Below are 72,089 nucleotides of genomic sequence, written 5' to 3'. Positions count from 1 at the left end.
CCTAATCCTAACGGTAACCCTGACCGTAACCTAAGCCTCACACTAAACCTAAATGTAACCTAATCCTAAACCTAAACCTAATCCTAACCCTAACCTAAACCCTAACCCTAACCCTGACCTAACCCTGATTCTGATCGTGACCCTAAAGCTAACCTAGGTCTAGGCCTACGCCTAACTGTAACCCTGACCATAACCTAAGCCTCACCCTAACCCCAACTGTCACCTAACCCTAAACCTAATCCTAATCCTAACCCTAACCCTAACCCTAACCCTAACCCTAACCCTAACCCTAACCCTGACCTTACCATGACTACGACCTTGACCTTAACCCTAACATCAGCCTGAGTTTAAGTCTAACCCTAACCCTAACCCTGACCTAACCCTGATTCTGACTGTGACCCTAACGTTAACCTAGACCTAGGCCTAAGCCTAACTGTAACCCTGACCGTAACCTTAGTCTCAGCCTAACCCTAACTGTAACCCAACCCTAAACCTAAGTCTAATCCTAAACCTAACCTTAACCCTGACCTAACCCTGACTCTGATCGTGACCCTAACGCTAACCTAGGCCTAGGCCTATGCCTAAGCCTAACCGTAACCCTGACCGTAAACTAAGCCTAACTCTAACCCTAACCCTAATCCTAACACTAACCCTAACCCTAACCATAACCCCAATCCTGACCTAACCCTGACTCTGACCGTGACCCTAGCCCTAACCTAAGCCTAAGCCTAAGCCTACGCCTAAGCCTAACCGTAACCCTGACCGTAACCTAAGTCTAACCCTAACCGCAACTGTAACCTAAGCCTAACCCTAACCCTGATCCTAACCGTAACCCTAACCCTAATCCTAATCGTAACACTAACCATAACGCTAACGCTAAGCCTAAGTCTCGCCCTAACCCTAATCCTAACCCTAACCCTGACCTAACCCTAACTCTGACCGTGACCCTAACGCTAACCTAGGCCTAGGTCTACCCCCAACCCTAACCCTAACCCTAACCCTAACCCTAACCCTAAACCTAATCCTAACCCTAAGACTAATCCTAACCGTAACCCTAACCTTAAGCCTAACCCTAACCCTAACCCTAACCCTAACCCTAACCGTAATCCTAACCCTAAGACTAATCCTAACCGTAACCCTAACCTTAAGCCTAACCTTAACCCTAACCCTGACCTAACCCTGACTTGTACCGTGACCCTAACGCTAACCTAGGCCTAGGCCTATGCCTAAGCCTAACCGTAACCCTGACCGTAACCTAAGCCTAACCCTAACCCTAACTGTAACCTAACCCTAACCCTAATCCTAACCCTAAGACTAATCCTAACCGTAACCCTAACCGTAACCCTAACCCTAACCCTAAACCTAACCCTAACTCTAACCCTAACCCTAATCCTAACCCTGACCTAACCCTGACTTGTACCGTGACCCTAACGCTAACCTAGGCCTAGGCCTATGCCTAAGCCTAACCGTAACCCTGACCGTAACCTAAGCCTAACCCTAACCCTAACTGTAACCTAACCCTAACCCTAATCCTAACCCTAAGACTAATCCTAACCGTAACCCTAACCCTAACCCTAACCCTAACCCTAAACCTAACCCTAACTCTAACCCTAACCCTAATCCTAACCCTGACCTAACCCTGACTCTTAGCGTGATCCGAAGCCTAAGCCTAAACCTATGACGAAACCTAACTGTAACCCTGACTGTGACCTAAGCCTAAACCTTACCCTAACCCTAACCATAACCCTAACCCTAACCCTAACCCTGACCTAACCCTGACTCTGACTGTGATACTCTCCCTAACCTAAACCTAAGCCTAAATCTATGCCTAAGCCTTACCGTAACCCTGACCGTAACCTAAGCCTAATCCTAACCCTAACCCTAACCCTAACCCTGACTCTGACCTTGACCCTAACGCTAACCTAGGCTTATGCCTAAGCCTAACCTTAACCCTGACCGTAACCTAAACCTACACAAACCCTTACCGTAACCTAAGCCTACCGTAAGCCTAACCCTAACCCTAACCCTAACCCTAAGTCTAACCCTGACCTAACCCTGACTCTGACCGTGATCCTAACATTAAACTGGGCCTACTCCTATGCCTAAGCCTAACCCTAACCCTAACCGTAAACTAAGCCTAAACCTAACCCTAATTGTAACCTAAGCCTAACCCTAACCGTAATCCTAACCCTAACCCTAGCCCTAACCCTAACCCTAACCTAACCCTGACTCTGACGGTGACCCTAACGCTAATCATAGACCGTCGCCTAATCCTAACCGTAACCCTGACCGTAACCTAAGCCTCACACTAAGCCTAACTGTAACCTAATCCTAACCCTAACCCTAACCCTTACCCTAACCCCAACCGTAACCCCAACCCTAACCCTAACCCTAACCCTGACTCGGACCGTGACCCTAACACTAACCTAGGCTTATGCCTAAGCCTAACCGTAACCCTGACCGTAAACTAAGCCTAACCCTAAACCTAACTCTAACGTAACCGTTATCCTAAACCTAACCCTAACCCTAACCGTAACCCTAACCCTAACTCTAAACCTAACCCTAACCCTAACCATAACTCTAACCCTGACCTAACCCTGACTCTGACCGTGATCCTAACATTAAACTGGGCCTACTCCTATGCCTAAGCCTAACCCTAACCCTAACCGTAAACTAAGCCTAAACCTAACCCTAATTGTAACCTAAGCCTAACCCTAACCGTAATCCTAACCCTAACCCTAGCCCTAACCCTAACCCTAACCTAACCCTGACTCTGACGGTGACCCTAACGCTAATCATAGACCGTCGCCTAATCCTAACCGTAACCCTGACCGTAACCTAAGCCTCACACTAAGCCTAACTGTAACCTAATCCTAACCCTAACCCTAACCCTTACCCTAACCCCAACCGTAACCCCAACCCTAACCCTAACCCTAACCCTGACTCGGACCGTGACCCTAACACTAACCTAGGCTTATGCCTAAGCCTAACCGTAACCCTGACCGTAAACTAAGCCTAACCCTAAACCTAACTCTAACGTAACCGTTATCCTAAACCTAACCCTAACCGTAACCCTAACCCTAACTCTAAACCTAACCCTAACCCTAACCATAACTCTAACCCTGACCTAACCCTGACTCTGACCGTGACCCTAATGCTAACCTAGGTCTAGGCCTACGCCGAAGCCTAACCGTAACTTTGACCATAACCTAATCCTAACGCTAACCCTAACCCTAACATTAACCCTAACCCTCATCCTAACCCGAAACCGTACCCTAAGCCTAACTTTAACCGTAACCTTAAGCTTAAGTCTAACCCTAACCCTAATCCTAATCCTAACCCTAAATCGAACCCTAAGCCTAATCCTAACTTAAAGCCTGATCCTAACCCTAACCCTGACTTAACCATGACACTGACGGTGACTCTAACGCTAACCTAGGCCTAGGCCTGCGCCTATGCCTAACCCGAACCCAAGCCTAACAGTAGCCCTAAGTGTAACCTAATCCTGAAACTAATCATAACCCTAACCCTAACCTTAATCCTGACTATAACCCTAACGCTAACCCTAACGCTGACCTAACCATGACTCTGACCTTAACCCAAACCCTAACCTAAGCCTGAGTTTAAGCCTATGCCTAATCCTAACGGTAACCCTGACCGTAACCTAAGCCTCACACTAAACCTAAATGTAACCTAATCCTAAACCTAAACCTAATCCTAACCCTAACCTAAACCCTAACCCTAACCCTGACCTAACCCTGATTCTGATCGTGACCCTAAAGCTAACCTAGGTCTAGGCCTACGCCTAACTGTAACCCTGACCATAACCTAAGCCTCACCCTAACCCCAACTGTCACCTAACCCTAAACCTAATCCTAATCCTAACCCTAACCCTAACCCTAACCCTAACCCTAACCCTAACCCTAACCCTAACCCTAACCCTGACCTTACCATGACTACGACCTTGACCTTAACCCTAACATCAGCCTGAGTTTAAGTCTAACCCTAACCCTAACCCTGACCTAACCCTGATTCTGACTGTGACCCTAACGTTAACCTAGACCTAGGCCTAAGCCTAACTGTAACCCTGACCGTAACCTTAGTCTCAGCCTAACCCTAACTGTAACCCAACCCTAAACCTAAGTCTAATCCTAAACCTAACCTTAACCCTGACCTAACCCTGACTCTGATCGTGACCCTAACGCTAACCTAGGCCTAGGCCTATGCCTAAGCCTAACCGTAACCCTGACCGTAAACTAAGCCTAACTCTAACCCTAACCCTAATCCTAACACTAACCCTAACCCTAACCATAACCCCAATCCTGACCTAACCCTGACTCTGACCGTGACCCTAGCCCTAACCTAAGCCTAAGCCTAAGCCTACGCCTAAGCCTAACCGTAACCCTGACCGTAACCTAAGTCTAACCCTAACCGTAACTGTAACCTAAGCCTAACCCTAACCCTGATCCTAACCGTAACCCTAACCCTAATCCTAATCGTAACACTAACCATAACGCTAACGCTAAGCCTAAGTCTCGCCCTAACCCTAATCCTAACCCTAACCCTGACCTAACCCTAACTCTGACCGTGACCCTAACGCTAACCTAGGCCTAGGTCTACCCCCAACCCTAACCCTAACCCTAACCCTAACCCTAACCCTAACCCTAACCCTAAACCTAATCCTAACCCTAAGACTAATCCTAACCGTAACCCTAACCTTAAGCCTAACCCTAACCCTAACCCTAACCCTAACCCTAACCCTAACCGTAATCCTAACCCTAAGACTAATCCTAACCGTAACCCTAACCTTAAGCCTAACCTTAACCCTAACCCTGACCTAACCCTGACTTGTACCGTGACCCTAACGCTAACCTAGGCCTAGGCCTATGCCTAAGCCTAACCGTAACCCTGACCGTAACCTAAGCCTAACCCTAACCCTAACTGTAACCTAACCCTAACCCTAATCCTAACCCTAAGACTAATCCTAACCGTAACCCTAACCCTAACCCTAACCCTAACCCTAAACCTAACCCTAACTCTAACCCTAACCCTAATCCTAACCCTGACCTAACCCTGACTTGTACCGTGACCCTAACGCTAACCTAGGCCTAGGCCTATGCCTAAGCCTAACCGTAACCCTGACCGTAACCTAAGCCTAACCCTAACCCTAACTGTAACCTAACCCTAACCCTAATCCTAACCCTAAGACTAATCCTAACCGTAACCCTAACCCTAACCCTAACCCTAACCCTAAACCTAACCCTAACTCTAACCCTAACCCTAATCCTAACCCTGACCTAACCCTGACTCTTAGCGTGATCCGAAGCCTAAGCCTAAACCTATGACGAAACCTAACTGTAACCCTGACTGTGACCTAAGCCTAAACCTTACCCTAACCCTAACCATAACCCTAACCCTAACCCTAACCCTGACCTAACCCTGACTCTGACTGTGATACTCTCCCTAACCTAAACCTAAGCCTAAATCTATGCCTAAGCCTTACCGTAACCCTGACCGTAACCTAAGCCTAATCCTAACCCTAACCCTAACCCTAACCCTGACTCTGACCTTGACCCTAACGCTAACCTAGGCTTATGCCTAAGCCTAACCTTAACCCTGACCGTAACCTAAACCTACACAAACCCTTACCGTAACCTAAGCCTACCGTAAGCCTAACCCTAACCCTAACCCTAACCCTAAGTCTAACCCTGACCTAACCCTGACTCTGACCGTGATCCTAACATTAAACTGGGCCTACTCCTATGCCTAAGCCTAACCCTAACCCTAACCGTAAACTAAGCCTAAACCTAACCCTAATTGTAACCTAAGCCTAACCCTAACCGTAATCCTAACCCTAACCCTAGCCCTAACCCTAACCCTAACCCTAACCTAACCCTGACTCTGACGGTGACCCTAACGCTAATCATAGACCGTCGCCTAATCCTAACCGTAACCCTGACCGTAACCTAAGCCTCACACTAAGCCTAACTGTAACCTAATCCTAACCCTAACCCTAACCCTTACCCTAACCCCAACCGTAACCCCAACCCTAACCCTAACCCTAACCCTGACTCGGACCGTGACCCTAACACTAACCTAGGCTTATGCCTAAGCCTAACCGTAACCCTGACCGTAAACTAAGCCTAACCCTAAACCTAACTCTAACGTAACCGTTATCCTAAACCTAACCCTAACCCTAACCGTAACCCTAACCCTAACTCTAAACCTAACCCTAACCCTAACCATAACTCTAACCCTGACCTAACCCTGACTCTGACCGTGATCCTAACATTAAACTGGGCCTACTCCTATGCCTAAGCCTAACCCTAACCCTAACCGTAAACTAAGCCTAAACCTAACCCTAATTGTAACCTAAGCCTAACCCTAACCGTAATCCTAACCCTAACCCTAGCCCTAACCCTAACCCTAACCTAACCCTGACTCTGACGGTGACCCTAACGCTAATCATAGACCGTCGCCTAATCCTAACCGTAACCCTGACCGTAACCTAAGCCTCACACTAAGCCTAACTGTAACCTAATCCTAACCCTAACCCTAACCCTTACCCTAACCCCAACCGTAACCCCAACCCTAACCCTAACCCTAACCCTGACTCGGACCGTGACCCTAACACTAACCTAGGCTTATGCCTAAGCCTAACCGTAACCCTGACCGTAAACTAAGCCTAACCCTAAACCTAACTCTAACGTAACCGTTATCCTAAACCTAACCCTAACCGTAACCCTAACCCTAACTCTAAACCTAACCCTAACCCTAACCATAACTCTAACCCTGACCTAACCCTGACTCTGACCGTGACCCTAATGCTAACCTAGGTCTAGGCCTACGCCGAAGCCTAACCGTAACTTTGACCATAACCTAATCCTAACGCTAACCCTAACCCTAACATTAACCCTAACCCTCATCCTAACCCGAAACCGTACCCTAAGCCTAACTTTAACCGTAACCTTAAGCTTAAGTCTAACCCTAACCCTAATCCTAATCCTAACCCTAAATCGAACCCTAAGCCTAATCCTAACTTAAAGCCTGATCCTAACCCTAACCCTGACTTAACCATGACACTGACGGTGACTCTAACGCTAACCTAGGCCTAGGCCTGCGCCTATGCCTAACCCGAACCCAAGCCTAACAGTAGCCCTAAGTGTAACCTAATCCTGAAACTAATCATAACCCTAACCCTAACCTTAATCCTGACTATAACCCTAACGCTAACCCTAACGCTGACCTAACCATGACTCTGACCTTAACCCAAACCCTAACCGTGACCTAAACTTAACCCTAACCTTAAGCCTAATCCTAACCCTAACCCTGATTCTTATCATTACCCTAACGCTAACCTATGCCTAAGCCTAACCCTAACCCTAACTGTAACCTAACCCTATACCCTAAGCCTAATCCTAAACCTAACCCTAACACGAACCCAAACCTTAACCTAGACGTAACCCTGATTCTGACCGTGACCGTAACGCAAACCTAGGCCTAGACCTACGGGTAAGCCCAACCGTAACCCTGACCGTAACCTAAGCCTAACCCTAACCCTAACTGTAACATAACCCTAACTTCAACCTCACCCTAACCCTGACCCTACCCCTAACCCTGACCTAACCCTGACTCTTAGCATGATCCTAAGCCTAAGTCTAAGCCTAACTGTAACCCTAACCCTAACACTAACCCTGACCCTAACCCTAATCCTAACCCTAACCCCAAACCTAACCCTAAGCCTAATCCTAACCCTAACCCTAAGGGAAAACCTAATCCTAACCCTAACGCAGACTTAACCCTGACTCTGACCCTGACCCTAACCCTAAACTAGGCCTAGGCCTGCGCCTACGCCTAACCGTAACCCAAGCCTAACCCTAACCCTAACCCTAACCCTAACCCTAACCCTAACCCTAACCCTAACCCTAAGTCCTAACCCTAACCCTAACCCTAACCGTAACCCTAACCCTAACCCTAACCCTAACCCTAACCGTAACCCTAACCCTAACCCTAAGCCTAACCATAACCCTAACCCTAACCCTAACCCTAACCCTAACCCTAAACTAGGCGTAGGCCTGCGCCTACGCCTAACCGTAACCCAAGCCTAACCCTAACCCTAACCCTAACCCTAACCCTAACCCTAACCCTAACCCTAACCCTAACCCTAACCGTAACCCAAACCAGAACCCTACCCCTGACCTAACCCTGATTCTGACCGTGACACTAGCCCTAACCTAAGCCTAAACCTAAGCCTATGCCGAAGTCTAACCAAAACCCTGACCGTAACCTAAGCCTCACCCTAACCCTAACTGTAACCTAACCCTAATTCTAAACCTAATCCTAACCCTGACCCTAACCCTAACCCTAACCCTAACCCTAACCCTAACCCTGACCTATCCCTGACACTGACCGTGACCCTAACGCTAACCCTAACCCTAACCCTAAGCCTAAGCCTAAGCCTAAGCCTAAGCCTATGCCTAAGGCTAACCGTGACCCTGACTGTAACCCTAACCCTAACCCTAATTCTAATAGTAACCCTGACCGTAACCTAAGTCTCACCCTAACCCTAACTGTAACCTAACCCTAACCCTAACCCTAACCCTTAACCGAACCGTAACCCTGACCTAACCATGACTCTGACCGTGACCCTAACACTCACCTAGACTTAGGCCTGCCCCTACGCCTAACCGTAAACCTCACCATACCCTAAGCCTCACCCTAATCCTAACTGTAACCTAACCCTAACGCTAACCCTAATCCCAACCCTAACCCTAACCCTAACCCTAAGCCTAACCTAACCCTAACCCTAAACCTAACTCTAACCCTAAATCCTAACCCTAACCCTAACCCTTACCCTAACCCCAACCGTAACCCCAACCCTAACCCTAACCCTAACCCTGACTCGGACCGTGACCCTAACACTAACCTAGGCCTATGCCTAAGCCTAACCGTAACCCTGACCGTAACCTAAGCCTAACCCTAAACCTAACTCTAACGTAACCCTTATCCTAAACCTAACCCTAACCCTAACCGTAACCCTAACCCTAACTCTAAACCTAACCCTAACCCTAACCCTAACTCTAACCCTGACCTAACCCTGACTCTGACCGTGACCCTAATGCTAACCTAGGACTAGACCTCCGCCTAACCGTAACTCTGACCGTAACCTAAGCCTCACCCTAACCCCAACTGTAACCTAACCATAACCCTAACCCTAACCTTAACCCTAACCCTGACCTAACCCAGACTCTGACCGTGACCCTAACTCTAACCTAGACCTAGGCCTATGCCTATGCCTAGCCGAAACCCTGACCGTAACCTAACCCTAACCCTAGCTGTAACCTAACCCTAAATCTAATCCTAACCCTACCCGTAACGCTAACTCTGACTCTGACCGTGACCCAAACCCTAAGTCTTATCCTAACCCTAACCCTAACCCTAACCTTAATCCTGACTATAACCCTAACGCTAACCCTAACGCTGACCTAACCATGACTCTGACCTTAACCCAAACCCTAACCTAAGCCTGAGTTTAAGCCTATGCCTAATCCTAACGGTAACCCTGACCGTAACCTAAGCCTCACACTAAACCTAAATGTAACCTAATCCTAAACCTAAACCTAATCCTAACCCTAACCTAAACCCTAACCCTAACCCTGACCTAACCCTGATTCTGATCGTGACCCTAAAGCTAACCTAGGTCTAGTCCTACGCCTAACCGTAACCCTGACCATAACCTAAGCCTCACCCTAACCCCAACTGTCACCTAACCCTAAACCTAATCCTAATCCTAACCCTAACCCTAACCCTAAACTTAACCCTAACCTTAAGCCTAATCCTAACCCTAACCCTAACCCTAACCCTGACCTAACCCTGATTCTGATTGTTACCCTAACGCTAACCTATGCCTAAGCCTAACCCTAACCCTAACTGTAACCTAACCCTATACCCTAAACCTAATCCTAAACCTAACCCTAACACGAACCCGAACCTTAACCTAGACGTAACCCTGATTCTGACCGTGACCGTAACGCAAACCTAGGCCTAGACCTACGGGTAAGCCCAACCGTAACCCTGACCGTAACCTAAGCCTAACCCTAACCCTAACTGTAACATAACCCTAACTTCAACCTCACCCTAACCCTGACCCTACCCCTAACCCTGACCTAACCCTGACTCTTAGCGTGATCTTAAGCCTAAGCCTAAACCTATGACCAAGCCTAACTGTAACCCTGACTGTAACCTAAGCCTAAACCTAACCCTAACTGTAACCCTAACCCTAACCCTAACACTAACCCTGACCCTAACCCTAATCCTAACCCTAACCCCAAACCTAACCCTAAGCATAATCCTAACCCTAACCCTAAGGTAAAACCTAATCCTAACCCTAACCCAGACTTAACCCTGACTCTGACCCTGATCCTAACCCTAAACTAGGCCTAGGCCTGCGCCTACGCCTAACCGTAAACCAAGCCTAACCCTAACCCTAACCCTAACCCTAACCAAAACCCTAACCCTAACCATAACCCTAAACCTAACCCTGACTCTGACTCTGACCGTGACCCTAACGCTAAGCTAGGCCTAGGTCTGCGCCTACGCCTAACCCTAACCCTAACCCTAACCTTAACCCTAACCCTAAGCCTAACCGTAACCCTAACCCTAAGCCTAACCGTAATCCTAACCCTAAACCTAACCCTAAACCTGACTTTGACCATGACCGTAACGCTAACCTTGGCCTATGCCTAAGCCTAATCCTAACCCTAACCCTAACCTTAAGCCTAACCTTAACCCTAACCCTGACCTAACCCTGACTTGTACCGTGACCCTAACGCTAAGCTAGGCCTAGGTCTGCGCCTACGCCTAACCCTAACCCTAACCCTAACCCTAACCCTAATCCTAACCCTAACCCTAACCCTAACCCTAACCGTAATCCTAACCCTAAACCTAACCCTAACCCTGACTTTGACTATGACCGTAACGCTAACCTTGGCCTATGCCTAAGCGTAATCCTAACCCTAACCCTAACCTTAAGCCTAACCTTAATCCTAACCCTAACCCTAACCCTAACCCTAACCCTAACCGTAATCCTAACCCTAAACCTAACCCTAACCCTGACTTTGACCATGACCGTAACGCTAACCTTGGCCTATGCCTAAGCCTAATCCTAACCCTAACCCTAACCTTAAGCCTAACCTTAACCCTAACCCTGACCTAACCCTGACTTGTACCGTGACCCTAACGCTAACCTAGGCCTAGGGTTACGCCCAAGCCTAACCGTAACCCTGACCGTAACCTAAGCCTAAGCCTAACCCTAACTGTAACCTAACCCTAACCCTAATCATAACACTAAGACTAATCCTAACCGTAACCCTAACCCTAACCCTAAACCTAACCCTAACTCTAACCCTAACCCTAATCCTAACCCTGACCTAACCCTGACTCTTAGCGTGATCCGAAGCCTAAGTCTAAGCCTAAACCTATGACGAAACCTAACTGTAACCCTGACTGTGACCTAAGCTTAACTCTAACCCTAACTCTAACCTAAGCTTAACCCTAACACTAACCCTAACCTTAACCGTAACCCTAACCCTAACACTAACCCTAACCCTAACCCTAATCCTAATCCTAATCCCAAACCGAACCCTAAGCCTAATCCTAACTTAAAGCCTAATCCTAACCCTAACCCTGACTTAACCATGACACTGACGGTGACTCTAACGCTAACCTAGGCCTAGGCCTGCGCCTATGCCTAACCCTAACCCAAGCCTAACCCTAGCCCTAAGTGTAACCTAATCCTAAAACTAATCCTAACCCTAACCCTGACCTTAATCCTGAACATAACCCTAACGCTAACCCTAACGCTAACCTAACCATGACTCTGACCTTAACCCAAACCCTAACCTAAGCCTGAGTTTAAGCCTATGCCTAATCCTAACGGTAACCCTGACCGTAACCTAAGCCTCACACTAAACCTAAATGTAACCTAATCCTAAACCTAAACCTAATCCTAAGCCTAACCTAAACCCTAACCCTAACCCTGACCTAACCCTGATTCTGATCGTGACCCTAAAGCTAACCTAGGTCTAGGCCTACGCCTAACTGTAACCCTGACCATAACCTAAGCCTCACCCTAACCCCAACTGTCACCTAACCCTAAACCTAATCCTAATCCTAACCCTAACCCTAACCCTAAACTTAACCCTAACCTTAAGCCTAACCCTAACCCTAACCCTGACCTAACCCTGATTCTGATCGTTACCCTAACGCTAACCTATGCCTAAGCCTAACCCTAACCCTAACTGTAACCTAACCCTATACCCTAAACCTAATCCTAAACCTAACCCTAACACGAACCCAAACCTTAACCTAGACGTAACCCTGATTCTGACCGTGACCGTAACGCAAACCTAGGCCTAGACCTACGGGTAAGCCCAACCGTAACCCTGACCGTAACCTAAGCCTAACCCTAACCCTAACTGTAACATAACCCTAACTTCAACCTCACCCTAACCCTGACCCTACCCCTAACCCTGACCTAACCCTGACTCTTAGCATGATCCTAAGCCTAAGTCTAAGCCTAACTGTAACCCTAACCCTAACACTAACCCTGACCCTAACCCTAATCCTAACCCTAACCCCAAACCTAACCCTAAGCCTAATCCTAACCCTAACCCTAAGGGAAAACCTAATCCTAACCCTAACGCAGACTTAACCCTGACTCTGACCCTGACCCTAACCCTAAACTAGGCCTAGGCCTGCGCCTACGCCTAACCGTAACCCAAGCCTAACCCTAACCCTAACCCTAACCCTAACCCTAACCCTAACCCTAACCGTAACCCTAACCCTAACCCTAACCCTAACCGTAACCCTAACCCTAACCCTAACCCTAACCCTAACCGTAACCCTAACCCTAACCCTAAGCCTAACCATAACCCTAACCCTAACCATAACCCTAACCCTAACCCTAACCATAACCCTAACCTAGACCTAACCCTGACTCTGACCGTGACCCCAACGCAAACATGGGCCTAGGCCTACGCGTAAGCCTAACCGTAACTCTGACCGTAACCTAAGCCCAAACCTAACACTAACTGTAACCTAACCCTAACCCTTACCCTAAGTCTAATCCTAACCCTAACGCTAACCCTAAGCCTAACCCTAACCCTAACCCTAACCCTAACCCTAGCCCTGACCTAACCCTGACTCTGACCGTGACCCTAACACTAACCTAGGCCTATGCCTGCGCCTACGCCTAACCGTAACCCAAGCATAACCCTAGCCCTAACTGTAACCTAATCCTAAGACTAATCGTAACCCTAACCCTAAACTTAATGCTAACGCCAATCCTAATCCTAACCCTGACCCTAACCCTAACCCTGACCGTAACCCTAACCCTAACCCTAACCCTAACCCTAACCCTAACCCTAACCCTAACCCTAACCCTGACCTTACCATGACTACGACCTTGACCCTAACCCTAACATCAGCCTGAGTTTAAGTCTAACCCTAACCCTAACCCTGACCTAACTCTAACTCTGATGGTGATCCTAACGTTAAACTGGGCCTAGACCTACGCCTAAACCTAACCGCAACCCTAACCGTAAACTAAGCCTAAACCTAACCCTAATTGTAACCTATACCTAACCCTAACCCTAGCCGTAATCCAAACCCTAACCCTAACTCTCACCCTGACCTAACCACAACTCTGACCGTGACCCTAACCCTAACATCAGCCTGAGTTTAAGCCTACGCCTACGCCTAAGCCTAACCATAACCCTCACTGTAACCTAAACTTCACCTTAACCATAAATGTAACCTAACCCTAACCCTAACCCTAAGCCTAACCCTAGCCCTAACCCTAACCCGAACCCTGACCTAACCCTGATTCTGACCGTGACCCTAACGTTAACCTAGGCCTAGGCCTATGCCTAAGCCTAACCGTAACCCTGACCGTAAACTAGGCCTAACTCTAACCCTAACCCTAATCCTAACACTAACCCTAACCCTAACAATAACCCTAATACTGACCTAACCCTGACTCTGACCGTGACCCTAGCCCTAACCTAAGCCTAAGCCTAAGCCTATGCCTAAGCCTAACCGTAACCCTGACCGTAACCTAAGTCTAACCCTAACCGTAACTGTAACCTAAGCCTAACCCTAACCCTGATCCTAACCGTAACCCTAACCCTAACCCTAGTCCTAATCGTAACCCTAACCATAACACTAACTCTAAGCCTAAGCCTCGCCCTAACCCTAACCCTGACCCTAACCCTGACCTAACCCTGACTCTGACCGTGACCCTAACGCTAACCTAGGCCTAGGTCTGCGCCTACGCCTAACCCTAACCCTAACCCTAACCCTAACCCTAACCCTAACCCTAACCGTAATCCTAACCCTAAACCTAACCCTAACCCTGACTTTGACCATGACTGTAACGCTAACCTTGGCCTATGCCTAAGCCTAATCCTAACCCTAACCCTAACCCTAACCCTAACCCTAACCCTAACCCTAACTGTAATCCTAACCCTAAACCTAACCCTAACCCTGACTTTGACCACGACCGTAACGCTAACCTTGGCCTATGCCTAAGCCTAATCCTAACCCTAACCTTAAGCCTAACCTTAACCCTAACCCTGACCTAACCCTGACTTGTACCGTGACCCTAACGCTAACCTAGGCCTAGGGTTACGCCCAAGCCTAACCGTAACCCTGACCGTAACCTAAGCCTAACCCTAACCCTAACTGTAACCTAACCCTAACCCTAATCCTAACCCTAAGACTAATCCTAACCGTAACCTTAACCCTAACCCTTAACCTAACCCTAAATCTAACCCTAACCCTAATCCTAACCCTGACCTAACCCTGACTCTTAGCGTGATCCAAAGCCTAAGTCTAAGCCTAAACCTATGACGAAACCTAACTGTAACCCTGACTGTGACCTAAGCCTAACCCTAACCCTAACCCTAGCCCTAACCCTAACACTAACCCTAACCCTAACCCTAATCCTAATCCTAACCCCAAACCGAACCCTAAGCCTAATCCTAACTTAAAGCCTAATCCTAACCCTAACCCTGACTTAACCATGACACTGACGGTGACTTTAACGCTAACCTAGGTCTAGGCCTGCGCCTATGCCTAACCATAACCCAAGCCTAACCCTAACCCTAAGTGTAACCTAATCCTAAAACTAATCCTAACCGTAACCCTAACCTTAATCCTGACCATAACCCTAACGCTAACTCTAACGCTGACCTAACCATGACTCTGACCATAACCCAAACCCTAACCTAAGCCTGAGTTTAAGCCTATGCCTAATCCTAACCGTAACCCTGACCGTAACCTAAGCCTCACACTAACCCTAACTGTTACCTAATCCTAAACCTAATCCTAACCCTTACCCTAACTCTAACCCTAACCCCAACCCTAACCCTGACCGTGACCCTAACGCTAACCTAGGTCTAGGCCTAAGCCTAACCGTAACCCTGAACCGTAACCTAAGAATCACTCTAAACCTAACTCTAACCTAACCCTTATCCTAAACCTAATCCTAACCCTAAGACTAAGCCTAACCCTAACCCTAACCATAACCCAAACCCTAACCGTAACCCTAACTCTAAATCTAACCTTAACCCTAACCCTAACCCTAACTCTAACTCTAACCCTGACTCTGACCGTGACCCTATCGCTAACCGAGGTCTAGGCCTACGCCAAAGCCTAACCGTAACTTTGACCATAACTTAAGCCTAAGCCTAACCCTAACCCTAACATTAAACCTAACCCTCATCCTAACCCAAACCATACCCTAACTCTAACCTTAACCATAACCCTAAGCTTATGTCTAACCCTAACCCTAACCCTATGTCTAACCCTAACCCTAACCCTATGTCTAACCGTAACCCTAACCCTAAACCTAACCCTGACCTAACCGTGACTCTGACCGTGACCCTAATGCTAACCTAGGACTAGACCTACGCCTAACCGTAACTCTGACCATAACCTAAGCCTCACCCTAAACCCAACTGTAACCTAACCGTAAACCTAATCCTAACCGTAACCCTAACCCTAACCTTAACCCTAACCCTGACCTAACCTAGACTCTGACCGTGACCCTAACTCTAACCTAGACCTAGGTCTATGCCTATGCCTAGTCGAAACCCTGACCGTAACCTAACCCTAACCCTAACTGTAACCTAACCCTAAATCTAATCCTAACCCTACCCGTAACGCTAACTCTGACTATGATCGTGACCCAAACCCTAAACCTAATCCTAACCCTAACCCTAACCCTAACCCTGACCCTAACCCTAACCCAATCCCTAACAAAAACACTAACCCTAAACCTAACCCTGACCCTAACCCTAACCCTAACCCTGCCCCTAACCCTAACCCAATCCCTAATCAAAACATTAACCCTAAACCTAACCCCAACCCTGACCTAACCCTGACTCTGACGATGACCCTAACGCTAATCATAGACCGTCGCCTAATCCTAACCATAACCCTGACCGTAACCTAAGCCTCACACTAACCCTAAATGTAACCTAATCCTAAACCTAATCCTAAACCGAATCCTAACCCTTACCCTAACTGTAACCCTAACCCCAACACTAATCCTAACCTTAACCCAGACTCTGACCGTGACCCTAATGCTAACCTAGGCCTATGCCTACGCTTAACCGTAACCCTGACCGTAACCTAAGAATCACTCTAAACCTAACTCTAACCTAACCCTTATTTTAAACCTAAATCTAACCCTAACCCTTACTCTAACCCTAACCCTAATGCTAACCCTAACCGTAACCCTAACCCTAACCCTAACCCTAACCCTAACCCTAACTCTCAACGTAACCCTAACCCTAACCCTAACCCTAACCCTAACCCTAACCCTAACTCTAAACCTAACCCTAACCCTAACCCTAACTCCAACCCTGACCTAACCCTGACTCTGACCATGACCCTAACGCTAACCTAGGCCTAGGCCTACTCCGAAGCCTAACCGTAACTTTGACCATAACCTAAGCCTAACCCTAACCCTAAACCTAACCCTAAAAATAACCCCAACCCTCATCCTAACCCAAATCGTACCCTAACCCTAACCTTAACTGTAACCCTAAGCTTAAGTCTAACCCTAACCCTAAACCTAACCCTGACCTTATCCTGACTCTGACCGTGACCATAATGCTAACCTAGGACTAGACGTACGCCTAACCGTAACTCTGACCGTAACCTAAGCCTCACCCTAACCCCAACTGTAACCTAACCGTAAACCTAATCCTAACCGTAACCCTAACCCTAACCTTAACCCTAACCTTGACCTAACCCAGACTCTGACCGTGACCCTAACTCTAACCTAGACCTAGGCCTATGCCTATGCCTAGTCGAAACCCTGACCGTAACCTAACCCTAACCCTAACTGTAATGTAACCCTAAATCTAATCCTAACCCTACCCATAACGCTAACTCTGACTATGACCGTGACCCAAACCCTAAGCCTAATCCTAACCCTAACCCTAACCCTAACCCTAACCCTAACCCTAACCCTGACTCTGACCGTGACACTCTCCCTAATCTAAGCCTAAACCTAAACCTATGCCTAAGCCTAAGCCTAAACCTATGCCTAAGTCTTACCATAACCCTGACCGTAACCGAAGACTAACCCTATACCTTATCCTAAACCTAATCCTAACCCTAACCCTAACCCTAACCCTAAGCCTAACACTAACCCTAACACTAACTTTAACCCTAACCCTAACCCGAACCCTAACCCTTACCCTAACCCTAACCCTAACCCTGACTCTGACCTTGACCCTAACGCTAACCTAGTTCTAAGCCTAAGCCTAACCTTAACCCTCACCGTAACCTAAGCCTACACTAACCCTAACTGTAACCTAAGCCTACCCTAAGCCTAAGTCTAACCCTAACCCTAACCCTAACACTAAATCTAACCCTGACCTAACCGTGACTCTGATCGTGACCCTAATGCTAACCTAGGCCTAGGCCTACGTCTAACCGTAACTGTAACCGTAACCTAAGTCTAACCCTAACCCTAATGCTAACCCTAACCCTAACCCTAATCCTAACCGTAACCCTGACCATAACGCTAAACCTAAGGCTAAGCGTAGACCTAACCCTAACCCTAACCCTTACTCTGACCGTGACCCTAACACTAATCTAGGGCTAGACCTGTGCCTAACTCTAACCCTAACCCTAACCCTGACCTAACCCTGACTCTGACTGTGACTGTGACTGTGACCCTAACGCTAACCTAGGTCTAGGCCTGTGCTTACCATAATCCAAGCCTAACCCTAACCCTAATCCTAACCCTAACCCTAACCATAACCCTAACCCTGACCCTCACCTAACCATGACTCTTACCGTGATCCTAACCCTACCCTAATTTTGATTTTAAGCCTATGCCTAAGCCTAAACGTAACCCTGACCGTAACCTTAGCCTCAACCTAACCCTAACTGTAACCCAATGCTAAAGCTAAGTCTAATCCTAAACCTAACCCTAACCCTGAGCTAACCCTGAGTCTGACCGTGACATTCTCCCTAACCTAAGCCTAACCCTAAACCTATTCCTAAGCCTAACCGTCACCCTGACCGTAACCTAAGACTGACCCTATCCCTAACTGTAACCTAATCCTAACCCTAACCCTAACCCTAACACTAACCCTAACCTTAACCAGAACCCTAACCTCGACCTAACCCTGACTATGACCGTGACCCTAGCCCTAACCTAAGCCTAAGCCTAAGCTGATGCCTAAGCCTAACCATAATCCTGACCGTAACCTGAGCCTAACCCTAACACTAAGTGTAAACTAAACCTAAACCTAAGCCTAATCCTAACCCTAACCTTAACCCTATACCTAACCGTGACCTATCCCTGAGTCTGTCTCTGACCCTAACGCTAACCTAGGTCTACGCCTAACCCTAAGCCTAACCGTAACCCTAACTGTAGCCTAAGTCTAACCCTAACCCTAATGCTAACCCTAACCCTAACCCTAATCCTAACCGTAACCCTAACCATAACGCTAAACCTAAGGCCAAGCCTAGACCTAACCCTAACCCTAACCCTAACCCTTACTCTGACCGTGCCCTAACACTAATCTAGGGCTAGACCTGCGCCTAACCCTAACCCTAACCATAACCCTAACCCTAACCCTGACCTAACCCTGAATCTGACTGTGACTGTGACCCTAACGCTAACCTAGACCTAGACCTGTGCTTACGTCTAACCATAATCCAAGCCTAACCCTAACCCTAACCCTAATCCTAACCCTAACCCTAACCCTAACCCTGACCCTCACCTAACCATGACTCTTACTGTGATCCTAACCCTACCCTAAGTCTAATTTTAAGCCTATGCCTAAGCCTAAACGTAACCCTGACCATAACCTAAGCCTCACCATAATCCTAAATATAACCTAACCCTAACACTAATCCTAACCCTAACCCTAACCCTAGCCCTAACCCTAACCCGAACCCTGACCTAACCCTGATACTGACCATGACCCTAACGTTAACCTAGGCCTATGCCAAAGCCTAACCGCAACCCTGACCGTAACCTTAGTCTCAGCCTAACCCTAACTGTAACCCAACCCTAAACCTAAGTCTAATCCTAAACCTAACCTTAATCCTGACCTAACCCTGACTCTGACCGTGACCTTAATACTAATGTAGGCCTCGGGGTAAACCTAAGCCTAACCGTAACCCTAACCGTAAAGTAAGCTTAAACCTAACCCTAACTGAAACCTAAGCCTAACCGTAACCCTAATCCTAATACTAACCCTAACCCTAACCTAAACCCTAAACCTGAGCTAACCATGACTCTGATCGTGATCCTAACGTTAACCTGGGCCTAGGTTTCCACCTAAGCCTAACCGTAACCCTAAACGTAACCTAAGCCTAATTCTAACCCTAATCCTAATCCTAACCCTAACCCTAACCCTAAATCTAACCCTAAGCCTAACCGTAACCGTGACTGTAACCTAATCCTAACCCTAACCCTAATCCTAATCCTCAACCTAATTCTAACCCTATATCTAACCCTAATCATAACCGTAACCCTAAACCTAACGCTAACCCTAACCCTGAACTAACCCTGACTCTGACCGTGACCCTATCGCTAACCTAGGCCTAGGGCTGCACCTAAGCCTAACCGTAACCCTGACTGTAACCTAAGCCTAACCCTAAACCGAACCCTAACTGCAACCTCAGTCTAAGCCTAACCCTAATCCTAACCCTAAACCCTAACCCTAACCCTAATCTAACCCTGTCTCTGACCGTGACCCTAACGCTAACCTAGGCCTAGGCTTAGGCCTAAGCCTCACTGCAACTCTGACCATAACCTAAGCCTAAGTCTAACCCTAACTGTAACCTAACTCTAACCCTAACCCGAAGCCTAACGCTAACCCTAACCCTAACCCTAAACCCTAACCCTAATCCTAATCTAACCCTGTCTCTGACCGTGACCCTAACGCTAACCTAGGCCTAGGCTTAGGCCTAAGCCTCACTGTAACTCTGACCGTAACCTAAGCCTAACTCTAACCCTAACTGTAACCTAACTCGAAGCCTAACGCTAACCCTAACCCTAACCCTAACCCTAACCCTAACCCTAACCCTAACTTTAACCCTGACCTAACCCTGACTCTGACCGTGACCCTAGCCCTAACCTAAGCCTAAGCCTAAGTCTATGCCTAAGCCTAACCGTAATCCTGACCGTAACCTGAGCCTAACCCTATCCCTAACTGCAAAATAACCCTAAACCTAAGCCTAAGCCTAACCGTAACACTGACCTAACCCGGACTCTGACCGTGACCGTAACGCTAATCTAGGCCTAGCCATATGCCTAAGCCTAACCGTAACCCTACCCATAACCTAAGCGTAACCCTAACCCTAACTGTAACCTAAACCTAACCCTAACCCTAACCTTAACCGTAACCCTGACCTAACCCTGACTCTGACCGTGACCCTAACGCTAACCTTGGTCTAGACGTAAGCCTAACCTTAACCCTGACCGTAACCCTAACCCTAACCCTAACCCTACCCCTAACCCTAACCCTAAGCCTAACCCTGACCCTAACCCTAACCCTAACCCTGACCCTAACCCTAACCCTAACCCCAACCCTAAACCTAACCCTAACCCTAACCCTGACGTTACCCTGATTCTGACCATGACCCTAACCCTAACCCTAACCCTAATCCTGACCGTAACCTAAGTCTAACCCTAACCCTAAATGTAACGTAAGGCTAACCCTAACCCTAACCCTAATCCTAACCCTAACCCTAACCCTAACCCTAACCCTAACCCTCACTTTGACCATGACCATAACGCTAACCTTGGCCTATGCCTAAGCCTAACCCTAACCCTAACTGTAACCTAAGCCTAAGCCTAAGCCTAACCCTGACCTAACCCTGACTCTGACTGTGACCGTAACACTAACCTAGGCCCAGGCCTACGCCTACTCCTAACCGTAACCCTTTCCGTGACCTAAGCCTAACCCTAAGCCTAACCCTAACCATAACGCTAACCCTAACCCTAACCCTAACCCTAACCCTAACGCTAACCCTAACCCTAATCCTATCCCTGACCGTAACCTAAGCCTAAACCTATCCCTAACCCTAAAGCTAACCCTAACGGTAACCCTAACCCTAACCCTAATCCTAAGCCTAAGCCTAACCCTAACCCTAATCCTAACCTATCCCTAACCCTAACCCTAAACCTAACCCTAAAGCAGACCCTAACCCTAACCCTAACCCTAACCCTAACTGTAAGCTAATCCTAACCCTACCCTAACCCTAACCCTAACCCTAACCCTAACGCTAACCCTAACCCTAATCCTATCCCTGACCGTAACCTAAGCCTAACCCTATCCCTAACCCTAACGCTAACCCTAACGGTAACGCTAACCCTCACCCTAACCCTAACCCTAACCCTAAACCTAACCCTAAACCAGACCCTAACCCTAACCCTAACCCTAACCCTAAACCTAACCCTAACCCTAACCCTAACCCTAAACCTAACCCTAACCCTAAATCCTAACGCTTACCCTAACCCTTACCCTAACCCCAACCGTAACCCCAACCCTAACCCTAACCCTACCCCTGACTCGGACCGTGAGCCTAACACTAACCTAGGCCTATGCCTAAGCCTAACCGTAACCCTGACCGTAACCTAAGCCTAACCCTAAACCTAACTCTAACGTAACCCTTATCCTAAACCTAACCCTAACCCTAACCATAGCCCTAACCCTAACTCTAAAGCTAACCCTAACCCTAACCCTAACTCTAACCCTGACCTAACCCTGACTCTGACCGTGACCCTAATGCTAACCTAGGCCTAGGCCTACGCCGAAGCCTACCCGTAACTTTGACCATAACCTTATCCTAACCCTAACCCTAACCCTAACATTAACCCTAACCCTCATCCTAACCCAAACCGTACCCTAACCCTAACCTTAACCGTAACCCTAAGCTTAAGTCTAACCCTATCCCTAACCCTAAACCTAACCCTGACCTAACCCTGACTCTGACCGTGACCCTAATGCTAACCTAGGACTAGACCTCCGCCTAACCGTAACTCTGAGCGTCACCTAAGCCTCACCCTAACCCCAACTGTAACCTAACCATAACCCTAACCCTAACCCTAACCCTGACCCTGACCGTAACCTAACCCTAACCCTAGCTGTAACCAAACCCTAAATCTAATCCTAACCCTACCCGTAACGCTAACTCTGACTCTGACCGTGACCCAAACCCTAAGTCTAATCCTAACCCTAACCCTAACGCAAATCCTAACCCTAACCCTAACCCTAACGCAAAGCCTAACCCTAACCCTAACCCTGACCTAACCCTGACTCTGACCGTGACACTCTCCCTAACCTAAGCCTAAGCCTAAACCTATGCCGAAGCCTTACCGTAACCCTGACCATAACTTAAGCCTAACCCTATCCCTAATTGTAACCTAATCCTAACCCTAACCCTAACCCCAAGCCTAACACTAACCCTAACACTAACTTTAACCCTAACCCTTACCCTAACTCTAACCCTAACCCTAACCCTGACTCTGACCTTGACCCTAACGCTAACCTAGTTCTAAGCCTAAGCCTAACCTTAACCCTGACCGTAACCTAAGCCTACCCTAAGCCTAATCCTAACCCTAAGCCTAACCCTAAGCCTAGCCCTGACCTAACCCTGACTCTGACCGTGACCCTAATGCTAACGTAGGGTTATGCCTAAGCCTAACCGTAACCCTGACGGTAACCTAAGAATCACTCTAAACCTAACTCTAACCTAACCCTTATCCTAACCCTAACCCTAACCCTAACTCTAACCCTGACTTAACCCTGTCTCTGACCGTGACCCTCACGCTAACCTAGGCCTAGGCCTACCCCTAAGGCTAACCGCAACCCTAACCATAATCTAAGCCTAAGTCTAACCCTAACTCTAACCTTACCCTAACCCTAACCCCAATCCTAACCCTAACCCTAACCCTAACCCTAACCCTAACCCTGACCTAACTCTGACTCTGATGGTGATCCTAACGTTAAACTGGGCCTAGACCTACGCCTAAACCTAACCGCAACCCTAACCGTAAACTAAGCCTAAACCTAACCCTAATTGTAACCTATACCTAACCCTAACCCTAGCCGTAATCCAAACCCTAACCCTAACTCTCACCCTGACCTAACCACAACTCTGACCGTGACCCTAACCCTAACATCAGCCTGAGTTTAAGCCTACGCCTAAGCCTAACCATAACCCTCACTGTAACCTAAACTTCACCTTAACCATAAATGTAACCTAACCCTAGCCCTAACCCTAACCTGAACCCTGACCTAACCCTGATTCTGACCGTGACCCTAACGTTAACCTAGACCTAGGCCTAAGCCTAACTGTAACCCTGACCGTAACCTTAGTCTCAGCCTAACCCTAACTGTAACCCAACCCTAAACCTAAGTCTAATACTAAACCTAAGCTTAACCCTGACCTAACCCTGATTCTGATTGTTACCCTAACGCTAACCTAGGCCTAGGCCTATGCCTAAGGCTAACCGCAACCCTAACCATAACCTAAGCCTAAGTCTAACCCTAACTGTAACCTTACCCTAACCCTAACCCCAATCCTAACCCTAACCCTAACCCTAACCCTAACCATAACCCTAACCCTAACCCTAACCCTAACCTTAACCCTAACCCTAACCCTGACCTTACCATGACTACGACCTTGACCCTAACCCTAACATCAGCCTGAGTTTAAGTCTAACCCTAACCCTAAACCTGACCTAACTCTGACTCTGATGGTGATCCTAACGTTAAACTGGGCCTAGACCTATGCCTAAACCTAACCGCAACCCTAACCGTAAACTAAGCCTAAACCTAACCCTAATTGTAACCTATACCTAACCCTAACCCTAGCCGTAATCCAAACCCTAACCCTAACTCTCACCCTGACCTAACCACAACTCTGACCGTGACCCTAACCCTAACATCAGCCTGAGTTTAAGGCTACGCCTACGCCTAAGCCTAACCATAACCCTCACTGTAACCTAAACTTCACCTTAACCATAAATGTAACCTAACCCTAACCCTAAGCCTAACCCTAGCCCTAACCCTAACCCGAACCCTGACCTAACCCTGATTCTGACCGTGACCCTAACGTTAAGCTAGACCTAGGCCTAAACCTAACTGTAACCCTGACCGTAACCTTAGTCTCAGCCTAACCCTAACTGTAACCCAACCCTAAACCTAAGTCTAATCCTAAACCTAACCTTAACCCTGACCTAACCCTGACTCTGATCGTGACCCTAACGCTAACCTAGGCCTAGGCCTATGCCTAAGCCTAACCGTAACCCTGACCATAAACTAAGCCTAACTCTAACCCTAACCCTAATCCTAACACTAACCCTAACCCTAATCCTAACCCTGACCTAACCCTGACTCTTAGCGTGATCCGAAGCCTAAGTCTAAGCCTAAACCTATGACGAAACCTAACTGTAACCCTGACTGTGACCTAAGCCTAACCCTAACCCTAACTCTAACCTAAGCTTAACCCTAACACTAACCCTAACCTTAACCGTAACCCTAGCCCTAACCCTAACACTAACCCTAACCCTAACCCTAATCTTAATCCTAACCCAAACCGAACCCTAAGCCTAATCCTAACTTAAAGCCTAATCCTAACCCTAACCCTGACTTAACCATGACACTGACGGTGACTCTAACGCTAACCTAGGCCTAGGCCTGCGCCTATGCCTAACCCTAACCCAAGCCTAACCGTAGCCCTAAGTGTAACCTAATCCTAAAACTAATCCTAACCCTAACCCTAACCTTAATCCTGACCATAACCCTAACGCTAAACCTAACGCTGACCTAACCATGACTCTGACCTTAACCCAAACCCTAACCTAAGCCTGAGTTTAAGCCTATGCATAATCCTAACCGTAACCCTGACCGTAACCTAAGCCTCACACTAAACCTAAATGTAACCTAATCCTAAACCTAAACCTAATCCTAACCCTAACCTAAACCCTAACCCTAACCCTGACCTAACCCTGATTCTGATCGTGACCCTAAAGCTAACCTAGGTCTAGGCCTACGCCTAACTGTAACCCTGACCTTAACCTAAGCCTCACCCTAACCCCAACTGTCACCTAACCCTAACCCTAACCCTAACCCTAACCCTAAACTTAACCCTAACCTTAAGACTAATCCTAACCGTAACCCTAACCCTAACACTGACCTAACCCTGATTCTGATCGTTACCCTAACGCTAACCTATGCCTAAGCCTAACCCTAACCCTAACTGTAACCTAACCCTGTACCCTAAGCCTAATCCTAAACCTAACCCTAACACGAACCCAAACCTTAACCTAGACGTAACCCTGATTCTGACTGTGACCGTAAAGCAAACCTAGGCCTAGACCTACGGGTAAGCCCAACCGTAACCCTGACCGTAACCTAAGCCTAACCCTAACCCTAACTGAAACCCTAACCCTAACCCTAACACTAACCCTGACCCTAACCCTAATCCTAACCCTAACCCCAAACCTAAACCTAAGCCTAATCCTAACCCTAACCCTAAGGTAAAACCTAATCCTAACCCTCACCCTGACTTAACCCTGACTCTGACCCTGACCCTAACCCTAAACTAGGCCTAGGCCTGCGCCTACGCCTAACCGTAACCCAAGCCTAACCCTAACCCTAAACCTAACCCTAACCCTAACCCTAACCCTAACCCTAACCCTAACCCTAACCCTAACCCTAACCAAAACCCTAACCCTAACCATAACCCTAACCCTAACCCTGACACTGACTCTGACGGTGACCCTAACGCTAACCTAGGCCTATGCCTAAACCTAACCGTAACTCTGACCGTAACCTAAGAATCACCCTAAGCCTAACTCTAACATAACCCTTATCGTAACCCTAATCATAACCCTAACCCTAACCCTATCCCTAACCAAAACCCTAACCCTAAACGTAACCCTAACCCTGACCTAACCCTGACTCTGACGGTGACGCTAACGCTAACGTAGACCGCCGCCTAATCCTAACCATAACCGTGACCGTAACCTAAGCCTCACACTAACCCTCACTGTAACCTCATCCTAAACGTAATCCTAAACCTAATCCTAAATCTAATCCTAACCCTTACCCTAACCCTAACCTAGACCTATGCGTAAGCCTAACCGTAACCCTGACCGTAACCTAAGAATCACCCTAAACCTAACTCTAACCTAACCCTTATCCTAAACATGATCCTAACCCTAACCATAACCCTAACCCTGACTTAACCCTGACTCTGACCTTGACCCTAACACTAACCTAGGCCTAGGCCTACGCCTAAGGCTAACCGTAACCCTAACCATAACCTAAACCTAACACTAACCCTAACTGTAAACGAACCCTAACCCTAACCTTAACCCTAACCCTAAACCTAACCCTGACCTAATCCTGACTCTGACCGTGATCCTAACATTAAACTGGGCCTACTCCTATGCCTAAGCCTAAATGTAACCCTAACCGTAAACTAAGCCTAAACCTAACCCTAATTGTAACCTAGCCCTAACCCTAACCCTAAACCTAACCCTGACCTAATCCTGACTCTGACCGTGACCCTAACACTAACCTAGAACTAGGTCTAAGCTTAACCGTAACTCTGACCGTAACCTAAGCCTCGCCCTAACCCCAACTGTAACCTAACCGTAAACCTAATCCTATCCGTAACCCTAACCCTAACCTTAACCCTAACCCTGACCTAACCCAGACTCTGACCGTGACCCTAACTCTAACCTAGACCTAGGCCTATGCGATTCGTAGCCGAAACCCTGACCGTAACCTAACCCTAACTCTAACGCTAACCCTAAACCTAATCCTAACCCTAACCGTAACGTTAACTCTGACTCTGACCGTGACCCAAACCCTAAGCCTAATGCTAAGGCTAACCCTAACCCTAACCCTAACCCTAACCCTAACCCTAACCCTATCCCTAACCCTAACCCTAACCCTAACCATAACCCTAACCCTAACCCTAACCCTGACCTAACCCTGACTCTCACCGTGACACTCTCCCTAACCTAAACCTAAGCCTAAATCTATGCCTAAGCCTTACCGTAACCCTGACCGTAACCTAAGCCTAATCCTAACCCTAACCCTAACCCTAATCCTAACCCTAACCCTAACTCTAACCCTAACCATTACCCTAACCCTAACCCTAACCCTGACTCTGACCGTGACCCTAACGCTAACCTACGCTTATGTCTAACCCTAACCTTAACCCTGACCGTAACCTAAACCTACACAAACCCTTACCGTAACCTAAGCCTACCGTAAGCCTAACCCTAACCCTAACCTTAACCCTAAGTCTAACCCTGACCTAACCCTGACTCTGACCGTGATCCTAACATTAAACTGGGCCTACTCCTATGCCTAAGCCTAAATGTAACCCTAACCGTAAACTAAGCCTAAACCTAACCCTAATTGTAACCTAGCCCTAACCCTAACCCTAACCTAACCCTGAATCTGACCGTGACCTATCGCTAACCTAGGCCTAGGGCTGCGCGTAAACCTAACCGTAACCCTGACCGTAACCTAAGCCTAACCCTAACTCTAACTATAACCTAATCCTAAACCTAATCCTAACCCTAACCCTAACCCTAACCCTAACCCTGACCTAACTCTGACTCTGACCGTGACCTTCTACTAATCTAGACCTGGACCTAAGCCTAAGCCTAACCATAAGGCTAACCGTAAACTAAGCTTAAACCTAACCCTCACTGTAACCTAAGCCTAACCCTAACCCTAATCCTAATACTAACCCTAACGCTAACTATAACCTTTACGCTAAACCTGACCTAACCTTGACTCTGACCGTGACCCTAACGCTAACCTAGACCTAGACCTAGGCCTACGCTTAATTCTAACCGTAACCCTGACCGTAACCTAAACCTACCCTAACCCTAACTATAACCTAAGCCTAACCGTTACCCTAAACCTAATACTAAACCTAACCCTAACCCTAACCCTAACCTAGACCTAACCCTGACTCTGACCGTGACCCTAACGCAAACATGGGCCTAGGCCTACGCGTAAGCCTAACCGTAACCTAAGCCCAAACCTAACACTGACTGTAACCTAACCCTAACCCTTACCCTAAGTCTAATCCTAACCCTAACGCTACCCCTAAGCCTAACACTAACCCTAGCCCTGACCTAACCCTGACTCTGACCGTGACCCTAACACTAACCTAGGCCTATGCCTGCGCCTACGCCTAACCGTAACCCAAGCATAACCCTAGCCTTAACTGTAACCTAATGCTAAGACTAATCGTAACCCTAACCCTAAACTTAATGCTAACGCCAATCCTAATCCTAACCCTGACCCTAACCCTAACCCTGACCGTAACCCTAACCCTAACCCTAACCCTAACCCTAACCCTAGCCCAATCCCTAACCAAAACCCTAACCCGAAACCTAACCCTAACCCTGACCTAACCCTGACTCTGACGGTGACCCTAATGCTAATCATAGACCGTCGCCTAATCCTAACCGTAACCCTGACCGTAACCTAAGCCTCACACTAAGCCTAACTGTAACCTAATCCTAACCCTAATCCTAACCCTAACCCTAACCCTAACCCTTATCATAACCCCAACCGTAACCCCAACCCTAACCCTAACCCTAACCCTGACTCGGACCGTGACCCTAACACTAACCTAGGCCTATGCCTAAGCCTAACCGTAACCCTGACCGTAACCTAAGCCTAACCCTAAACCTAACTCTAACGTAACCCTTATCCTAAACCTAACCCTAACCCTAACCCTAACCCTAACCCTAACCCTAACCCTAACCCTAACCCTAACCCTAACCTTAACCCTAAGCCTGACCTAACCCAGACTCTGACCGTGACCCTAACTCTAACCTAGACCTAGGCCTATGCCTATGCCTAGCCGAAACCCTGACCGTAACCTAACCCTAACCCTAGCTGTAACCTCACCCTAAATCTAATCTTAACCCTACCAGTAACGCTAACTCTGACCCTGACCGTGACCCAAACCCTAACCCTAACCCTAACCCTAACCCTAACCCTAACCCTAACCCTAACCCTAACCCTAACCCTAGCCCTAACCCTAAACCGAACCCTGACCTAACCCTGATTCTGACCGTGACCCTAACATTAACCTAGACCTAGGCCTAAGCCTAACAGTAACCCTGACCGTAACCTTAGTCTCAGCCTAACCCTAACTGTAACCCAACCCTAAACCTAAGTCTAATCCTAAACCTAACCTTAACCCTGACCTAACCCTGACTCTGCTCGTGACCCTAACGCTAACCTAGGCCTAGGTCTGCGCCTACGCCTAACCCTACGCCTAACCCTAACCCTACGCCTAACCCTAACCCTAACCCTAACGCTAATCCTATCCCTAACCATAACCCTAATCCTGACCTAACCCTAATCCTAACCCTAACCCCAAACCTAACCCTAAGCCTAATCCTAACCCTAACCCTAAGGTAAAACCTAATCCTAACCCTAACCCTAATCCTAATCCTAAACCTAACCCTAACCCTATAACTAACCCTAATCATAACCGTAACCCTAAACCTAACGCTAACCCTAACCCTGAACTAACCCTGACTGTGACCGTGACCCTATCGTTAACCTAGGCCTAGGGCTGCACCTAAGCCTAACCGTAACCGTGACTGTAACCTAAGCCTAACCCTAAACCGAACCCTAACTGCAACCTCAGCCTAAGCCTAACCCTAATCCTAACCCTAAACCCTAACCCTAACCCTAATCTAACCCTGTCTCTGACCGTGACCCTAACGCTAACCTAGGCCTAGGCTTAGGCCTAAGCCTCACTGTAACTCTGACCGTAACCTAAGCCTAAGTCTAACCCTAACTGTAACCTAACTCTAACCCTAACCCTAACCCTAACCCGAAGCCTAACCCAAACCCTAACCCTAACCCTAACCCTAACGCTAACCCTAACCCTAACCCTAACCCTAACCCTGACCTATTCCTGAGCCTGATCGTGACCCTAACGCTAACCAAGGCCTAGGTCTATGTCTAAGCCTAACCGTAACCCTGACCGTAAACTAAGCCGAAGCCTAACGCTAACCCTAATCCTAACCCTTACCCTAACCCCAAACGTAACCCCAACCCTAACCCTAACCCTACCCCTGACTCGGACCGTGAGCCTAACACTAACCTAGGCCTATGCCTAAGCCTAACCGTAACCCTGACCGTAACCTAAGCCTAACCCTAAACATAACTCTAACGTAACCCTTATGCTAAACCTAACCCTAACCCTAACCGTAACCCTAACCCTAACTCTAAACCTAACCCTAAGCCTAACCCTAACCCTAACTCTAACCCTGACCTAACCCTGACTCTGACCGTGACCCTAATGCTAACCTAGGCCTAGGCCTACGCCGAAGCCTAACCGTAACTTTGACCATAACCTAATCCTAACGCTAACCCTAACCTTAACCCTGCCATTAACCCTACCCCTCATCCTAACCCAAACCGTACCCTAACCCTAACCTTAAGCGTAAGCCTAAGCTTAAGTCTAACCCTAACCCTAACCCTAACCCTAACCCTGACCTAACCCTGACTCTGACCGTGACCCTAATGCTAACCTAGGACTAGACCTCCGCCTAACCGTAACTCTGACCGTCACCTAAGCCTCACCCTAACCCCAACTGTAACCTAACCATAACCCTAACCCTAACCTTAACCCTAAGCCTGACCTAACCCAGACTCTGACCGTGACCCTAACTCTAACCTAGACCTAGGCCTATGCCTATGCCTAGCCGAAACCCTGACCGTAACCTAACCCTAACCCTAGCTGTAACCTAACCCTAAATCTAATCTTAACCCTACCAGTAACGCTAACTCTGACTCTGACCGTGACCCAAACCCTAACCCTAACCCTAACCCTAACCCTAACCCTAGCCCTAACCCTAACCCAAACCCTGACCTAACCCTGATTCTGACCGTGACCCTAACGTTAACCTAGACCTAGGCCTAAGCCTAACTGTAACCCTGACCGTAACCTTAGTCTCAGCCTAACCCTAACTGTAACCCAACCCTAAACCTAAGTCTAATCCTAAACCTAACCTTAACCCTGACCTAACCCTGACTCTGCTCGTGACCCTAACGCTAACCTAGGCCTAGGTCTGCGCCTACGCCTAACCCTACGCCTAACCCTAACCCTACGCCTAACCCTAACCCTAACCCTAACGCTAACCCTATCCCTAACCATAACCCTAATCCTGACCTAACCCTAATCCTAACCCTAACCCCAAACCTAACCCTAAGCCTAATCCTAACCCTAACCCTAAGGTAAAACCTAATCCTAACCCTAACCCTAATCCTAATCCTAAACCTAACCCTAACCCTATAACTAACCCTAATCATAACCGTAACCCTAAACCTAACGCTAACCCTAACCCTGAACTAACCCTGACTCTGACCGTGACCCTATCGTTAACCTAGGCCTAGGGCTGCACCTAAGCCTAACCGTAACCGTGACTGTAACCTAAGCCTAACCCTAACCCTAACGCTAACCCTAACGCTAACCCTAACCCTAACCCTAACCCTAACCCTGACCTATTCCTGAGCCTGATCTTGACCCTAACGCTAACCAAGGCCTAGGTCTATGTCTAAGCCTAACCGTAACCCTGACTGTAAACTAAGCCGAAGCCTAACGCTAACCCTAATCCTAACCCTAACCCTAACCCTAACCCTAACCCTAAGCCTAACGCTAACCCTAATCCTAACCCTAACCCTAACCCTAACCCTAACCCTAACCCGAAGCCTAACCCTAACCCTAACCCTAACCCTAACCCTAACCCTAACCCTAACCCTAACCCTGACCTATTCCTGAGCCTGATCGTGACCCTAACGCTAACCAAGGCCTAGGTCTATGTCTAAGTCTAACCGTAAGCCTGACCGTAAACTAAGCCGAAGCCTAATGCTAACCCTAATCCTAACCCTAACCCTAACCCTAACCCTAACTGTAAGCTAATCCTAACCCTAACCCTATCCCTAACCCTAACGGTAAGCCTAACCCTCACCCTAACCCTAACCCTAACCCTAACCCTAACCCTAACCCTAACCCTAACCCTAACCCTAACCCTGACCCTAACCCTAATCCTAAGCCTAAGCCTAACCCTAACCCTAATCCTAACCTAACCCTAACCCTAAACCTAACCCTAACCCTAAATCCTAACCCTAACCCTAACCATAACCCTAACCCTAAGCCTAACCCTAACTGCCACCTCAGCCTAAGCCTAACCCTAATCCTAACCCTAAACCCTAACCCTAACCCTAATCTAACCCTGTCTCTGACCGTGACCCTAACGCTAACCTAGGCCTAGGCTTAGGCCTAAGCCTCACTGTAACTCTGACCGTAACCTAAGCCTAAGTCTAACCCTAACTGTAACCTAACTCTAACCCTAACCCTAACCCTAACCCTAACCCTAACCCTAACCCTAACCCGAAGCCTAACCCTAACCCTAACCCTAACCCTAACGCTAACCCTAACCCTAACCCTAACGCTAACCCTAACCCTAACCCTAACCCTGACCTATTCCTGAGCCTGATCGTGACCCTAACGCTAACCAAGGCCTAGGTCTATGTCTAAGCCTAACCGTAACCCTGACCGTAAACTAAGCCGAAGCCTAATGCTAACCCTAATCCTAACCCTAACCCTAACCCTAACCCTAACCCTAACCCTAACCCTAACCCTAACCCTAATCCTAACCTAACCCTAACCCTAACCCTAAACCTAACCCTAACCCTAAATCCTAACCCCAACCCTAACCCCAACCGTAACCCCAACCCTAACCCTAACCCTACCCCTGACTCGGACCGTGAGCCTAACACTAACCTAGGCCTATGCCTAAGCCTAACCGTAACCCTGACCGTAACCTAAGCCTAACCCTAAACCTAACTCTAACGTAACCCTTATGCTAAACCTAACCCTAACCCTAACCGTAACCCTAACCCTAACTCTAAACCTAACCCTAAGCCTAACCCTAAACCTAACTCTAACCCTGACCTAACCCTGACTCTGACCGTGACCCTAATGCTAACCTAGGCCTAGGCCTACGCCGAAGCCTAACCGTAACTTTGACCATAACCTAATCCTAACCCTAACCCTAACCTTAACCCTACCATTAACCCTAACCCTCATCCTAACCCAAACCGTACCCTAACCCTAACCTTAAGCGTAAGCCTAAGCTTAAGTCTAACCCTAACCCTAACCCTAACCCTAACCCTGACCTAACCCTGACTCTGACCGTGACCCTAATGCTAACCTAGGACTAGACCTCCGCCTAACCGTAACTCTGACCGTCACCTAAGCCTCACCCTAACCCCAACTGTAACCTAACCATAACCCTAACCCTAACCTTAACCCTAAGCCTGACCTAACCCAGACTCTGACCGTGACCCTAACTCTAACCTAGACCTAGGCCTATGCCTATGCCTAGCCGAAACCCTGACCGTAACCTAACCCTAACCCTAGCTGTAACCTAACCCTAAATCTAATCTTAACCCTACCAGTAACGCTAACTCTGACTCTGACCGTGACCCAAACCCTAACCCTAACCCTAACCCTAACCCTAACCCTAGCCCTAACCCTAACCCGAACCCTGACCTAACCCTGATTCTGACCGTGACCCTAACGTTAACCTAGACCTAGGCCTAAGCCTAACTGTAACCCTGACCGTAACCTTAGTCTAAGCCTAACCCTAACTGTAACCCAACCCTAAACCTAAGTCTAATCCTAAACCTAACCTTAACCCTGACCTAACCCTGACTCTGCTCGTGACCCTAACGCTAACCTAGGCCTAGGTCTGCGCCTACGCCTAACCCTACGCCTAACCCTAACCCTACGCCTAACCCTAACCCTAACCCTAACGCTAACCCTATCCCTAACCATAACCCTAATCCTGACCTAACCCTAATCCTAACCCTAACCCCAAACCTAACCCTAAGCCTAATCCTAACCCTAACCCTAAGGTAAAACCTAATCCTAACCCTAACCCTAATCCTAATCCTAAACCTAACCCTAACCCTATAACTAACCCTAATCATAACCGTAACCCTAAACCTAACGCTAACCCTAACCCTGAACTAACCCTGACTCTGACCGTGACCCTATCGTTAACCTAGGCCTAGGGCTGCACCTAAGCCTAACCGTAACCGTGACTGTAACCTAAGCCTAACCCTAAACCGAACCCTAACTGCAACCTCAGCCTAAGCCTAACCCTAATCCTAACCCTAAACCCTAACCCTAACCCTAATCTAACCCTGTCTCTGACCGTGACCCTAACGCTAACCTAGGCCTAGGCTTAGGCCTAAGCCTCACTGTAACTCTGACCGTAACCTAAGCCTAAGTCTAACCCTAACTGTAACCTAACTCTAACCCTAACCCTAACCCTAACCCTAACCCTAACCCGAAGCCTAACCCTAACCCTAACCCTAACCCTAACCCTAACCCTAACCCTAACGCTAACCCTAACCCTAACCCTAACCCTGACCTATTCCTGAGCCTGATCGTGACCCTAACGCTAACCAAGGCCTAGGTCTATGTCTAAGCCTAACCGTAACCCTGACCGTAAACTAAGCCGAAGCCTAACGCTAACCCTAATCCTAACCCTAACCCTAACCCTAACCCTAAACCTAACCCTAACCCTAACCCTAACCCTAACCCTAACTGTAAGCTAATCCTAACCCTATCCCTAACCCTAACGCTAGCCCTAACGGTAAGCCTAACCCTCACCCTAACCCTAACCCTAACCCTAACCCTAACCCTAATCCTAAGCCTAAGCCTAACCCTAACCCTAATCCTAACCTAACCCTAACCCTAACCCTAAACCTAACCCTAACCCTAAATCCTAACCCTAACCCTAACCCTTACCCTAACCCCAACCGTAACCCCAACCCTAACCCTAACCCTACCCCTGACTCGGACCGTGAGCCTAACACTAACCTAGGCCTATGCCTAAGCCTAACCGTAACCCTGACCGTAACCTAAGCCTAACCCTAAACCTAACTCTAACGTAACCCGTATGCTAAACCTAACCCTAACCCTAACCGTAACCCTAACCCTAACTCTAAACCTAACCCTAAGCCTAACCCTAACCCTAACTCTAACCCTGACCTAACCCTGACTCTGACCGTGACCCTAATGCTAACCTAGGCCTAGGCCTACTCCGAAGCCTAACCGTAACTTTGACCATAACCTAATCCTAACCCTAACCCTAACCTTAACCCTACCATTAACCCTAACCCTCATCCTAACCCAAACCGTACCCTAACCCTAACCTTAAGCGTAAGCCTAAGCTTAAGTCTAACCCTAACCCTAACCCTGACCTAACCCTGACTCTGACCGTGACCCTAATGCTAACCTAGGACTAGACCTCCGCGTAACCGTAACTCTGACCGTCACCTAAGCCTCACCCTAACCCCAACTGTAACCTAACCATAACCCTAACCCTAACCTTAACCCTAAGCCTGACCTAACCCAGACTCTGACCGTGACCCTAACTCTAACCTAGACCTAGGCCTATGCCTATGCCTAGCCGAAACCCTGACCGTAACCTAACCCTAACCCTAGCTGTAACCTAACCCTAAATCTAATCTTAACCCTACCAGTAACGCTAACTCTGACTCTGACCGTGACCCAAACCCTAACCCTAACCCTAACCCTAACCCTAACCCTAACCCTAGCCCTAACCCTAACCCAAACCCTGACCTAACCCTGATTCTGACCGTGACCCTAACGTTAACCTAGACCTAGGCCTAAGCCTAACTGTAACCCTGACCGTAACCTTAGTCTCAGCCTAACCCTAACTGTAACCCAACCCTAAACCTAGGTCTAATCCTAAACCTAACCTTAACCCTGACCTAACCCTGACTCTGCTCGTGACCCTAACGCTAACCTAGGCCTAGGTCTGCGCCTACGCCTAACCCTACGCCTAACCCTAACCCTACGCCTAACCCTAACACTAACCCTAACGCTAACCCTATCCCTAACCATAACCCTAATCCTGACCTAACCCTAATCCTAACCCTAACCCCAAACCTAACCCTAAGCCTAATCCTAACCCTAACCCTAAGGTAAAACCTAATCCTAACCCTAACCCTAATCCTAATCCTAAACCTAACCCTAACTCTATAACTAACCCTAATCATAACCGTAACCCTAAACCTAACGCTAACCCTAACCCTGAACTAACCCTGACTCTGACCGTGACCCTATCGTTAACCTAGGCCTAGGGCTGCATCTAAGCCTAACCGTAACCGTGACTGTAACCTAACCCTAACCCTAACACTAACCCTAACCCTAACCCTAACCCTAACCCTATCCCTAACCCTAACCCTAACTGCAACCTCAGCCTAAGCCTAACCCTAATCCTAACCCTAAACCCTAACCCTAACCCTAATCTAACCCTGTCTCTGACCGTGACCCTAACGCTAACCTAGGCCTAGGCTTAGGCCTAAGCCTCACTGTAACTCTGACCGTAACCTAAGCCTAAGTCTAACCCTAACTGTAACCTAACTCTAACCCTAACCCTAACCCTAACCCTAACCCTAACCCTAACCCTAACCCTAACGCTAACCCTAACCCTAACCCTAACCCTGACCTATTCCTGAGCCTGATCGTGACCCTAACGCTAACCAAGGACTAGGTCTATGTCTAAGCCTAACCGTAACCCTGACTGTAAACTAAGCCGAAGCCTAACACTAACCCTAATCCTAACCCTAACCCTAACCCTAACCCTAACCCTAACCCTAACCCGAAGCCTAACCCTAACCCTAACCCTAACCCTAACCCTAACCCTGACCTATTCCTGAGCCTGATCGTGACCCTAACGCGAACCAAGGCCTAGGTCTATGTCTAAGTCTAACCGTAAGCCTGACCGTAAACTAAGCCGAAGCCTAATGCTAACCCTAATCCTAACCCTAACCCTAACCCTAACCCTAACCCTAACCCTAACCCTAACCCTAACCCTAACCCTAATCCTAAGCCTAAGCCTAACCCTAACCCTAATCCTAACCTAACCCTAACCCTAAACCTAACCCTAACCCTAAATCCTAACCCTAACCCTAACCCTAACCCTAACCCTAACCCTAACCCTAACTGCCACCTCAGCCTAAGCCTAACCCTAATCCTAACCCTAAACCCTAACCCTAACCCTAATCTAACCCTGTCTCTGACCGTGACCCTAACGCTAACCTAGGCCTAGGCTTAGGCCTAAGCCTCACTGTAACTCTGACCGTAACCTAAGCCTAAGTCTAACCCTAACTGTAACCTAACTCTAACCCTAACCCTAACCCTAACCCTAACCCTAACCCGAAGCCTAACCCTAACCCTAACCCTAACGCTAACCCTAACCCTAACCCTAACGCTAACCCTAACCCTAACCCTAACCCTGACCTATTCCTGAGCCTGATCGTGACCCTAACGCTAACCAAGGCCTAGGTATATGTCTAAGCCTAACCGTAACCCTGACCGTAAACTAAGCCGAAGCCTAATGCTAACCCTAATCCTAACCCTAACCCTAACCCTAACCCTAACCCTAACCCTAACCCTAACCCTAACCCTAACCCTAACCCTAATCCTAACCTAACCCTAACCCTAACCCTAAACCTAACCCTAACCCTAAATCCTAACCCTAACCCTAACCCCAACCGTAACCCCAACCCTAACCCTAACCCTACCCCTGACTCGGACCGTGAGCCTAACACTAACCTAGGCCTATGCCTAAGCCTAACCGTAACCCTGACCCTAACTCTAAACCTAACCCTAAGCCTAACCCTAAACCTAACTCTAACCCTGACCTAACCCTGACTCTGACCGTGACCCTAATGCTAACATAGGCCTAGGCCTACGCCGAAGCCTAACCGTAACTTTGACCATAACCTAATCCTAACCCTAACCCTAACCTTAACCCTGCCATTAACCCTAACCCTCATCCTAACCCAAACCGTACCCTAACCCTAACCTTAAGCGTAAGCCTAAGCTTAAGTCTAACCCTAACCCTAACCCTAACCCTAACCCTGACCTAACCCTGACTCTGACCGTGACCCTAATGCTAACCTAGGACTAGACCTCCGCCTAACCGTAACTCTGACCGTCACCTAAGCCTCACCCTAACCCCAACTGTAACCTAACCATAACCCTAACCCTAACCTTAACCCTAAGCCTGACCTAACCCAGACTCTGACCGTGACCCTAACTCTAACCTAGACCTAGGCCTATGCCTATGCCTAGCCGAAACCCTGACCGTAACCTAACCCTAACCCTAGCTGTAACCTAACCCTAAATCTAATCTTAACCCTACCAGTAACGCTAACTCTGACTCTGACCGTGACCCAAACCCTAACCCTAACCCTAACCCTAACCCTAACCCTAACCCTAACCCTAGCCCTAACCCTAACCCGAACCCTGACCTAACCCTGATTCTGACCGTGACCCTAACGTTAACCTAGACCTAGGCCTAAGCCTAACTGTAACCCTGACCGTAACCTTAGTCTCAGCCTAACCCTAACTGTAACCCAACCCTAAACCTAAGTCTAATCCTAAACCTAACCTTAACCCTGACCTAACCCTGACTCTGCTCGTGACCCTAACGCTAACCTAGGCCTAGGTCTGCGCCTACGCCTAACCCTAACCCTAACCCTAACCCTAACCCTAACCCTAACGCTAACCCTAACGCTAACCCTATCCCTAACCATAACCCTAATCCTGACCTAACCCTAATCCTAACCCTAACCCCAAACCTAACCCTAAGCCTAATCCTAACCCTAACCCTAAGGTAAAACCTAATCCTAACCCTAACCCTAATCCTAATCCTAAACCTAACCCTAACCCTATAACTAACCCTAATCATAACCGTAACCCTAAACCTAACGCTAACCCTAACCCTGAACTAACCCTGACTCTGACCGTGACCCTATCGTTAACCTAGGCCTAGGGCTGCACCTAAGCCTAACCGTAACCGTGACTGTAACCTAAGCCTAACCCTAAACCGAACCCTAACTGCAACCTCAGCCTAAGCCTAACCCTAATCCTAACCCTAAACCCTAACCCTAACCCTAATCCTAACCCTAAACCCTAACCCTAACCCTAATCTAACCCTGTCTCTGACCGTGACCCTAACGCTAACCTAGGCCTAGGCTTAGGCCTAAGCCTCACTGTAACTCTGACCGTAACCTAAGCCTAAGTCTAACCCTAACTGTAACCTAACTCTAACCCTAACCCTAACCCTAACCCTAACCCTAACCCGAAGCCTAACCCTAACCCTAACCCTAACCCTAACCCTAACCCTAACGCTAACCCTAACCCTAACCCTAACCCTGACCTATTCCTGAGCCTGATCGTGACCCTAACGCTAACCAAGGCCTAGGTCTATGTCTAAGCCTAACCGTAACCCTGACCGTAAACTAAGCCGAAGCCTAACGCTAACCCTAATCCTAACCCTAACCCTAACCCTAACCCTAACCCTAACCCTAAACCTAACCCTAACCCTAACCCTAACCCTAACCCTAACTGTAAGCTAATCCTAACCCTATCCCTAACCCTAACGCTAGCCCTAACGGTAAGCCTAACCCTCACCCTAACCCTAACCCTAACCCTAACCCTAACCCTAATCCTAAGCCTAAGTCTAACCCTAACCCTAATCGTAACCTAACCCTAACCCTAACCCTAAACCTAACCCTAACCCTAAATCCTAACCCTAACCCTAACCCTTACCCTAACCCCAACCGTAACCCCAACCCTAACCCTAACCCTACCCCTGACTCGGACCGTGAGCCTAACACTAACCTAGGCCTATGCCTAAGCCTAACCGTAACCCTGACCGTAACCTAAGCCTAACCCTAAACCTAACTCTAACGTAACCCGTATGCTAAACCTAACCCTAACCCTAACCGTAATCCTAACCCTAACTCTAAACCTAACCCTAAGCCTAACCCTAACCCTAACTCTAACCCTGACCTAACCCTGACTCTGACCGTGACCCTAATGCTAACCTAGGCCTAGGCCTACTCCGAAGCCTAACCGTAACTTTGACCATAACCTAATCCTAACCCTAACCCTAACCTTAACCCTACCATTAACCCTAACCCTCATCCTAACCCAAACCGTACCCTAACCCTAACCTTAAGCGTAAGCCTAAGCTTAACCCTAACCCTAACCCTAACCCTAACCCTGACCTAACCCTGACTCTGACCGTGACCCTAATGCTAACCTAGGACTAGACCTCCGCCTAACCGTAACTCTGACCGTCACCTAAGCCTCACCCTAACCCCAACTGTAACCTAACCATAACCCTAACCCTAACCTTAACCCTAAGCCTGACCTAACCCAGACTCTGACCGTGACCCTAACTCTAACCTAGACCTAGGCCTATGCCTATGCCTAGCCGAAACCCTGACCGTAACCTAACCCTAACCCTAGCTGTAACCTAACCCTAAATCTAATCTTAACCCTACCAGTAACGCTAACTCTGACTCTGACCGTGACCCAAACCCTAACCCTAACCCTAACCCTAACCCTAACCCTAACCCTAGCCCTAACCCTAACCCAAACCCTGACCTAACCCTGATTCTGACCGTGACCCTAACGTTAACCTAGACCTAGGCCTAAGCCTAACTGTAACCCTGACCGTAACCTTAGTCTCAGCCTAACCCTAACTGTAACCCAACCCTAAACCTAGGTCTAATCCTAAACCTAACCTTAGCCCTGACCTAACCCTGACTCTGCTCGTGACCCTAACGCTAACCTAGGCCTAGGTCTGCGCCTACGCCTAACCCTACGCCTAACCCTAACCCTACGCCTAACCCTAACACTAACCCTAACGCTAACCCTATCCCTAACCATAACCCTAATCCTGACCTAACCCTAATCCTAACCCTAACCCCAAACCTAACCCTAAGCCTAATCCTAACCCTAACCCTAAGGTAAAACCTAATCCTAACCCTAACCCTAATCCTAATCCTAAACCTAACCCTAACCCTATAACTAACCCTAATCATAACCGTAACCCTAAACCTAACGCTAACCCTAACCCTGAACTAACCCTGACTCTGACCGTGACCCTATCGTTAACCTAGGCCTAGGGCTGCACCTAAGCCTAACCGTAACCGTGACTGTAACCTAACCCTAACCCTAACCCTAACCCTAACCCTAACCCTAACCCTAACCCTAACCCTAACTGCAACCTCAGCCTAAGCCTAACCCTAATCCTAACCCTAAACCCTAACCCTAACCCTAATCTAACCCTGTCTCTGACCGTGACCCTAACGCTAACCTAGGCCTAGGCTTAGGCCTAAGCCTCACTGTAACTCTGACCGTAACCTAAGCCTAAGTCTAACCCTAACTGTAACCTAACTCTAACCCTAACCCTAACCCTAACCCTAACCCTAACCCTAACCCTAACGCTAACCCTAACCCTAACCCTAACCCTGACCTATTCCTGAGCCTGATCGTGACCCTAACGCTAACCAAGGACTAGGTCTATGTCTAAGCCTAACCGTAACCCTGACTGTAAACTAAGCCGAAGCCTAACACTAACCCTAATCCTAACCCTAACCCTAACCCTAACCCTAACCCTAACCCGAAGCCTAACCCTAACCCTAACCCTAACCCTAACCCTAACCCTGACCTATTCCTGAGCCTGATCGTGACCCTAACGCTAACCAAGGCCTAGGTCTGCGCCTACGCCTAACCCTAACCCTAACCCTAACCCTAACCCTAACCCTAACCCTAACCCTAACGCTAACCCTAACCCTAACCCTAACCCTAACCCTAACCCTAACCATAACCCTAGCCCTAACCCTAACCCGAACCCTGATCTAACCCTGATTCTGACCGTGACCCTAACGTTAACCTAGACCTAGGACTAAGCCTAACTGTAACCCTGACCGTAACCTTAGTCTCAGCCTAACCCTAACTGTAACCCAACCCTAAACCTAAGTCTAATCCTAAACCTAACCTTAACCCTGACCTAACCCTGACTCTGCTCGTGACCCTAACGCTAACCTAGGCCTAGGTCTGCGCCTACGCCTAACCCTACGCCTAACCATAACCCTACGCCTAACCCTAACCCTAACCCTAACGCTAACCCTATCCCTAACCATAACCCTAATCCTGACCTAACCCTAATCCTAACCCTAACCCCAAACCTAACCCTAAGCCTAATCCTCACCCTAACCCTAAGGTAAAACCTAATCCTAACCCTAACCCTAATCCTAATCCTAAACCTAACCCTAACCCTATAACTAACCCTAATCATAACCGTAACCCTAAACCTAAAGCTAACCGTAACCCTGAACTAACCCTGACTCTGACCGTGACCCTATCGTTAACCTAGGCCTAGGGCTGCACCTAAGCCTAACGGTAACCGTGACTGTAACCTAAGCCTAACCCTAAACCGAACCCTAACTGCAACCTCAGCCTAAGCCTAACCCTAATCCTAACCCTAAACCCTAAACCTAACCCTAATCTAACCCTGTCTCTGACCGTGACCCTAACGCTAACCTAGGCCTAGGCTTAGGCATAAGCCTCACTGTAACTCTGATAGTAACCTAAGCCTAAGTCTAACCCTAACTGTAACCTAACTCTAACTCTAACCCTAACCCTAACCCGAAGCCTAACCCTAACCCTAACCCTAACCCTAACCCTAATGCTAACCCTAACCCTAACCCTAACCCTGACCTATTCCTGAGCCTGATCGTGACCCTAACGCTAACCAAGGCCTAGGTCTATGTCTAAGCCTAACCGTAACCCTGACCGTAAACTAAGCCGAAGCCTAACGCTAACCCTAATCCTAACCCTAACCCTAACCCTAACCCTAACCCTAACTGTAAGCTAAACCTAACCCTATCCCTAACCCTAACGCTAGCCCTAACGGTAAGCCTAACCCTCACCCTAACCCTAACCCTAACCCTAACCCTAACCCTAACCCTAACCCTAATCCTAAGCCTAAGCCTAACCCTAACCCTAATCCTAACCTAACCCTAACCCTAACCCTAACCCTAACCCTAACCCTAAATCCTAACCCTAACCCTAACCCTTACCCTAACCCCAACCGTAACCCCAACCCTAACCCTAACCCTACCCCTGACTCGGACCGTGAGCCTAACACTAACCTAGGCCTATGCCTAAGCCTAACCGTAACCCTGACCGTAACCTAAGCCTAACCCTAAACCTAACTCTAACGTAACCCGTATGCTAAACCTAACCCTAACCCTAACCGTAACCCTAACCCTAACTCTAAACCTAACCCTAAGCCTAACCCTAACCCTAACTCTAACCCTGACCTAACCCTGACTCTGACCGTGACCCTAATGCTAACCTAGGCCTAGGCCTACGCCGAAGCCTAACCGTAACTTTGACCATAACCTAATCCTAACCCTAACCCTAACCTTAACCCTACCATTAACCCTAACCCTCATCCTAACCCAAACCGTACCCTAACCCTAACCTTAAGCGTAAGCCTAACCCTAACCCTAACCCTAACCCTAACCCTAATCCTGACCTAACCCTGACTCTGACCGTGACCCTAATGCTAACCTAGGACTAGACCTCCGCCTAACCGTAACTCTGACCGTCACCTAAGCCTCACCCTAACCCCAACTGTAACCTAACCATAACCCTAACCCTAACCTTAACCCTAAGCCTGACCTAACCCAGACTCTGACCGTGACCCTAACTCTAACCTAGACCTAGGCCTATGCCTATGCCTAGCCGAAACCCTGACCGTAACCTAACCCTAACCCTAGCTGTAACCTAACCCTAAATCTAATCTTAACCCTACCAGTAACGCTAACTCTGACTCTGACCGTGACCCAAACCCTAACCCTAACCCTAACCCTAACCCTAACCCTAACCCTAACCCTAGCCCTAACCCTAACCCGAACCCTGACCTAACCCTGATTCTGACCGTGACCCTAACGTTAACCTAGACCTAGGCCTAAGCCTAACTGTAACCCTGACCGTAACCTTAGTCTCAGCCTAACCCTAACTGTAACCCAACCCTAAACCTAAGTCTAATCCTAAACCTAACCATAACACTGACCTAACCCTGATTCGGACCGTGACCCTAACCTTAACCTAGACCTAGGCCTAAGCCTAACTGTAACCCTGACCGTAACCTTAGTCTCAGCCTAACCCTAACTGTAACCTAACCCTAAACCTAAGTCTAATCCTAAACCTAACCTTAACCCTGACCTAACCCTGACTCTGCTCGTGACCCTAACGCTAACCTAGGCCTAGGTCTGCGCCTACGCCTAACCCTAACCCTACGCCTAACCCTAACCCTAACCCTAACGCTAAACCTATCCCTAACCATAACCCTAATCCTGACCTAACCCTAATCCTAACCCTAACCCCAAACCTAACCCTAAGCCTAATCCTCACCCTAACCCTAAGGTAAAACCTAATCCTAACCCTAACCCTAATCCTAATCCTAAACCTAACCCTAACTCTATAACTAACCCTAATCATAACCGTAACCCTAAACCTAACGCTAACCCTAACCCTGAACTAACCCTGACTCTGACCGTGACCCTATCGTTAACCTAGGCCTAGGGCTGCACCTAAGCCTAACCGTAACCGTGACTGTAACCTAAGCCTAACCCTAAACCGAACCCTAACTGCAACCTCAGCCTAAGCCTAACCCTAATCCTAACCCTAATCCTAACCCTAAACCCTAACCCGAACCCTAATCTAACCCTGTCTCTGACCGTGACCCTAACGCTAACCTAGGCCAAGGCTTAGGCCTAAGCCTCACTGTAACTCTGACCGTAACCTAAGCCTAAGTCTAACCCTAACTGTAACCTAACTCTAACCCTAACCCTAACCTTAACCCTAACCCTAACCCTAACCCGAAGCCTAACCCTAACCCTAACCCTAACCCTAACCCTAACGCTAACCCTAACCCTAACCCTAACCCTGACCTATTCCTGAGCCTGATCGTGACCCTAACGCTAACCAAGGCCTAGGTCTATGTCTAAGCCTAACCGTAACCCTGACCGTAAACTAAACCGAAGCCTAACGCTAACCCTAATCCTAACGCTAACCCTAATGCTAACCCTAACCCTAACTGTAAGCTAATCCTAACCCTATCCCTAACCCTATCCCTAACCCTAACGCTAACCCTAACGGTAAGCCTAACCCTCACCCTAACCCTAACCCTAATCCTAAGCCTAAGGCTAACCCTTACCCTAATCCTAACCTAACCCTAACCCTAACCCTAAACCTAACCCTAACCCTAAATCCTAACCCTAACCCTAACCCTTACCCTAACCCTAACCCCAACCGTAACCCCAACCCTAACCCTAACCCTAACCCTAATCCTGAGCTTAAGCCTAACCCTAGCCCTAATCCTAACCTAACCCTAACCCTAACCCTAAACCTAACCCTAACCCTAAATCCTAACACTAACCCTAATCCTTACCCTAACCCCAACCGTAACCCCAACCCTAACCCTAACCCTACCCCTGACTCGGACCGTGAGCCTAACACTAACCTAGGCCTATGCCTAAGCCTAACCGTAACCCTGACCGTAACCTAAGCCTAACCCTAAACCTAACTCTAACGTAACCCTTATGCTAAACCTAACCCTAACCCTAACCGTAACCCTAACCCTAACTCTAAACATAACCCTAAGCCTAACCGTAACCCTAACCCTAACCCTGACCTAACCCTGACTCTGACCGTGACCCTAATGCTAACCTAGGACTAGACCTCCGCCTAACCGTAACTCTGACCGTCACCTAAGCCTCACCCTAACCCCAACTGTAACCTAACCATAACCCTAACCCTAACCTTAACCCTAAGCCTGACCTAACCCAGACTCTGACCGTGACCCTAACTCTAACCTAGACCTAGGCCTATGCCTATGCCTAGCCGAAACCCTGACCGTAACCTAACCCTAACCCTAGCTGTAACCTAACCCTAAATCTAATCTTAACCCTACCAGTAACGCTAACTCTGACTCTGACCGTGACCCAAACCCTAACCCTAACCCTAACCCTAACCCTAGCCCTAACCCTAACCCGAACCCTGACCTAACCCTGATTCTGACCGTGACCCTAACGTTAACCTAGACCTAGGCCTAAGCCTAACTGTAACCCTGACCGTAACCTTAGTCTCAGCCTAACCCTAACTGTAACCCAACCCTAAACCTAAGTCTAATCCTAAACGTAACCTTAACCCTGACCTAACCCTGACTCTGCTCGTGACCCTAACGCTAACCTAGGCCTAGGTCTGCGCCTCCGTCTAACCCTACGCCTACGCCTAACCCTACGCCTAACCCTAACCCTAACCCTAACGCTAACCCTATCCCTAACCATAACCCTAATCCTGACCTAACCCTAATCCTAACCCTAACCCCAAACCTAACCCTAAGCCTAATCCTAACCCTAACCCTAAGGTAAAACCTAATCCTATCCCTAACCCTAATCCTAATCCTAAACCTAACCCTAACCCTATAACTAACCCTAATCATAACCGTAACCCTAAACCTAACGCTAACCCTAACCCTGAACTAACCCTGACTCTGACCGTGACCCTATCGTTAACCTAGGCCTAGGGCTGCACCTAAGCCTAACCGTAACCGTGACTGTAACCTAAGCGTAACCCTAAACCGAACCCTAACTGCAACCTCAGCCTAAGCCTAACCCTAATCCTAACCCTAAACCCTAACCCTAACCCTAATCTAACTCTGTCTCTGACCGTGACCCTAACGCTAACCTAGGCCTAGGCTTAGGCCTAAGCCTCACTGTAACTCTGACCGTAACCTAAGCCTAAGTCTAACCCTAACTGTAACCTAAGCCTAACCCTAACCCTAACCCTAACCCTAACCCTAACGCTAACCCTAACCCTAACGCTAACCCTAACCCTAACCCTAACCCTGACCTATTCCCGAGCCTGATCGTGACCCTAACGCTAACCAAGGCCTAGGTCTATGTCTAAGCCTAACCGTAACCCTGACCGTAAACTAAGCCGAAGGCTAACGCTAACCCTAATCCTAATCCTAACCCTAACCCTAACCCTAACCCTAACCCTAACCCTAACTGTAAGCTAATCCTAACCCTATCCCTAACCCTATCCCTAACCCTAACGCTAACGCTAACGGTAAGCCTAACCCTCACCCTAACCCTAACCCTAACCCTAACCCTAACCCTAACCCTAACCCTAATCCTAAGCCTAAGCCTAACCCTAACCCTAATCCTAACCTAACCCTAACCCTAAATCCTAACCCTAACCCTAACCCTTACCCTAACCCCAACCGTAACCCCAACCCTAACCCTAACCCTACCCCTGACTCGGACCGTGAGCCTAACACTAACCTAGGCCTATGCCTAAGCCTAACCGTAACCCTGACCGTAACCTAAGCCTAACCCTAAACCTAACTCTAACGTAACCCTTATGCTAAACCTAACCCTAACCCTAACCGTAACCCTAACCCTAACCCTAACCCTAACCCTAACACTAACCCTAACCCTAACCCTAACCCTGACCTATTCCTGAGCCTGATCGTGACCCTAATGCTAACCAAGGCCTAGGTCTATGTCTAAGCCTAACCGTAACCCTGACCGTAAACTAAGCCGAAGCCTAACGCTAAACCTGATCGTAACCCTAACCCTAACCCTAACCCTAACCCTAACCCTAACCCTAACCCTAACTGTAATCTAATCCTAACCCTATCCCTAACCCTATCCCTAACCCTAACGCTAACCCTAACGGTAAGCCTAACCCTCACCCTAACCCTAACCCTCACCCTAACCCTAACCCTAACCCTAACCCTAATCCTAACCCTAACCCTAATCCTAAGCCTAAGCCTAACCCTAACCCTAATCCTAACCTAACCCTAACCCTAACCCTAAACCTAACCCTAACCCTAAATCCTAACCCTAACCCTAACCCTTACCCTAACTCTAACCCTGACCTAACCCTGACTCTGACCGTTACCCTAATGCTAGCCTAGGCCTAGGCCTATGCCGAAGCCTAACCGTAACTTTGACCATAACCTAATCCTAACCCTAACCCTAACCCTAACCCTAACCCTAACCCTAACCCTAACTCTAACCTAGACCTAGGCCTATGCCTATGCCTAGCCGAAACCCTGACCGTAACCTAACCCTAACCCTAGCTGTAACCTAACCCTAAATCTAATCTTAACCCTACCAGTAACGCTAACTCTGACTCTGACCGTGATCCAAACCCTAACCCTAACCCTAACCCTAACCCTAACCCTAACCCTAGCCCTACCCCTAACCCGAACCCTGACCTAACCCTGATTCTGACCGTGACCCTAACGTTAACCTAGACCTAGGCCTAAGCCTAACTGTAACCCTGACCGTAACCTTAGTCTCAGCCTAACCCTAACTGTAACCCAACCCTAAACCTAAGTCTAATCCTAAACCTAACCTTAACCCTGACCTAACCCTGACTCTGCTCGTGACCCTAACGCTAACCTAGGCCTAGGTCTGCGCCTACGCCTAACCCTACGCCTAACCCTAACCCTACGCCTAACCCTAACCCTAACGCTAACCCTATCCCTAACCATAACCCTAATCCTGACCTAACCCTAATCCTAACCCTAACCCCAAACCTAACCCTAAGCCTAATCCTAACCCTAACCCTAAGGTAAAACCTAATCCTAACCCTAACCCTAATCCTAATCCTAAACCTAACCCTAACCCTATAACTAACCCTAATCATAACCGTAACCCTAAACCTAACGCTAACCCTAACCCTGAACTAACCCTGACTCTGACCGTGACCCTATCGTTAACCTAGGCCTAGGGCTGCACCTAAGCCTAACCGTAACCGTGACTGTAACCTAAGCCTAACCCTAAACCGAACCCTAACTGCAACCTCAGCCTAAGCCTAACCCTAATCCTAACCCTAAACCCTAACCTTAACCCTAATCTAACCCTGTCTCTGACCGTGACCCTAACGCTAACCTAGGCCTAGGCTTAGGCCTAAGCCTCACTGTAACTCTGACCGTAACCTAAGCCTAAGTCTAACCCTAACTGTAACCTAACTCTAACCCTATCCCTAACCCTAACCCTAACCCTAACTGTAAGCTAATCCTAACCCTATCCCTAACCCTATCCCTAACCCTAAGGCTAACCCTAACGGTAAACCTAACCCTCACCCTAACCCTAACCCTAATCCTAACCCTAACCCTAACCCTAATCCTAAGCCTAAGCCTATCCCTAACCCTAATCCTAACCTAACCCTAACCCTAAATCCTAACCTTAAACCTAACCCTTACCCTAACCCCAACCGTAACCCCAAACCTAACCCTAACCCTACCCCTGACTCGGACCGTGAGCCTAACACTAACCTAGGCCTATGCCTAAGCCTAACCGTAACCCTGACCGTAACCTAAGCCTAACCCTAAACCTAACTCTAACGTAACCCTTATGCTAAACCTAACCCTAACCGTAACCGTAACCCTAACCCTAACTCTAAACCTAACCCTAAGCCTAACCCTAACCCTAACTCTAACCCTGACCTAACCCTGACTCTGACCGTGACCCTAATGCTAACCTAGGCCTAGGCCTATGCCGAAGCCTAACCGTAACTTTGACCATAACCTAATCCTAACCCTAACCCTAACCTTAACCCTACCATTAACCCTAACCCTCATCCTAACCCAAACCGTACCCTAACCCTAACCTTAAGCGTAAGCCTAAGCTTAAGTCTAACCCTAACCCTAACCCTAACCCTAACCCTAATCCTGACCTAACCCTGACTCTGACCGTGACCCTAATGCTAACCTAGGACTAGACCTCCGCCTAACCGTAACTCTGACCGTCACCTAAGCCTCACCCTAACCCCAACTGTAACCTAACCATAACCCTAACCCTAACCTTAACCCTAAGCCTGACCTAACCCAGACTCTGACCGTGACCCTAACTCTAACCTAGACCTAGGCCTATGCCTATGCCTAGCCGAAACCCTGACCGTAACCTAACCCTAACCCTAGCTGTAACCTAACCCTAAATCTAATCTTAACCCTACCAGTAACGCTAACTCTGACTCTGACCGTGACCCAAACCCTAACCCTAACCCTAACCCTAACCCTAACCCTAACCCTAACCCTAACCCTAACACTAGCCCTAACCCTAACCCGAACCCTGACCTAACCCTGATTCTGACCGTGACCCTAACGTTAACCTAGACCTAGGCCTAAGCCTAACTGTAACCCTGACCGTAACCTTAGTCTCAGCCTAACCCTAACTGTAACCCAACCCTAAACCTAAGTCTAATCCTAAACCTAACCATAACCCTGACCTAACCCTGATTCAGACCGTGACCCTAACCTTAACCTAGACCTAGGCCTAAGCCTAACTGTAACCCTGACCGTAACCTTAGTCTCAGCCTAACCCTAACTGTAACCTAACCCTAAACCTAAGTCTAATCCTAAACCTAACCTTAACCCTGACCTAACCCTGACTCTGCTCGTGACCCTAACGCTAACCTAGGCCTAGGTCTGCGCCTACGCCTAACCCTAACCCTACGCCTAACCCTACACCTAACCCTAACCCTAACCCTAACGCTAAACCTATCCCTAACCATAACCCTAATCCTGACCTAACCCTAATCCTAACCCTAACCCCAAACCTAACCCTAAGCCTAATCCTCACCCTAACCCTAAGGTAAAACCTAATCCTAACCCTAACCCTAATCCTAATCCTAAACCTAACCCTAACTCTATAACTAACCCTAATCATAACCGTAACCCTAAACCTAACGCTAACCCTAACCCTGAACTAACCCTGACTCTGACCGTGACCCTATCGTTAACCTAGGCCTAGGGCTGCACCTAAGCCTAACCGTAACCGTGACTGTAACCTAAGCCTAACCCTAAACCGAACCCTAACTGCAACCTCAGCCTAAGCCTAACCCTAATCCTAACCCTAATCCTAACCCTAAACCCTAACCCGAACCCTAATCTAACCCTGTCTCTGACCGTGACCCTAACGCTAACCTAGGCCTAGGCTTAGGCCTAAGCCTCACTGTAACTCTGACCGTAACCTAAGCCTAAGTCTAACCCTAACTGTAACCTAACTCTAACCCTAACCCTAACCTTAACCCTAACCCTAACCCTAACCCGAAGCCTAACCCTAACCCTAACCCTAACCCTAACCCTAACCCTAACGCTAACCCTAACCCTAACCCTAACCCTGACCTATTCCTGAGCCTGATCGTGACCCTAACGCTAACCAAGGCCTAGGTCCATGTCTAAGCCTAACCGTAACCCTGACCGTAAACTAAACCGAAGCCTAACGCTAACCCTAATCCTAACGCTAACCCTAATGCTAACCCTAACCCTAACTGTAAGCTAATCCTAACCCTATCCCTAACCCTATCCCTAACCCTAACGCTAACCCTAACGGTAAGCCTAACCCTCACCCTAACCCTAACCCTAATCCTAAGCCTAAGGCTAACCCTTACCCTAATCCTAACCTAACCCTAACCCTAACCCTAAACCTAACCCTAACCCTAAATCCTAACCCTAACCCTAACCCTTACCCTAACCCCAACCGTAACCCCAACCCTAACCCTAACCCTAACCCTAACCCTAATCCTGAGCTTAAGCCTAACCCTAGCCCTAATCCTAACCTAACCCTAACCCTAACCCTAAACCTAACCCTAACCCTAAATCCTAACACTAACCCTAATCCTTACCCTAACCCCAACCGTAACCCCAACCCTAACCCTAACCCTACCCCTGACTCGGACCGTGAGCCTAACACTAACCTAGGCCTATGCCTAAGCCTAACCGTAACCCTGACCGTAACCTAAGCCTAACCCTAAACCTAACTCTAACGTAACCCTTATGCTAAACCTAACCCTAACCCTAACCGTAACCCTAACCCTAACTCTAAACCTAACCCTAAGCCTAACCCTAACCCTAACTCTAACCCTGACCTAACCCTGACTCTGACCGTGACCCTAATGCTAACCTAGGCCTAGGCCTACGCCGAAGCCTAACCGTAACTTTGACCATAACCTAATCCTAACCCTAACCCTAACCTTAACCCTACCATTAACCCTAACCCTCATCCTAACCCAAACCGTACCCTAACCCTAACCTTAAGCGTAAGCCTAAGCTTAAGTCTAACCCTAACCCTAACCCTAACCCTAACCCTAACCCTAACCCTAACCCTAACCCTGACCTAACCCTGACTCTGACCGTGACCCTAATGCTAACCTAGGACTAGACCTCCGCCTAACCGTAACTCTGACCGTCACCTAAGCCTCACCCTAACCCCAACTGTAACCTAACCATAGCCCAAACCCTAACCTTAACCCTAAGCCTGTCCTAACCCAGACTCTGACCATGACCCTAACTCTAACCTAGACCTAGGCCTATGCCTATGCCTAGCCGAAACCCTGACCGTAACCTAACCCTAACCCTAGCTGTAACCTAACCCTAAATCTAATCTTAACCCTACCAGTAACGCTAACTCTGACTCTGACCGTGACCCTAACCCTAACCCTAGCCCTAACCCTAACCCTAACCCTGACCTAACCCTGATTCTGACCGTGACCCTAACGTTAACCTAGACCTAGGCCTAAGCCTAACTGTAACCCTGACCGTAACCTTAGTCTCAGCCTAACCCTAACTGTAACCCAACCCTAAACCTAAGTCTAATCCTAAACGTAACCTTAACCCTGACCTAACCCTGACTCTGCTCGTGACCCTAACGCTAACCTAGGCCTAGGTCTGCGCCTACGCCTAACCCTACGCCTAACCCTAACCCTACGCCTAACCCTAACCCTAACCCTAACGCTAACCCTATCCCTAACCATAACCCTAATCCTGACTGTCCTGGTTTTGTTAAAAACAAGTTTCTCTTTTAGCGAATTTTTGCCTGTCAGCTAAAGCCTTCATATTAGCTGCATTTTCCTGGAGAACCCGAGACATGTTTTGGTTAAACCTAGCAATGGAATGCAAACTTATTGATAAGCACGGATGGACATCTCGCGAGAGGGGCAACGAGAAAACTGATGACCGAGAGACTGACCAACGGTGTATAACATTCCATTCACGTGAATACTTCATATAAAAGTGGGAGATCACGAGGATCTCGTCCCTTTTTTGCCTTTTTCCCTTTTTCCTCATGGCTGACATTAGGAGAGGACCTTGCTGGTCGTCCCTGCGAACTGAGGCCCAGTGAGAGACTGAATCCAGCTCCGGTTGGCTACAGAGTCTAATCCAGGACTTTGGGTGCTGGCTCTGCAGTTGCTGAGACTTACAAGATTGGTTTTGTATATTTTGTATTATTTTCTCTATTCTTATTAGTAGCATTAGTAAAACATCTTTAACTTTTCCAACTCTCTTCTCTCTGTCCTTCTTTCCCTCCCGATCGCCTGTCCTGAGTGGGAAGGGGGGAGAGGGAGGGGCAAAAGGGGGAAGTGGGGGGGAGAGGAGGTTAACAATACATCTGCCAGGGTTTGATTGTCACCCCACAATCTTAACCCTCGACAGATAATTGGCGCCCAACGTGGGGCGAGAGAAAGGGGTAAATTTGGAGATTTTTGGCTTTTCTACTGCTCTGACGTACCTTTCAATTTTCTTGGCACGGTGCCAACTCATAGAGTTGTGATACTCGCGCGTCTGTTTGCTTCGGATATTTTTTAGTGGTATTAAGGCAAAGTGAATTACACTGATTTAAAGATGTTATGGCAAAAGTTGTATCAGTTATTTTCTACATTGTGCTCACTGATCCCATATCTGTGTTGGTGTTTCTTTCTAAATCGAAGTATTCATTATATAACAACAAGAAACTGGACAGCGGTCATGATGATACTGTGTGGTATGGCACTGGTTTATTTCATTATACTGCAGCCGCTAATGAATTTCTACTCACTTCTGCTTTACCTTGTAAAACCTCCAGGAGAGATTAAAGAGCAGAATGGCTCTATATTTGCTAATTGGTCAAGCGAATCTTTAGAAAGGCTGACTAACAATACTTTTGTGATTTCGCTGGGACAGTTTGCAAATGTGTTAGAGAACTTTGAATATCCTTGGAGCTTTGATAGAACTGTGATGGTGTTATTTGGTTTGCTGAATGTGTGTCAGTTTGTGTTACTGTTAAGAGAAATGAGGTTCAATAGGAGGTTTGCGTCTCTTCTTAGTCCTGAGATTTGCAGTGCGTCTTCGGAAGCTTTAGCAAAAAGCACTCCTAGCCGCTCGAGAAAAGGCAAAACAGCCAAAGCTGCCACTGCAGCCACTGCCCCCCCAACCGCGGCTTCACAGGCTGAAGCTACAGCTCCTCCACAGAGCTCCTCTGCCAAGGTCGCTGCAGATAACGTTACCTCTCCAGCCTCGAAGGCTAACAAGGCAGCCCCCCCGTCTTCACACACTGGGCACTGTTGCTGCTGTAACCACAGCAATCACTGTGACAGTCATTCAGACTCTGGAAATGAATCAGATGATGGTGAACCCATATCAGCATCAGTTGCTGGTTGTAAGAAAGTCACTAGAAAGACTACCCGTGCAGCAGTTGATGGCACAGGGCCAACATCAACCCAAGAGACATCATCAGGACAGGGTGGAGATGAAGTGACCACCACTCGGTCCTTTTCTCCAGGTGAGCTGAGAGATCTGCGAAAAGACTTTAGTCGTCGTGAAGGCGAGAATATTTTAACCTGGCTGCTGCGATGCTGGGACAATGGGGCAGAAACAATTGAATTAGAAGGTGGTGAAGCCAGGCAGCTGGGATCTCTGTCAAAAGATTCCACCATTGATAGGGCAATTTCAAGAGAGTCTAACGCCACTACTCTCTGGACCCGACTCCTGGCAGCTATGAAAGTCAGATTTCCCTACAAGGAAGATTGTATATCCACGTTAGGGAAATGGAATACTATGGAGAGAGGTATCCAGTTCCTGAGAGAATTAGCTGTGCGAGAGATCATCTATCTAGGACCAAACAGCCAAGAGGGGACAGACCCAGATAGAATCAATTGTACAAAATCTATGTGGCGCAGATTTGTACAAAGTGCACCGCCTGCATATGCTAAGTCATTGGCAGGAATGGTCTGGTCAGCTAGAGGTGTACAAGAAATTAATGAAGTGATTGAGCAGCTCCGGTACTTTGAGGACAGCCTTGCTGGTTCTCTACGGGCTTGTGTCTCCGCTGTGGAGAAACTGTGTGAAAAATCTGATGACCGGTTTGAAAAGCTGTTGCAAGAAATCAAAGAGCTCAGAGAAGACTCGTACCGTTCACGACCTGCACAAACCTATGTTTCAGCTGTTAGGAGAAGGCGTTTCCAATCTCGAGAGAGAGGGCAGAGACAGCCCACAAAAAGAGGTTCACTGTGGTTCTTCCTACATGAGCAGGGAGAAAACATGAATAAGTGGCATGGAAGGCCTACCTCAGAACTTCAAGAACGAGTACGTGAGATAAAAGGAAAAACTCCTAGGAAGGTGGCTGCTCCAGTTTACAAAAGGAGCAGAAGAGATTCTGATGCTCTTGAAGGAACCTCTAATTCACACCCAGAGACTGTGCAAAACAGGAATTAGAGGTGCCCTGCCTCCAACCAGGTGGAGGAAAGGGATAACAGAGTCTATTGGACTGTACAAATACTATGGCCTGGTACAACACAACCCCAGGACTACAAAGCTTTAGTGGACACTGGTGCTCAGTGCACAATAATTCCTTCTAATTATAAAGGAACGCAATCCATCAATATTGTTGGAGTGACTGGGGGATCCCAGGAACTGACTGTTGTAGAGGCTGAGATGAGCCTAACTGGAAAAAACTGGCAAAAGCATCCCATTGTGACTGGTCCAGATGCTCCGTGCATCCTTGGTATAGACTACCTCAGGAGAGGGTATTTTAAGGACCCAAAAGGGTATAGGTGGGCATTTGGTATAGCAGCTGTGGACACTGAGAAAATTGAACAGCTGTCTGATTTGCCTGGTCTTTCAGATGACCCTTCTGTTGTAGGACTGCTGAGGGTTGACGATCAGCAGGTGCCAACTGCTACCACGACGGTGCATCGCCGGCAATATCGCACCAATCGAGACTCTTTGATTCCTATCCAGAAGCTGATCCATCAGTTAGAAAGCCAGGGTGTGATCAGTAAGACTCGCTCACCTTTTAACAGCCCAATCTGGCCAGTGCGTAAGTCTAGTGATGAGTGGAGACTAACTGTAGACTATCGTGGCCTGAATGAAGTTACACCACCACTGAGTGCTGCTGTGCCTGACATGCTAGAGCTGCAATTTGAACTGGAGTCAAAGGCAGCCAAGTGGTATGCTACAAATGACATTGCTAATGCATTTTTCTCTATTCCTGTAGCAGCAGAGTGCAGGCCGCAGTTTGCTTTCACCTGGAGGGGCATCCAGTATACATGGAATCGCTTGCCCCAGGGGTGGAAACACAGTCCTACCATCTGCCATGGACTGATCCAGACCACGCTGGAGCAAGGTGAAGCTCCAGAACACTTGCAATATATTGATGACATCATCGTATGGGGCGACACAGTGAAAGAAGTCTTCGAGAAAGGTGAGAGAATAATTCATATTCTTTTGGATGCTGGTTTTGCCATAAAACGAAGCAAGGTCAAGGGACCTGCACGAGAGATCCAGTTTTTAGGAATAAAATGGCAAGATGGCCGTCGTCAGATCCCAATGGAGGTGATCAACAAAATTGCAGCAATGTCTCCACCTACTAATAAAAAGGAGACACAGACTTTCTTGGGCGTTGTAGGTTTTTGGAGAATGCATATTCCTGACTACAGCCACATTGTGAGCCCTCTCTATCGAGTGACTCGTAAAAAGAACCAATTTGAGTGGGGCCCTGAACAACGACAAGCCTTTGAACAAATTAAGCGTGAGATAACTCATGCGGTGGCCCTTGGACCAGTCCGAACTGGACTAGATGTTAAAAATGTGCTCTACACTGCAGCCGGAGATAATGGACTTACCTGGAGCCTCTGGCAGAAAGCACCAGGAGAAACCCGAGGTTGACCCTTAGGTTTTTGGAGTCGAGGATACAAAGGATCTGAGGCCAACTATACTCCAACTGAAAAGGAGATACTAGCAGCATATGAAGGAGTTCGAGCTGCTTCAGAAGTGATCGGCACTGAAGCACAGCTCCTCCTGGCACCTCGACTGCCGGTGCTGAGCTGGATGTTCAAAGGGACGGTTCCCTCTCCACATCATGCAACTGAAGTTACATGGAGTAAATGGATTGCACTGATCACGCAACGAGCTCGAATTGGAAGTCCCAACCGTCCAGGGATATTAGAAGTGATTACAGACTGGCCAGAAAGCAAAGATTTTGGGATGTCTCCAGATGAGGAGGAAGTAAAACGTGCTGAAGAAGCACCACCATATAATACGCTTTCAGAGACTGATAAGCAGTATGCACTGTTCACAGATGGATCCTGTCGTCTTGTAGGAAAACATCGAAGGTGGAAAGCTGCTGTGTGGAGTCCCACACGACTAGTTACAGAAGCCACTGAAGGACAAGGTGAATCCAGTCAGTTTGCAGAAGTGAAAGCCATCCAGCTGGCTTTGGACATTGCTGAACGAGAGAAGTGGCCAATACTTTATCTCTATACTGACTCATGGATGGTAGCAAATGCCTTGTGGGGGTGGCTACAGCAATGGAAGAAAAGCAACTGGCAGCGCAGAGGTAAACCCATTTGGGCTGCCACACTGTGGCAAGACATTGCTGCTCGGCTAGAGAGCCTGTCTGTGAAAGTTCGTCATGTAGATGCTCATGTGCCTGAAAGTCAAGCCACCGAGGAACATCTAAACAACCAACAAGCAGATCAAGCTGCTAAGATTAAAGTAGCTGAGGTGGACTTGGACTGGCAACATAAAGGTGAACTTTTCCTAGCTCGGTGGGCCCATGATGCTTCAGGGCATCAAGGTAGAGATGCAACATACAAATGGGCTCGTGATCGAGGGGTGGATTTAACTATGGACACTATTTCACAGGTTATTCATGAATGTGAAACTTGCGCCGAAATCAAACAAGCGAAACGGTTAAAACCTGTATGGTATGGGGGGCGATGGTTAAAGTATAAGTATGGAGAAGCTTGGCAGATTGATTATATTACACTTCCACAAACACGTCAAGGTAAGCGTTATGTACTTACAATGGTGGAAGCAACCACGGGATGGTTGGAAACATATGCCGTACCTCACGCTACAGCCCGAAATACTATCTTGGGCCTTGAGAAGCAAGTCCTTTGGCGGCACGGTACGCCAGAAAGAATTGAATCAGACAATGGTACTCATTTCAAAAACAGTATTATAGACAACTGGTCCAAAGAACATGGTATTGAGTGGGTATATCATATTCCATATCATGCACCAGCCTCTGGGAAAATTGAAAGGTACAATGGTTTGTTAAAAACTACACTAAAGGCACCGGGTGGTGGAACCTTTAAAAACTGGGATTCACATTTAGCAAAAGCCACTTGGTTGGTCAACACTAGGGGATCAACCAATCGAGCCGGGCCTGCCCAATCAGAAATTCTACGGACTGTAGAAGGAGATAAAGTCCCTGTAGTACACATGAAAAATATCTTAGGAAAGGCAGTCTGGGTTACTCCTGCCTCAGGCAAAGGCAAACCTATTCGTGGGATTGTTTTTGCCCAGGGACCTGGCAGCACCTGGTGGGTGATGCTTAAGGATGGAGAAGTTCGGTGTGTACCTCAAGGGGATTTGATTTCAGGTGAAAATATGCAATGCTGAACTGTATGATGTGAATTGCCGTACTAACAGTGTTTAATAAGTGTCTTTCAGATCAAGACAATGGTGATGAAACTAGAGCTAGCTTCTTCGAGTGGCGCCCGACACCTTCTTCGAAGTCGGTGTCCTTAACCCACAAACAGTGGTCATGAGATGCACTTGTACCATTTTTCCTGCCCTGGGAGACTGTTGTGACAAAATGAACTTAATGAACTTTTCAAAGGATGGTCCACTGATTAATTACTCCTGTGTATATATGTACATATATATATATATATATATATATATATAGTAGTAGTGATTAATTAGATTGTATTGATAGATTGTATTGATAAGGTTTAAGTATTCAGTGAATGTCATATTATAAGGGGTGGAATGTCCTGGTTTTGTTAAAAACAAGTTTCTCTTTTAGCGAATTTTTGCCTGTCAGCTAAAGCCTTCATATTAGCTGCATTTTCCTGGAGAACCCGAGACATGTTTTGGTTAAACCTAGCAATGGAATGCAAACTTATTGATAAGCACGGATGGACATCTCGCGAGAGGGGCAACGAGAAAACTGATGACCGAGAGACTGACCAACGGTGTATAACATTCCATTCACGTGAATACTTCATATAAAAGTGGGAGATCACGAGGATCTCGTCCCTTTTTTGCCTTTTTCCCTTTTTCCTCATGGCTGACATTAGGAGAGGACCTTGCTGGTCGTCCCTGCGAACTGAGGCCCAGTGAGAGACTGAATCCAGCTCCGGTTGGCTACAGAGTCTAATCCAGGACTTTGGGTGCTGGCTCTGCAGTTGCTGAGACTTACAAGATTGGTTTTGTATATTTTGTATTATTTTCTCTATTCTTATTAGTAGCATTAGTAAAACATCTTTAACTTTTCCAACTCTCTTCTCTCTGTCCTTCTTTCCCTCCCGATCGCCTGTCCTGAGTGGGAAGGGGGGAGAGGGAGGGGCAAAAGGGGGAAGTGGGGGGGAGAGGAGGTTAACAATACATCTGCCAGGGTTTGATTGTCACCCCACAATCTTAACCCTCGACAGATAATTGGCGCCCAACGTGGGGCGAGAGAAAGGGGTAAATTTGGAGATTTTTGGCTTTTCTACTGCTCTGACGTACCTTTCAATTTTCTTGGCACGGTGCCAACTCATAGAGTTGTGATACTCGCGCGTCTGTTTGCTTCGGATATTTTTTAGTGGTATTAAGGCAAAGTGAATTACACTGATTTAAAGATGTTATGGCAAAAGTTGTATCAGTTATTTTCTACATTGTGCTCACTGATCCCATATCTGTGTTGGTGTTTCTTTCTAAATCGAAGTATTCATTATATAACAACAAGAAACTGGACAGCGGTCATGATGATACTGTGTGGTATGGCACTGGTTTATTTCATTATACTGCAGCCGCTAATGAATTTCTACTCACTTCTGCTTTACCTTGAAAAACCTCCAGGAGAGATTAAAGAGCAGAATGGCTCTATATTTGCTAATTGGTCAAGCGAATCTTTAGAAAAGCTGACTAACAATACTTTTGTGATTTCGCTGGGACAGTTTGCAAATGTGTTAGAGAACTTTGAATATCCTTGGAGCTTTGATAGAACTGTGATGGTGTTATTTGGTTTGCTGAATGTGTGTCAGTTTGTGTTACTGTTAAGAGAAATGAGGTTCAATAGGAGGTTTGCGTCTCTTCTTAGTCCTGAGATTTGCAGTGCGTCTTCGGAAGCTTTAGCAAAAAGCACTCCTAGCCGCTCGAGAAAAGGCAAAACAGCCAAAGCTGCCACTGCAGCCACTGCCCCCCCAACCGCGGCTTCACAGGCTGAAGCTACAGCTCCTCCGCAGAGCTCCTCTGCCAAGGTCGCTGCAGATAACGTTCAATCTCCAGCCTCAAAGGCTAACAAGGCAGCCCCCCCGTCTTCACACACTGGGCACTGTTGCTGCTGTAACCACAGCAATCACTGTGACAGTAATTCAGACTCTGGAAATGAATCAGATGATGGTGAACCCATATCAGCATCAGTTGCTGGTTGTAAGAAAGTCACTAGAAAGACTACCCGTGCAGCAGGTGATGGCACAGGGCCAACATCAACCCAAGAGACATCATCAGGACAGGGTGGAGATGAAGTGACCACCACTCGGTCCTTTTCTCCAGGTGAGCTGAGAGATCTGCGAAAAGAATTTAGTCGTCGTGAAGGCGAGAATATTTTAACCTGGCTGCTGCGATGCTGGGACAATGGGGCAGAAACAATTGAATTAGAAGGTGGTGAAGCCAGGCTAACCCTGACTCTGACCGTGACCCTAATGCTAACCTAGGCCTAGGCCTACGCCGAAGCCTAACCGTAACTTTGACCATAACCTAATCCTAACCCTAACCCTAAACTTAACCCTACCATTAACCCTAACCCTCATCCTAACCCAAACCGTACCCTAACCCTAACCTTAAGCGTAAGCCTAAGCTTAAGTCTAACCCTAACCCTAACCCTAACCCTAACCCTGACCTAACCCTGACTCTGACCGTGACCCTAATGCTAACCTAGGACTAGACCTCCGCCTAACCGTAACTCTGACCGTCACCTAAGCCTCACCCTAACCCCAACTGTAACCTAACCATAACCCTAACCCTAACCTTAACCCTAAGCCTGACCTAACCCAGACTCTGACCGTGACCCTAACTCTAACCTAGACCTAGGCCTATGCCTATGCCTAGCCGAAACCCTGACCGTAACCTAACCCTAACCCTAGCTGTAACCTAACCCTAAATCTAATCTTAACCCTACCAGTAACGCTAACTCTGACTCTGACCGTGACCCAAACCCTAACCCTAATCCTAACCCTAACGCTAACCCTAACCCTAATCCTAGCCCTAACCCTAACCCGAACCCTGACATAACCCTGATTCTGACCGTGACCCTAACGTTAACCTAGACCTAGGCCTAAGCCTAACTGTAACCCTGACCGTAACCTTAGTCTCAACCTAACCCTAACTGTAACCCAACCCTAAACCTAAGTCTAATCCTAAACCTAACCTTAACCCTGACCTAACCCTGACTCTGCTCGTGACCCTAACGCTAACCTAGGCCTAGGTCTGCGCCTACGCCTAACCCTACACCTAACCCTAACCCTACGCCTAACCCTAACCCTAACCCTAACACTAACCCTATCCCTAACCATAACCCTAATCCTGACCTAACCCTAATCCTAACCCTAACCCCAAACCTAACCCTAAGCCTAATCCTAACCCTAACCCTAAGGTAAAACCTAATCCTAACCCTAACCCTAATCCTAATCCTAATCCTAACCCTAACCCTATAACTAACCCTAATCATAACCGTAACCCTAAACCTAACGCTAACCCTAACCCTGAACTAACCCTGACTCTGACCGTGACCCTATCGTTAACCTAGGCCTAGGGCTGCACCTAAGCCTAACTGTAACCGTGACTGTAACCTAAGCCTAACCCTAAACCGAACCCTAACTGCAACCTCAGCCTAAGCCTAACCCTAATCCTAACCCTAAACCCTAACCCTAACCCTAATCTAACCCTGTCTCTGACCGTGACCCTAACGCTAACCTAGGCCTAGGCTTAGGCCTAAGCCTCACTGTAACTCTGACCGTAACCTAAGCCTAAGTCTAACCCTAACTGTAACCTAACTCTAACCCTAACCCTAACCCTAACCCTAACCCTAACCCGAAGCCTAACCCTAACCATAACCCTAACCCTAACCCTAACGCTAACCCTAACCCTAACCCTAACCCTGACCTATTCCTGAGCCTGATCGTGACCCTAACGCTAACCAAGGCCTAGGTCTATGTCTAAGCCTAACCGTAATCCTGACCGTAAAATAAGCCGAAGCCTAACGCTAACCCTAATCCTAACCGTAACCCTAACCCTAACCGTAACCCTAACCCTAACCCTAACCGTAACCCTAACCCTATGCCTAACCCTATCCCTAACCCTAACGCTAACCCTAACGGTAAGCCTAACCCTCACCCTAACCCTAACCCTAATCCTAAGCCTAACCCTAACCCTAATCCTAACCTAACCCTAACCCTAAACCTAAACCTAACCCTAACCCTAAATCCTAACCCCAACCCTAACCCTAACCCTACCCCTGACTCGGACCGTGAGCCTAAGACTAACCTAGGCCTATGCCTAAGCCTAACCGTAACACTGACCGTAACCTAAGCCTAACTCTAACGTAACCCTTATGCTAAACCTAACCCTAACCCTAACCGTAACCCTAACCCTAACTCTAAACCTAACCCTAAGCCTAACCCTAACCCTAACTCTAACCCTGACCTAACCCTGACTCTGACTGTGACCCTAGTGCTAACCTAGGCCTAGGCCTACGCCGAAGCCTAACCGTAACTTTGACCATAACCTAATCCTAACCCTAACCCTAACCTTAACCCTACCATTAACCCTAACCCTCATCCTAACCCAAACCGTACCCTAACCCTAACCTTAAGCGTAAGCCTAAGCTTAAGTCTAACCCTAACCCTAACCCTAACCCTAACCCTGACCTAACCCTGACTCTGACCGTGACCCTAATGCTAACCTAGGACTAGACCTCCGCCTAACCGTAACTCTGACCGTCACCTAAGCCTCACCCTAACCCCAACTGTAACCTAACCATAACCCTAACCCTAACCTTAACCCTAAGCCTGACCTAACCCAGACTCTGACCGTGACCCTAACTCTAACCTAGACCTAGGCCTATGCCTATGCCTAGCCGAAACCCTGACCGTAACCTAACCCTAACCCTAGCTGTAACCTAACCCTAAATCTAATCTTAACCCTACCAGTAACGCTAACTCTGACTCTGACCGTGACCCAAACCCTAACCCTAATCCTAACCCTAACCCTAACCCTAACATTAACCCTAACCCTAACCCTAGCCCTAACCCTAACCCGAACCCTGACCTAACCCTGATTCTGACCGTGACCCTAACGTTAACCTAGACCTAGGCCTAAGCCTAACTGTAACCCTGACCGTAACCTTAGTCTCAGCCTAACCCTAACTGTAACCCAACCCTAAACCTAAGTCTAATCCTAAACCTAACCTTAACCCTGACCTAACCCTGACTCTGCTCGTGACCCTAACGCTAACCTAGGCCTAGGTCTGCGCCTACGCCTAACCCTACGCCTAACCCTAACCCTACGCCTAACCCTAACCCTAACCCTAACGCTAACCCTATCCCTAACCATAACCCTAATCCTGACCTAACCCTAATCCTAACCCTAACCCCAAACCTAACCCTAAGCCTAATCCTAACCCTAACCCTAAGGTAAAACCTAATCCTAACCCTAACCCTAATCCTAATCCTAAACCTAACCCTAACCCTATAACTAACCCTAATCATAACCGTAACCCTAAACCTAACGCTAACCCTAACCCTGAACTAACCCTGACTCTGACCGTGACCCTATCGTTAACCTAGGCCTAGGGCTGCACCTAAGCCTAACCGTAACCGTGACTGTAACCTAAGCCTAACCCTAAACCGAACCCTAACTGCAACCTCAGCCTAAGCCTAACCCTAATCCTAACCCTAAACCCTAACCCTAACCCTAATCTAACCCTGTCTCTGACCGTGACCCTAACGCTAACCTAGGCCTAGGCTTAGGCCTAAGCCTCACTGTAACTCTGACCATAACCTAAGCCTAAGTCTAACCCTAACTGTAACCTAACTCTAACCCTAACCCTAACTTTAACCCTAACCCTAACCCTAACCCGAAGCCTAACCCTAACCCTAACCCTAACCCTAACCCTAACGCTAACCCTAACCCTAACCCTAACCCTGACCTATTCCTGAGCCTGATCGTGACCCTAACGCTAACCAAGGCCTAGGTCTATGTCTAAGCCTAACCGTAACCCTGACCGTAAACTAAGCCGAAGCCTAACGCTAACCCTAACCCTAACCCTAACCCTAACCGTAACCCTAACCCTAACTGTAAGCTAATCCTAAACCTATCCCTAACCCTATCCCTAACCCTAACGCTAACCCTAACGGTAAGCCTAACCCTCACCCTAACCCTAACCCTAACCCTAACCCTAACCCTAACCCTAATCCTAAGCCTAAGCCTAACCCTAACCCTAATCCTAACCTAACCCTAACCCTAACCCTAAACCTAACCCTAAATCCTAACCCTAACCCTTACCCTAACCCCAACCGTAACCCCAACCCTAACCCTAACCCTACCCCTGACTCGGACCGTGAGCCTAACACTAACCTAGGCCTATGCCTAAGCCTAACCGTAACCCTGACCGTAACCTAAGCCTAACCCTAAACCTAACTCTAACGTAACCCTTATGCTAAACCTAACCCTAACCCTAACCGTAACCCTAACCCTATCTCTAAACCTAACCCTAAGCCTAACCCTAACCCTAACTCTAACCCTGACCTAACCCTGACTCTGACCGTGACCGTAATGCTAACCTAGGCCTAGGCCTACACCGAAGCCTAACCGTAACTTTGACCATAACCTAATCCTAACCCTAACCCTAACCTTAACCCTACCATTAACCCTAACCCTCATCCTAACCCAAACCGTACCCTAACCCTAACCTTAAGCGTAAGCCTAAGCTTAAGTCTAACCCTAACCCTAACCCTAACCCTAACCCTGACCTAACCCTGACTCTGACCGTGACCCTAATGCTAACCTAGGACTAGACCTCCGCCTAACCGTAACTCTGACCGTCACCTAAGCCTCACCCTAACCCCAACTGTAACCTAACCATAACCCTAACCCTAACCTTAACCCTAAGCCTGACCTAACCCAGACTCTGACCGTGACCCTAACTCTAACCTAGACCTAGGCCTATGCCTATGCCTAGCCGAAACCCTGACCGTAACCTAACCCTATCCCTAGCTGTAACCAAACCCTAAATCTAATCTTAACCCTACCAGTAACGCTAACTCTGACTCTGACCGTGACCCTAACCCTAACCCTAACCCTAACCCTAACCCTAGCCCTAACCCTAACCCGAACCCTGACCTAACCCTGATTCTGACCGTGACCCTAACGTTAACCTAGACCTAGGCCTAAGCCTAACTGTAACCCTGACCGTAACCTTAGTCTCAGCCTAACCCTAACTGTAACCCAACCCTAAACCTAAGTCTAATCCTAAACCTAACCTTAACCCTGACCTAACCCTGACTCTGCTCGTGACCCTAACGCTAACCTAGGCCTAGGTCTGCGCCTACGCCTAACCCTACGCCTAACCCTAACCCTACGCCTAACCCTAACCCTAACCCTAACGCTAACCCTATCCCTAACCATAACCCTAATCCTGACCTAACCCTAATCCTAACCCTAACCCCAAACCTAACCCTAAGCCTAATCCTAACCCTAACCCTAAGGTAAAACCTAATCCTAACCCTAACCCTAATCCTAATCCTAAACCTAACCCTAACCCTATAACTAACCCTAATCATAACCGTAACCCTAAACCTAACGCTAACCCTAACCCTGAACTAACCCTGACTCTGACCGTGACCCTATCGTTAACCTAGGCCTAGGGCTGCACCTAAGCCTAACCGTAACCGTGACTGTAACCTAAGCCTAACCCTAAACCGAACCCTAACTGCAACCTCAGCCTAAGCCTAACCCTAATCCTAACCCTAAACCCTAACCCTAACCCTAATCTAACCCTGTCTCTGACCGTGACCCTAACGCTAACCTAGGCCTAGGCTTAGGCCTAAGCCTCACTGTAACTCTGACCATAACCTAAGCCTAAGTCTAACCCTAACTGTAACCTAACTCTAACCCTAACCCTAACTTTAACCCTAACCCTAACCCTAACCCGAAGCCTAACCCTAACCCTAACCCGAAGCCTAACCCTAACCCTAACCCTAACCCTAACGCTAACCCTAACCCTAACCCTAACCCTGACCTATTCCTGAGCCTGATCGTGACCCTAACGCTAACCAAGGCCTAGGTCTATGTCTAAGCCTAACCGTAACCCTGAACGTAAACTAAGCCGAAGCCTAACGCTAACCCTAACCCTAACCCTAACCCTAACCGTAACCCTAACCCTAACTGTAAGCTAATCCTAACCCTATCCCTAACCCTAACGCTAACCGTAACGTTAAGCCTAACCCTAACCCTAACCCTAAACCTAACCCTAACCCTAATCCTAAGCCTAAGCCTAACCCTAACCCTAATCCTAACCTAACCCTAACCCTAACCCTAAACCTAACCCTAAATCCTAACCCTAACCCTTACCCTAACCCCAACCGTAACCCCAACCCTAACCCTAACCCTACCCCTGACTCGGACCGTGAGCCTAACACTAACCTAGGCCTATGCCTAAGCCTAACCGTAACCCTGACCGTAACCTAAGCCTAACCCTAAACCTAACTCTAACGTAACCCTTATGCTAAACCTAACCCTAACCCTAACCGTAACCCTAACCCTAACTCTAAACCTAACCCTAAGCCTAACCCTAACCCTAACTCTAACCCTGACCTAACCCTGACTCTGACCGTGACCCTAATGCTAACCTAGGCCTAGGCCTACTCCGAAGCCTAACCGTAACTTTGACCATAACCTAATCCTAACCCTAACCCTAACCTTAACCCTACCATTAACCCTAACCCTCATCCTAACCCAAACCGTACCCTAACCCTAACCTTAAGCGTAAGCCTAAGCTTAAGTCTAACCCTAACCCTAACCCTAACCCTAACCCTAACCTAACCCAGACTCTGACCGTGACCCTAATGCTAACCTAGGACTAGACCTCCGCCTAACCGTAACTCTGACCGTCACCTAAGCCTCACCCTAACCCCAACTGTAACCTAACCATAACCCTAACCCTAACCTTAACCCTAAGCCTGACCTAACCCAGACTCTGACCGTGACCCTAACTCTAACCTAGACCTAGGCCTATGCCTATGCCTAGCCGAAACCCTGACCGTAACCTAACCCTATCCCTAGCTGTAACCTAACCCTAAATCTAATCTTAACCCTACCAGTAACGCTAACTCTGACTCTGACCGTGACCCAAACCCTAACCCTAACCCTAACCCTAACCCTAGCCCTAACCCTAACCCGAACCCTGACCTAACCCTGATTCTGACCGTGACCCTAACGTTAACCTAGACCTAGGCCTAAGCCTAACTGTAACCCTGACCGTAACCTTAGTCTCAGCCTAACCCTAACTGTAACCCAACCCTAAACCTAAGTCTAATCCTAAACCTAACCTTAACCCTGACCTAACCCTGACTCTGCTCGTGACCCTAACGCTAACCTAGGCCTAGGTCTGCGCCTACGCCTAACCCTACGCCTAAACCTAACCCTACGCCTAACCCTAACCCTAACGCTAACCCTATCCCTAACCATAACCCTAATCCTGACCTAACCCTAATCCTAACCCTAACCCCAAACCTAACCCTAAGCCTAATCCTAACCCTAACCCTAACCCTAACCCTAACTGTAAGCTAATCCTAACCCTATCCCTAATCCTATCCCTAACCCTAACGCTAACCCTAACGGTAAGCCTAACCCTCACCCTAACCCTAACCCTAACCCTAACCCTAACCCTAACCCTAACCCTGACCTATTCCTGAGCCTGATCGTGACCCTAACGCTAACCAAGGCCTAGGTCTATGTCTAAGCCTAACCGTAACCCTGACCGTAAACTAAGCCGAAGTCTAATCCTAACCCTAACCCTAACCCTAACCCTAACCCTAACCTTAACCCTAACCCTAACCCTAATCCTAAGCCTAAGCCTAACCCTAACCCTAATCCTAACCTAACCCTAACCCTAAACCTAACCCTAACCCTAAATCCTAACCCTAACCCTAACCCTAAATCCTAACCCTAACCCTTACCCTAACCCCAACCGTAACCCCAACCCTAACCCTAACCCTACCCCTGACTCGGACTGTGAGCCTAACACTAATCTAGGCCTATGCCTAAGCCTAACCATAACCCTGACCGTAACCTAAGACTAACCCTAAACCTAACTCTAACGTAACCCTTATGCTAAACCTAACCCTAACCCTAACCGTAATCCTAACCCTAACTCTAAACCTAACCCTAAGCCTAACCCTAACCCTAACTCTAACCCTGACCTAACCCTGACTCTGACCGTGACCCTAATGCTAACCTAGGCCTAGGCCTACGCCGAAGCCTAACCGTAACTTTGACCATAACCTAATCCTAACCCTAACCCTAACCTTAACCCTACCATTAACCCTAACCCTCATCCTAACCCAAACCGTACCCTAACCCTAACCTTAAGCGTAAGCCTAAGCTTAAGTCTAACCCTAACCCTAACCCTAACCCTAACCCTGACCTAACCCTGACTCTGACCGTGACCCTAATGCTAACCTAGGACTAGACCTCCGCCTAACCGTAACTCTGACCGTCACCTAAGCCTCACCCTAACCCCAACTGTAACCTAACCATAACCCTAACCCTAACCTTAACCCTAAGCCTGACCTAACCCAGACTCTGACCGTGACCCTAACTCTAACCTAGACCTAGGCCTATGCCTATGCCTAGCCGAAACCCTGACCGTAACCTAACCCTAACCCTAGCTGTAACCTAACCCTAAATCTAATCTTAACCCTACCAGTAACGCTAACTCTGACTCTGACCGTGACCCTAACCCTAACCCTAACCCTAACCCTAACCCTAACCCGAACCCTGACCTAACCCTGATTCTGACCGTGACCCTAACGTTAACCTAGACCTAGGCCTAAGCCTAACTGTAACCCTGACCGTAACCTTAGTCTCAGCCTAACCCTAACTGTAACCCAACCCTAAACCTAAGTCTAATCCTAAACCTAACCTTAACCCTGACCTAACCCTGACTCTGCTCGTGACCCTAACGCTAACCTAGGCCTAGGTCTGCGCCTACGCCTAACCCTACGCCTAACCCTAACCCTACGCCTAACCCTAACCCTAACCCTAACGCTAACCCTATCCCTAACCATAACCCTAATCCTGACCTAACCCTAATCCTAACCCTAACCCCAAACCTAACCCTAAGCCTAATCCTAACCCTAACCCTAAGGTAAAACCTAATCCTAACCCTAACCCTAATCCTAATCCTAAACCTAACCCTAAACCTATAACTAACCCTAATCATAACCGTAACCCTAAACCTAATGCTAACCCTAACCCTGAACTAACCCTGACTCTGACCGTGACCCTATCGTTAACCTAGGCCTAGGGCTGCACCTAAGCCTAACCGTAACCGTGACTGTAACCTAAGCCTAACCCTAAAACGAACCCTAACTGCAACCTCAGCCTAAGCCTAACCCTAATCCTAACCCTAAACCCTAACCCTAACCCTAATCTAACCCTGTCTCTGACCGTGACCCTAACGCTAACCTAGGCCTAGGCTTAGGCCTAAGCCTCACTGTAACTCTGACCGTAACCTAAGCCTAAGTCTAACCCTAACTGTAACCTAACTCTAACCCTAACCCTAACCCTAACCCTAACCCGAAGCCTAACCCTAACCCTAACCCTAACGCTAACGCTAACCCTAACCCTAACCCTAACCCTGACCTATTCCTGAGCCTGATCGTGACCCTAACGCTAACCAAGGCCTAAGTCTATGTCTAAGCCTAACCGTAACCGTGACCGTAAACTAAGCCGAAGCCTAACGCTAACCCTAATCCTAACCCTAACGCTAACCCTAACCCTAACCCTAACCCTAACCCTAACCCTAACCCTAATCCTAAGACTAAGCCTAACCCTAACCCTAATCCTAACCTAACCCTAACCCTAACCCTAACCCTAACCCGAAGTCTAATCCTAACCCTAACCCTAACCCTAACCCTAACCCTAACCCTAACCTTAACCCTAACCCTAACCCTAACTGTAAGCTAATCCTAACCCTATCCCTAATCCTATCACTAACCCTAACGCTAACCCTAACGGTAAGCCTAACCCTCACCCTAACGCTAACCCTAACCCTAACCCTAACCCTAACCCTAATCCTAAGCCTAACCCTAACCCTAACCCTAATCCTAACCTAACCCTAACCCTAAACCTAACCCTAACCCTAAATCCTAACCCTAACCCTTACCCTAACCCCAACCGTAACCCCAACCCTAACCCTAACCCTACCCCTGACTCGGACTGTGAGCCTAACACTAACCTAGGCCTATGCCTAAGCCTAACCGTAACCCTGACCGTAACCTAAGACTAACCCTAAACCTAACTCTAACGTAACCCTTATGCTAAACCTAACCCTAACCCTAACCGTAATCCTAACCCTAACTCTAAACCTAACCCTAAGCCTAACCCTAACCCTAACTCTAACCCTGACCTAACCCTGACTCTGACCGTGACCCTAATGCTAACCTAGGCCTAGGCCTACGCCGAAGCCTAACCGTAACTTTGACCATAACCTAATCCTAACCCTAACCCTAACCTTAACCCTACCATTAACCCTAACCCTCATCCTAACCCAAACCGTACCCTAACCCTAACCTTAAGCGTAAGCCTAAGCTTAAGTCTAACCCTAACCCTAACCCTAACCCTAACCCTGACCTAACCCTGACTCTGACCGTGACCCTAATGCTAACCTAGGACTAGACCTCCGCCTAACCGTAACTCTGACCGTCACCTAAGCCTCACCCTAATCCCAACTGTAACCTAACCATAACCCTAACCCTAACCTTAACCCTAAGCCTGACCTAACCCAGACTCTGACCGTGACCCTAACTCTAACCTAGACCTAGGCCTATGCCTATGCCTAGCCGAAACCCTGACCGTAACCTAACCCTAACCCTAGCTGTAACCTAACCCTAAATCTAATCTTAACCCTACCAGTAACGCTAACTCTGACTCTGACCGTGACCCTAAC

The sequence above is a fragment of the Patagioenas fasciata genome, chromosome W (assembly GCF_037038585.1).
Source record: "Patagioenas fasciata isolate bPatFas1 chromosome W, bPatFas1.hap1, whole genome shotgun sequence".
In the NCBI taxonomy this organism is placed as follows: Eukaryota; Metazoa; Chordata; class Aves; order Columbiformes; family Columbidae; genus Patagioenas; species Patagioenas fasciata.
Note: the sequence above shows the minus strand (reverse complement) of the source record.